At 48.8% G+C, this 70,460-nt stretch overlaps 2 protein-coding genes across 3 annotated transcripts; both read right to left on the minus strand.

Moving 5' to 3' along the window:
* Positions 1-4,578: 4,578 nt before the first annotated feature.
* SST (somatostatin) lies at positions 4,579-6,460 on the minus strand. Its single transcript, XM_061348653.1, has 2 exons — positions 6,213-6,460; positions 4,579-5,095 (listed from the first exon to the last, which is right to left on the minus strand). The coding sequence occupies exons 1-2, from the start codon at positions 6,348-6,350 to the stop codon at positions 4,883-4,885; spliced, it is 351 nt and encodes a 116-aa protein (XP_061204637.1). The 5' UTR covers positions 6,351-6,460; the 3' UTR covers positions 4,579-4,882.
* Positions 6,461-14,599: 8,139 nt separating this feature from the next.
* BCL6 (BCL6 transcription repressor) lies at positions 14,600-33,215 on the minus strand. Of its 2 annotated transcripts, none has more exons than XM_061348840.1 (10): positions 33,085-33,215; positions 24,349-24,387; positions 23,152-23,322; positions 21,856-22,077; positions 20,735-21,718; positions 20,035-20,216; positions 18,772-18,939; positions 17,340-17,470; positions 16,800-16,937; positions 14,600-15,899 (listed from the first exon to the last, which is right to left on the minus strand). In XM_061348840.1, the coding sequence occupies exons 3-10, from the start codon at positions 23,310-23,312 to the stop codon at positions 15,756-15,758; spliced, it is 2,130 nt and encodes a 709-aa protein (XP_061204824.1). In that variant the 5' UTR covers positions 23,313-23,322; positions 24,349-24,387; positions 33,085-33,215; the 3' UTR covers positions 14,600-15,755. The 2 variants fall into 2 exon arrangements, with proteins under 2 accessions (XP_061204824.1, XP_061204823.1); XM_061348839.1 differs by having other exon boundaries at positions 23,152-23,319; positions 33,085-33,213.
* Between the last annotated feature and the right edge of the window lie 37,245 nt (positions 33,216-70,460).

Genomic DNA, 70,460 nt, shown 5'->3' on the forward strand with positions numbered 1-70,460 from the left:
AAGGCAGAACACAGATGTGTGTGTAAAGGAGCAAACGGTCTACCTCAGGGCACAGCAGCACAGGCTGCTTACTGCTCCAAGAGGGATTCACTGACTTCTGTTCTGTGCCCAGGGGATCTCCTAACAAGGGCTGAGGGACGAGCAAGGGAGGGTCTGGGAGTGACTGTCGGCACACTTCTTGGGAATGCTTTACCAAGGCTGGAGGCCAGGAATGCTTTCTCTCCCCACACCACAGAGCTCCAGGCTGCTGGCTGCAAGAGCCAGCTGCATAGGAGGGAGAAGCAGGCAGTGGAGAGCATCAAGAGGGGTGCTCTGGTGTTGTGTGTGAGACCAACTCCCTCTTTCTCTGGTCCAGCAGCCAACACAGATGATAAACAGACTCTGGGTTTGGGTGCATCATTTTGTACTTTATCAATAGGAAATACTGGGTAACTTTACTAAATTCATTTTGTTAACTGAATTACCAGGTGGGTTTCTTTGTCAGATGATGCTGGAAATATCATTTTATGGCACAAGCTGGCATTTGTACTATACATATGAGAAAAACTAAACCGTATTTGTGACCTTGTTAATTTTTTTCTTGTGTTCTACAAGTTGTTTATGGGGTAAATCTCCTAAGACTGGGATTTAAAAAGATCTTCTGAGGTACATAATAACCAGTCATTCTCAGAAGTGCAATTACATGTTTGCAAAAGGTAACAAATAATTCCCTAATAAAACAAAGACAAAGGACAAGGAGCTACTCAGTGTAAGTGAGTTTTATTGCATTATTCTGGTGAGAAGCTGTCAGAGTCAGAAGGTGTTCAGAGAGAGCAGAGAGTACAGTCTGTTCCTTTATCATAATAACTTTTATTGCCTAGGTATAGCTTTTTTCACCCTGGTCTATAAACATCCTGCTGCTTTCCTTTCAGAGAATGAGGACGTGGTCGCAGCAGCAAGTGCTCTTTCTAACTGCTTGCTGCTGACCCATATGGGGACTGCAGGTTGATCCAATGTTTCCCAAAGGTGCTGGGAGTTGGGCAGGATGGAAAGGAGGAAGATTCCTGTGGTAGATAACTGGTCTGGGAATGTGACATGCTCCCAGTAGCTGCGCATCAGCGATGGAGTGATGGTGTAATGCTTGTCAGGAGCCACAGAGGCAAAGTAAAGGCAAAGGAAGGGCAGAGCACCTTGCAGGCTCTTCTGGGTGGAGGGTAGCTGTGCCCATGCATCCAGGGGCTTGGTCTTTTCTACACAACCAAAGGGAGTTGACTGGTCCCAGACTGGTCCTAGGCAATGAAATCTGGATCTCACAGATATTTCCTCTGCACCACAGTTAGGATCACTTGAAGTTGTCTGTCACTAACAATCCTTCTGGGCCAAAGAAGACTTGCCTTTTTTACTGGTTTAGGCTGCACATAAAGAAAATCCTGGCCTGCTTCCTAGAACAAGTGACACCCTGCCCCATATCATTAATCAGAGAGTTTGCTGCTGGGGGTGGCTGAGAAGCTTGTCACTGACTTCCCATTGGGCAATATGTGATTTCAGGTCTTATACAACCTTTTCTGGTTTTCATTAAAAACATCTTTTCAGACAGCAGTTTCAAGCCCTGTTATGTGGCTCCTCATGGACATTACCCTGCACTGCCTCAGATGAATCACTGGGTTGAAGGTACCTGCTGGGATGGGGATTGTTCTCGGTCTGCCTGTGACACCGAGTGCAAGAGGGGAGATGAATCAGCCATGTGTGGATCATCGTAGCCCCTAACCTCCCTCAGACCTGTGCCAAGGCTGCTCCTCTGTGGAGCCTCGGCTCTGAGCAGTGGAGAACATCACTTGAAAACCTCTTGCAAAACCTGCTCTCCCTTCGGCAGCCTGTGGGAGCTGAATGCACCTATTCACTCACCCCACGTTCAGCCTTGCCCAGCAAGAGTCTTCCTAACCCAGGACTCTGTTTTCTGGCTGCATTGCCAGTGATTAAGTATAGAAGTTTAATCTCTTTATCCCACAATGCCCACCTGTCACAGAGAAACAAGAAATCTGTCTTTGTCTTTCTAGTCTTTTCAGCTCAGCCAGGCAAGACCATCTCTGGCATTGTGTTAGTGCTGCTCCCAGCACCTGGGATTGCTGGTGCTGCCGCAGTGCAATTATGTGTGGTGATACTGTATTTAATGCCCTAGGAATTGTCTCCCCAAACTCCATGAGCACCTGAGTTGATGGAAGGATCAGCTTTGTTTTTCTGTACCTGAATTGAGGACATTTGCACATATCTCCACCAGTATATCTTCATTAAGCTTTGCAGAAGCTGCCGTGATGTGACGCCAGCTGTATTGCTGAAACAGGCTGGTATAGTGTGTGAATCACTCTGTCTTTAATTCCTGCTTGTGCTCGAGGATCATCTGCATCCCTATTTATGATAAGTTTCACTCCAGCATTTGGCAGGATTAAACTCCCTTCAGAAGCACTGGCTGAGCACTGACCAAGAGGAAAAACCTCAGGCAAGTAGGGGTCTATTTATATCCCATGAAAGATGGACTCAGTGCATAAGAATATTCAAGCCCCTGGCACCTCCACCCCCATTCTGTTCCTGTAGCTGCCGTCTTGAGACTATCTCAGCATTGAAGAATTAGCTGCTTTATGAAAGCTAAGTGGAACCTCAATCAAGACAGCAGCGAGCAGCCAGGGATGGGGGAGGTCTCTGCTTTACTGAATCCCCTAAAATCTGTTCCCTTGATGATGCACAGCAGCCAAGGAATCAGATATGAGCTGGGACTGTTACTTTCCCCTCAGAGGGTCTTCCTCCATGCTTTCAAACAGTGTCTGCTTTTAGGGCTCATTACCTGTGCTTCTCAAGTGTCTTTTTGGAGGCTTCCCCCTGACAGTGCCAGCCCTGCCCCTCTCCCAAGGGTGATTTAATCCTGCATCTTTCACAGCTGCATCAGCCGCAGAAACCCAAGAGTGAAAAAGGGCACTCCGTGTGCTGGGGCTTTTACCCTGCCCCCAGAATGCCTAGAGGATCATCATTCCTGCCCAGTCTACAAAGCCCCCAGCTGCCGTAAAGAGGGCAGAGCCCTTATCCCCACCGTACTGCATGCGGGGTGATGAGAATGAGGACTGTGCATATCCCTCGGTAACACCACCAAACCTACCCCTCTAACAAGGGATGATGAGAGGAGACTCCCAGGAGCTGGAGAGATGCAGGATAATGTCACAGCAATGCTTGCCCAGCGGGTGCAGGGTCCAGCTTCCCCAGCAGCAGATAGGCAGGGAGTATGCAGCCCTTCACCCTGTCACCGGCACAGGCAGTAGCCATGGCTGCCCTGCTGCAGGGAAAGAGGGCAGCATCCAGTCCTCCCTCTGGGCTCAGAGGGGTCGATGCCAGGAGCTCCCCTCCCCGTGCACATCCACCCTGCCCTTGCCTGTTACCAGTCAGTTGTGGAGAGCCCTCCTGAGCCCTGCGGTGAGTGAGCATGGCAGGGCTGGGATATCATGTTGGCACTGCTATAGCTCCCAATGACAAGGGATTCACTCGTCCCCAGCTCAAACCTAGCAAACCTCTTCCCTCAAGGAAAGGAGACGCAGGCCAAGAACAAAGGCAGTGGACCATGAGCCATCAACAATGATGCCCCATAGAGAGCTATGCTCAGTAGAGACCAGAGGAGACTGAACACGCCCTCATTTGGGGAATTCACTTCCACCAGGATCATGCTCAACCCTCCACTCATGCACATCTCTAAGATCCCCCATCTTTCATCCTTCCTTCACATAGGTTAGCTGCAAAATGTTTGTTACCTTTAATGCTGAATAAGGAATTTCTCACCAGAGTGACACCTCTCCCTATTCAGGATGATCCTCCAAGGCTCCAGCTCACACACAGCTACTTGTCACAAACCAGCATGGCCAGAAAGGGAAGAAACTCTGCAAAAGCCTGAAAAATTTCTCTTCATTGAGAGAAACATGTCTTTTTCCAGATGATACCTCCTACCCCGCTGAACCTTTCAATATTGCCTTTAATGATAATATACTGGATAGAAAAACTGCTGTAACCAGTTTATTAGACATAGTGGAGCTAGCAGTATGGGACTAACATCTCAGCCTTAGAGAGATGCGAAACCTCCCCCTTCAAAGCAGGACAAAGGAAAACTTCCCAAAGGAATCCAGAAGCAGTGTCTATGGGGATGTTGCAGAGAATAAAATATGCCAGGTAAGAAAACCCTTTAGTTTTTGTGGCTGAGGAGGGAATAAGTTATGTGAGGGGTAAACTTGCACCGTGAGCCACTTTTGTGATCCCCATCACTTGGAATACACAGCTGTGATTTATAGTGATGCCTCTGGTGATGGCTGTAAATCCTCGAGTCTGACTGAAGTGCCAGTAGTGTGTATTTGACTCAGCCACAATTACAGGGAATTGATATCTAAAGTACCGCTGTGTCTCTAGGTCCCTTAGAAAGTTCACAACAAGAACAAAATAAAATGAGTGAGTGTGTGTGTGCATATGGATGCTGTTTGCTGCTGCTGCCCTAAGACAGACGGCATTTCAACGACAAGCAGCCCGAGAGGTAACTGAGATTTTCCTCATTGACCACGAAGTCTCAGCATCACCGTTTGAAACATAAACTTTATTGCAACAAAGAATTAAAAATAGTACATCTGAAAGAGTTGCAGAGTGCATGTCATTGAAGAACTATTCAGAAATCACAACTCAAGCAAACCGTGTACAATTGGAACAGAAAGTTTTATTAAAACGACTGGAAATCAAACTCAAATTTTCCTTGTTTCTTTAATTTCACCATAACCGTGGATTGTGTATTTACAGTCTTCGCCTCTGGTGGTGAAGGTTCTGCTCAGGGCGGGGGCTAGGAAGAAGGCAGGGATGGATGGGGAGGAGAGGTGGGTTTCAAAAGCTAACAGGATGTGAAAGTTTTCCAGAAGAAGTTCTTGCAGCCCGCTTTGCGTTCCCGGGGCGCCAGAGCAGGGTTTGAGTTAGCCGAGCGCTCCAGCTCCAGTCTCACTTCATCCTGCTCAGCCCCTCGGGACAAGTCCTCAGACTCCAGGGCTTCATTTTCTGTCTGGCTTGGCTCTGAGAGCAGTTCTGCCAAAAAGTACTTGGCCAGTTCCTTGGGGGAGAAGAGAGAGAGAGGAAGGGAGAAAGAGAGACCACAATTATTCCTTGGCTTTCCGGGGCTCACACTCCACCTCCGAGATATCTTTGTGCCCAGACTAGAGACAAGCAGGACTCTTGGTCCCAGAGTGGTCCTAGGCAATGAAATCTGGATCTCACAGATATTTCCTCTGCAAAGGAGGATGTTTCCTATCTCACAGATATTTCCTCCTTCCCTTCTCTGGGAAGCCTGGATTCCCAAAGAGCCAGCCTGACAGCCGCTGTGCAGCAGCTGCACCTCCGCTTTATATGGAGCAGAAAAGCACTGACATCTACCTGGTGTGGGAAAAAGACTGCTGTCCTGGCCATGTCAGGGAGCAAACTCATCTGAGCACCACATCATGTTTTGTTCCCACTACTCGAACACATCATGCCAGACTCAGCAAGGATGCTGTGAGGCTGCTGCTAAAGTGACACAGGAAAGATCTTTGGGGGAATCTCACAGGGGAGGCTAAGCTGGAACACCCTCTCCTTAGCATTTATTTCGCCTTTTGTGCCTCTAAGCCCTAGCTTCTCCTTGCATGGATAACGACGTCCTCCTGCTGCACCAGGAAAGCTGCCTTCGTTCAGTGCCTTGGAGAAGCCCTGGACAGCTTCACCAGGGTCTCTGCCCTCTGTCCCGGCAGTGGCTGCTCCTCATCCCATTGCAGCACCCAACTGGGCTGGGATAGAAGTGGGGGTGTGTCTGTCTCTTCCTGCCCTCAGCTGCTCAGCCTGTCCCTAGCTCAGCCCTGGGCAGGGAACCAGGAGACCTGTCAGGGAACCGGGGTCTGCAGCAAGCAGCTGGAGGGGAGGGCTGAAACGGGGACACCGGGGAAGTCTGGTGAGGAGCTAGAGGTCTGCACTGAGGGTACTGGGATGCCCAGTGAGGAAGGGGAGGGGTCTGCAGCAGGGAAGCCAGGGGTACGCAGTGGGGCTGCCAGGGTCTCTGCTGGGGAAACAGAGGATCTGCAGGGGGGAATCAGAGGAGTCTCTGGAGGAGAAGCGGGGATCTTGAGCAGCACCGTTGGGATACCCGAGGGATGCCAGAGGGGTGCCCGCCCGAGGTGGCCGCCCCTTCGCGGGGCTCTCACCTGCTTCCCGGCGGCGGCAGCCAGGGACTTCTGCAGGAACTGCCGGAGTCGCGGGTCCGAGGGAGCGGCCGAGACGGTGCCGAGGGCCAGGGCGATGGAGAGCAGGGCCAGGGCGCACTGGAGGCGGCACGACAGCATCTCGCCGGCGGGTCGGACGCGGAGAGGCGGCGGCGGGTCGGCGCTGACGGCTCCGCTGCAGCTCGGCTCCGGCGTTGGGGATCTCCTCGCAGCCTGCCGCCTTTATAAACCCTTCTTCTGACGTCAAGGCGGGGGCGCCCCCCTCGCCCCACGCCGCCGGGGGTGGGTCCCTGGCCGGGACCGGCGGGGGCCTTGACCGGGGATGCTCCGCTCTGCCAGGGGTCGGTCAAGGGTCCACGGTGCCCCCGAGTACCCCCACCTCCCCAAATCAGTGCCCCTGACACTGCTCGTCCGTTCCCACCTCTCCAGACACGCTGCTCCCCCCCGGCGCAGCGGTGTGGGGTCCCGGCTGTGCACCGCTCACCCCGCGGGTCTAATCCCCATGCCGGAGAGCTGAGCCCCCCAGCAGCCCCGGTGCCAAAGCCCCTCGCCCTAACGCGGCTTCCTGCCCCGTCGGTCAAGAAAAGGATGCAGAGAGTCAGGGGAGCTGGGAAGGGTGGCATCAAGGGCGGATTTGTCCTCGGCTCTAGCAGGGAATGAGGGATACTGAGCTGCCCCCGGAGGTCCTTTCTGCCTCGCCGGTCCCCGCGGGGCTCTCCGGCACAGGTCCTTGCCTGCGCGAACTCGGCCAGCTCCACCGGCCGTCGTCGGGCCAGCTCCGTTGGGAGAGCTCCCCGGCTCCGCCACGGCTCTGCAGCTCGGGGAAACAGACAGATCGGTGCGTGCAGATCCGTGGCTGAGCCTGCAGGGACCCCTGTCTCTATCTCAGGATCACTGGACCCACTGGCAGCAAGGGGGTTGCGCCTGTCCCACTGGGATACGCAGTCCTCGAGTCCTCCAGCCTGTCTCCATGAGCTTGCTGATGCTCACACTGTGCAAAGCTACTGCAAGCCCCAGTCACCCAGAAGGATAAGACCCTTCAGCTACCTCTCCCAGCTGGATGTGCAAGGAAGGGGCTCTACTACCACCCACAAAAGGTGTATCAGGGTCTTAATTTCCAGCTGAGGAAATTTTATCATCTCAATTTCCATCTGAGGAAAGTCAAAGGCTTGTGGAGCAGGGACCCAGGTACTACACAAAGGTTTCCAGAAACCTGCAAAAGGATGTTTCATTTCATGAAGAGTTAACGTGCCTCCTTTCAACCCTAGTACTGCTGGGTGGGTTTGCTGAGGCTGATATGGGAGCATGGAGTATGAACCAAGGTGTTTCTATTTGCTTTACAATCAGCAAGAGGAACTAGAGCTGGTGCTGGCTTCAGAACAGACAGAACTCTGGGCTGAGTTGGGACTGCCCTCCTTGTGTGGTGCTTCTCTTCCTTTGTGCATCTGCAGCCACACACAGCATCCATCCTCTGTGTCCTTCCCAAATCATGGTCCAAGATGAATGACACCCATGAGAGAAGAAGCTTTCATTTATAGCCTGGGAGACCTTGTGGGTTGGGTTGACTTGGACAAGTGGGAACCAGATGAAATTTAAGGTCCCTTCCAAATCAAAGCATTCTGTGATTCTATGATTCTATGACTTGTGCTACTTTTACAGCCAATTTTTCTTCAGCTGCTTGACCTGAACAAGGCCAGGCCCTGCATTCCTTGGACCTTAGCTATCTTCTAGCACTGGTGTTGCTCTGGGAGAACTGGTAGAGAGGATTCTGCTGCTGCTCTGCTTCAGACACATACCCTTGTTTTGGGCACAGGACACAGCCTCCTGCCAAGGTCAACAGAAGCGATTTGAACCTCAAAAGAGCAGATTGGCCATGAGTCCCATAGCTTCTCTCTCAACCATGTTCCTGTGGCAGCAGCTGGACCAGCATCTTCCTCCTCCTGCAGTCAAGGAATCAGAGCCAGTCCTCAAAAGAGTTTTCCTAGGCATGGTTTCTCCCAACAACAGTAGTTTCCTTACTTTTCCCAGCTGTGCCAGTAACAGCAGGCTGGGCTCTCCCAGTTTACTTGCACTGGGAACAGATGGCTTTCTTAGCCTCCAGGCTCTCATTCTCAGTACAGCCCAGCACAGCCCAGCTCATGCCACGGTGCAGTGCTACCCTTTTCTGGCTTTGCAAAGAGCCCCATTTCCCCAGCAGCTCATGCCAGTTCCCACAGCTCAGGGCAGAGCAGCTTGCTCAGGGCTGTATCTGGGAGGAGCAGAGGTGGAAATAGGAGGCAGCACTGGGTTATTTCAGACTCCACTGCGGCTGTGGGAAGCTGTTACCTAATGTCCCCTGACACTTCACATAGCAGGCAACTGTCCAGTCTGTCACCCTTTGGCCATTCAGTGACCCTTTGGTCACACCAAAAGGAAGGGTACACTGGGAACTCCCATCACTCCTGAGCTGGGAGGAATGGCTACCAGCTTCTTGAGCTGCAGAGCAATGGATCTGCACTGATGTGCTATGGGGCTTGGTTCAGCTTCTTCTGTATGTCCCAGGGCATAGAAATGGGCTGGAGTGCTATGTTTCATCACCACTAGGACCCATCTGTACACCAACATGGATGGGGGAGTTGTAGGAGTTGCCACAGTGCAGGAACAACCTTGATTTCCCCATCTTTCTTGTTACCTGTCAGCTTTGTGTGGGGCCAGCAGAGCTCAGACACATTTAATGGGATTACAGAGGCACAGAGCTCAGTCTGAAGTGGATGAGTTCTGGGCAGGCCAGTAGGGCTGTTTTTAAGAAGCTGGTAGAGTCATGCTGGCACAAAATGGGAGAAGATAATCAGACTTAAGTCCTTAAGGGGGTTTGAGAGGCCATTCTTGATGTGCTGTCCAAACCCAGACTGCTCATCACCCCACTCTTCTCCAGCTTTCTGCAGCACCTCTGTGTGCATGATTCCAGCCCTACTGAAGACTTTGAGCCCAGAGCTGTTCCTTGCTAGTCCCTGCCTTCACTCCTCCTTTTCATTTTAACATATATCAACCCCAGCCTTGCCCTGCGAACCCTCCATGGCCACCTGGCAATGCAGGGCATCCGGCTGCAGAGCAGTGATGCCCAGCAGGGCTTCAGGTTAGCAACAATGTTGTTGCAGTTAATGTGCTCCCCACAGACTAGTTCCAGGCAAGCAAAGACCCTCGGTCACGTTGGGGATCCCTGGTTTTGATGGTTACTCTGGCTACTGTGGCTCTTCAGCCACATGGGGACAGGGTTATAAAGACCAGGTTGGCTCTGACTTCTCCTCTCTGTGGAGCTGAGTGGTTTCACCTCTGCTTCCCCCTCTGCCTGGGGGAGGCTGGAGGAATGACACTGGTGTCCTCTAGAAACAGGAAAAATATTACAGAGGGAAATGCCTTTGGTTTGTCCCACTGAATTTCAGACGCTCACCAGAGGAAATCAAGGGTGTGCTCATTTTCAGCTCTTTGGTTCTGTGTCCCATCAGGAGATGACTTGGCTCCTGAGCCAGAGCAGCCTCAGGAAGGCTCTGATGTCCATCTTGACTCTTTTCCCCTCTTGGGATTCATCTGAGGTTGTGAGGATGGTGGGGGCAGGACCAGAGCCAGGGTTTTGGTAGGGATGTTCCCCCAGAAACCTCTCAGCCTGTTTAAAGAAGAGAAACTGAGTTTCCATCAGGTCTGAGCCTTTTTGATGGGTACCATGTTGAATGAGCCAAAGATCTTTGTATTCTCAGGTAGTATGTGGGAGAATCACTCTGATATTCTCCATCTCCATCCACTCCTTTTACATTTCAAGGAAAATCTAAAGGAAGAACACCATTTAAACAAGGATGAAAACATGTGCTTTGGTTCAGAAAACCATATTCTGCTGACCTGCAAGAGCCAGCAATAAGGCAGTGGAGAACTGGAGTCTATCTGTTCCATACATCTTCAGACTGTCTCCTACTGAGGGCTTCTGGGGAAGGGGTAAGGGCAGACCTTCAGACATCCTTATGACTCTGGCAGAAGCATGGAGCTGTAAATAAGTTGCAGATTGATTTACTAGTTCCTTCTCCCCCAGGTCGTCTATGGGATCAGTGTGTTCTGAATCTTTATGCTCGTTCCCCAGCCAGATAAATCCATCATCCACTCAGCTGTGGCAAAGGCGATTCTGTTCCTTTCTTTCTGCCGCAGCGCTGCAGGGCATGTGGCTTTGCAGACAATTGAATTGCATTGAATTCCTGTGACTGCTTCCTTATCCTTATGTTTCCAGCTTCCTTCAGAGATCGAGAGCAGTCAGTCCAGCAGTGCTCGGGACTGTGCTCACAGGCTTAGCGCTGTATCAGCAAAGCATGCCCTCTGCTGTCGCCACCACCGCAAGCTGGCTCTCATTGCACTTCTCTTTCCTGGCTATCACCACGTATGAAATACCCTCCACACTGTCTCTGCTTTCATGAGCAGGACAGTTTTGCCACCTATCACTTACTTGCCAGCAAGGAAATCCCCTTTTTCTTATCATCTAGCACTCAATCCATTAGGGCCAAGCAGTGATCTGGGAGCCAGGGCCATGAAATTCCTCATCCGACATGCAGCCGGTGCTGCTGTGCAGTGAGGAAGCCACCACCGCCTCGCAGCACTTGCTGCTTGCCAAAAACACTTGTGGAGGGATCATGCTAGCCCAGGAGGTACAGATGAATGGGGGAAGGACAGTCAGTCATAACCAAGTGATAATGAAAACCAGGAGCTCAATAATGGAGAAAAACTCCTGCAAAATGGTACCATATGTCCCTGGGATTGGCCATACGGAGAGTAGTGGTGTTGGGATCATACACAGACTTGCAACAGCCCTGAGAGTTTTCTGGATAAAATGCTGTTTCTATAGTAAAACTTACGTACAAATCTGAGAGAACTGGACTCACCATTAATTACAGGCCTCTGGGATTGCTGCTCTAGGTAACAAAGTGGGAGAGGAGCTGGGCTGTGGAGGTTCACAAAAGATGAATCCTGCTACCTACCTAATTTTAGCAATGCCTGGGAGCCTGAGGTGTTTTCAGGGTTTCTGTTGCTGCTGCCTGAGGTTAATGCCCAGTCTCAGCCTCCTGCCATGGCATCTGCAGGGCCGAAAGCAGACACCTTGAAGTCAGACAAGGGAAATATCAGCACAGACTTGTGTAGAAGGAAAGGTGAACAGGATGAGCCAGGAGCAGTGCCAGGGTATTTACCTACACTACTGTAGATACGACTAGGAGCCAGGGATGGGCTGTGTTAGGGACTGTAAAAATAGATGCTGGCCCATGCTGTAAGGATTTACTAGCATAAGGCAAGAGGTGATGGGGGAGCACATGAAAACATGAAATAATACAGGGCTCTGATTTCTCTCGATAACTCTCTGTAAACACCAGCTCCACAGCAAGAGCTCATGCCTCCCTTCCCTTGGCTGTGACACTGGCCCCCTCTCACAGGGGCCAGGCCAGGAGACCACAGGCAGTTGTCTCCAACCCCACAACCAGCAGTGTTCATCCAGGGACACAGGATCCTGCCCTTGGGATCGCAATAGCTCTGGGGCTGCTTGCAGCCAGCTCGGGGTGCAGCTGGTCATTCACCACAGCAGATCCACAACGGCGGGCACGAGCTGCAGGCAAGCAAGCACCCTCCTTGTGCCTGCAAACCTTCCCCGGGGTTGTATGATCTGCCCCGACAGGAACAGATGCCGTAGACTTGGCTGCAACACCGTAAGGTTGATTTTTTTTGGACCGATGTTTTTATTCCAGTGGCTCTTTCTTTGCTCAAATTCCGTCTTCGCCTGCCCTCCCGTGGAGACCCGGCAGAATACAGCCGGGACACGGGGATTTTAGTGCCAAGACCAGACCCACGAACTAGAGAATAAACTGAGCGCATCAGGAGCTGGGGTCCGCAGTTCACAGCACTGCTGCGGGCACACAACCCACCAAGCAGTGCTCAGCCGCAGCAAACATGCATCTCCCTTTCTCTGCTGTGTCTTTTTGAAGCCTCTGCTGGGAAGTAGAACAGGGAAGGAGTTTGCAGCATGGCAAGTTGTTTTTTTTGTTTGTTTGGTTGGCTTTTTGTTTGTTTGTTTTGTTTTTTGTTGTTTTTTTTCCAGAGCAGAATAAATCTGAATAAAAGGAAAACTCTACAACATCACTGTCTATTGGGCAGGTCTTTACATGGGGCGAAGGGGAGACTGGTACTAAAAGAGATGTTCAAACACATGCTGGAAAGCTTCCTGGAAGCCATCCACTTTAACGGTTCGGTGGTGACCCTGAGGCTTGGCAGGAGTCAGACCCTGTATCTGGAGCCTGGTTTTCAGAGGGCCAATAACCCAGCAGTATTGACACGGGCAGGCCTAACCAGTTCAGTGTTTGTGCGCTCCGCAGCTGTACAATATGCGTAGGGCAGCTCTGTGTGTGACGGCTCCCTTGCCTCTGCAAACACTGCATGCTGAGCAAAGCTTGCTGGCATGGGCAGGCTGTGCCAGATGCCCTCAGGCTGCTGCCCCATGGATAGTAAGGGATCGATTGCTATGGCTTCAGCTGAACTGCCTGGAAAAGCTGTGACATCATTGTTTAAAAGAACCCAGAACTCTGTCGGGAGGAGGAAACACGGCCGTGGTCCAGGAAAACACAGTGTTTGTTTTGCAAAGCGGCTGAGCAAGTCAATGGCAAATAGAGGTCTTGGCTACGCATTCTGCTTGTCTGGGGCAAGTGGGGCTTGTGAGCCCAGGCCAGCCACTTCCAAAAGAGATAACTGCAGGAATCAGAGAGGTAGCAAGCTTACAGACCCGCAGCTCTCAAAAGAGAGGGGAGAAACAGAAGTACATGTGTCAAATGACGACAGTTTGTATGTCAAAACTCCGCCATGAGGACAAGCAGATTTACTAAACATTAAAAACCTCCCAGGGAGAGATGGTGGGAAAGCAGGTTTTTGCTATTCTCAATGCTTAGGTGATGCCCCACTTGTTGTTTTCCCCCCACCCTGTGCCTAGCACAAGGAAGGTACTGAGGGCTTGTGCTGGGTTCAGCCCTGCCAAGCAGGCAGCAAGTGTACCCAGCCTGAGTGGTGACGAATAGGCTTCTGTCCAGGAGGATGCACACAAGAGTCCTTGGCCCATGAAAAGCCTGCCCTGAAACCTGCGGGCACTTCCTGCAGGCTGCCTGGCCAAATCAAACAGCAGGAACAGGCAGAGGCTGACTCCAGCTCAGTTTTTTAGGCCTCTTATGTTCCAGCAGATCTGGTCTGCTGGGAGGCAAGCCAGAGGAGCTAGGGGTCCTGCAAAGCAGTTCCTCCCCCCTCCCCTTTCTCGGCATTTCCCTCCCAAGAAGGGCTGCTTTGTTTGCATCATGCCCACCTCTGTTCTGTGTTGTATTGAAGAGCCCCATCCTGCTCTTCACCTCCAGCACCTGACTCTGGAAACAGTCAGGCCCTCCCCTTCAAGCCAGTGTTTCCATGTCCCCCCACTGTGAATCACAGCCCTAGCCCTGCACCAGAATTATCCATGAATTAAGTAAAATAAAATGAAACCAGCCCTTTGTGGCTCACACCCCACCCCAGACCATACTGGGGAATGACCATACACTAGAACTGGCTGCAGCTGGTCCTGCCTGTGTAATTCAGAGAAGCTGGTTGTATGAGGCTCTTTCCTTGGTTTTCTTCAGCTAGCGAGCCCTCACCAGTGAGGAGTGGCTGCATTCCAAGAGCACGGGGCTGGGTCACCCCATGGCTTCACCCCCAGCTCTGCACAGCCACCCAAATGGACTAAAGCATCTCTGCTCCCTGCTTGGGGAGAGCAGGGGGACTCCCTCAATCTGGGCTCTCTCAGTTCTGGCCTGCAGCCAGTATGCAGTGGCTGGAAGCCCAGAGATACTATCAGCCAGCGAGCTCCTGGAGGGGATTACAGACCCTGCTCCACTGAGCAATTGAACAAGGCAGCTGAGCCGCAGCCCCCCACTGGCCCGGGCCCTGGAAAGCAAGAGGAGCAGCAGGCAGTGTTCTTCCCTGAGCAATTCTGGCAATTGCATCGGTTTCCAGGAAATATAAATAACTGCACAGCCATCTGGAACCAGCCATGGGCTGGTCAGCAAAAGGCCTCTTTCCAGCATCTGCCCTATTTCTGCTAGCTACTCGATGCAAATGCGGAAAGCATCAAGGGGGTGGCATGGTGGGCAAACCCCCAGCACTCGGAGCAGTGAGCTCAAGTCTTGCTCTGCCTTTATGCCAGAGACCATCTTCCCTTGACCTTCAGTGCAGGGCCAGAGCGGCACCAAGCCTAGAAGCTTGTGCAGGGGCTTGGGATGCTCAGCCCCTTCCCAGGCCACTGACTGGCCTTCAAGATGCTTGGGACACAGGCATGAACAGAACCGCTCACTCCATCATACTTCACTTTTCTTCATTTTATTTTTATTTGTACAGCTATATTTTACAGAATGCATTAATGCAGTTTAGACACAGCCCAAACCCTGTCTCCCGAGATTGTTTATAACACAAGCATGTAAAATAAGATCAAAAAATAAAACAAAACCAAAAAAATAAAACATTCCCCCATAGAGTTCCATCAAAACTCCTTTTGCAACATCAGGCTGTACCTTGAAGAAACGGAGCTCAATATAGTCCATACATTGAAAACTTCCATCGAAAAGAAAGGCACCGTGCGAAACCACATTTTACATATATACAGACTGAGAACTAGAACAAAAAAAATTACACTTTATTATTATTTTAAATTCCTTCTGCAGCTTTGTTGGTTTAATACACACTTTTTTGTAAATTGTAAACCTTCACTTGCAAAAAAATACAAATACACTGATGCATTTAGACAAAATATTTTCTTACTTGTACAGATGCAATACTTTAAAATATCTCCTTAAGTGCTCTATCATAATAAAGATTCTCAGAGTGGCTTCTGCCTGCAGAGTCCAACTGAGCCTTTAATGCATTATATATTTTTAATATAGCTTTTTTTAAAGGTCTATATATATTTATTTTATATATATATATTTATATATTTATATCTATATATATTTACAACTCTGCCATAGATTCCTTCACCTTTGGTTAAAAAAGTTAAAGCCCTCTCTTTAATAGCATACTTTCTCTTTAAAAGAACACACATTTTGCATACAAAAGAAAAAATCTGTTCCCATAAATCAACATTACATTCCTCATCTTCAAACGGCAAAGGCTGTGAAGGTTAGACTCCAGAGTTTATCAACACTCCACTGCACAGACATTTAAAATGACTATTTTAGTTTTACGTTTTATATACAGTAAGATCTGAATAATTTTAATTTTCTTTCCGCTTCACATAACTGGGAAAAATAAAACCCGTGTATTTGCAATTTCTGTTCGGTTTCTAATGTTTTTCCACCTATCTGTACTATGGGTTTAGAGGCACTCCATCGTGTGATGAATTTTTTTCTTTTCCTTTTTGTTTGTTTTAATTTTACTCCTTTTTCTTTTAAAGTGTTGCAAGTATCCTTTGGACAGCTTCTCCCCATGGCAAGACAACCTCCTCCTGGGAAATCCTCTGCTTTAGCAGGCCTTGGGGAGCTCTGGAGGCACCTCGCTTGCCGAGATGCGATACTGCACCTTGGTGTTGGTGATGGCCCCGTGCTTCTGCCGGAGGTGAAGCCGCAGCTGGCTTTTGTGGCGGAAATGTAGGTTGCACTTCTCACACTGCAGGGTGAGAGGGAAAGGCAGAGGGTGTGACATGTGATGGTAGGGAACGCATCCTTCCTTTTAGGGCAGGCACCCGTCCTGTGCAAACGCCTGTCCCCTAGCAGCTACCTCAGGATGCTGAGCACATTATACTGGTGGATGTGGGAAAAGTGGGAATATGGTGGGAGAAGCAGTACCTGGGGACTCTCCATCCCAGGGTTTCAGCAGCACACATTTTGGTTTATGGGATGCTCAGAGGCTCAGGTCCCTTAGGGGAGGAGCCCGGCTCTGATGGATGTAGCTCCAAGCTCCTTATCTAGATGCTGAAACCAGCTATGGGACTATTTCAGGAGCTGCTTTTGAGCCCTGACAGGCTGGACGGCTCCAGAGGGATGTATGGGTGATAAGCCCTGCTCAGATTTCCTCTCTAGCAGATGGGGAAAGCCAGAAAAGCTTCAGCAAAGGGCAGGGAGCCCTCAGGCTGCAAGCAAGGGCCAGGCAGGTTGCTCACCTGGGGACCCCAAGCTAGGCTTTGTGCTCCTTTCCCCCCATCTCTGTGCACAGCAGGCAGCTGTGATTTAAGCCACAGATACTTGGAGAAGTGTGACCTTCTTCCAGATGGGGTAGAAGAAAAGAAGAGCAGCTAAGATGTACCCAGCCTGGGCCACACATTAGCGTTTCCAACACAGCCGTCCATGACGAAATACCATGTCAGCACCAGTTAATGCACGGGAAGGGAACGGGCACAAGGAGCAGAGATTTGACCTTTGCATAGGGCTTCACATGGTTGCTGAAGGGCACTGGGTGCTGCAACCAACCCATGTGAATGCCCTGGTGTCTTCCCTGCCCCTCAGGTCTGGCAGCATCACTCCCCAGCCGTGGTTGAAAACCCCCCACAGACAAAGCTGAGTTACTCACATGATACGGTTTCTCTCCCGTGTGGATTCGAAGGTGACTTTTGAGGGTCTGCAGGTGCCGGAAGCGTGTGCCACAGATCTCGCAGGGATACGGCTTCTCCCCGGTGTGAATGAGGACGTGAGCACGGAGGTGGGCCACCTAGAGAGAGCAGTTCCAGGTGAGGACAGCCCCAGGATTAGGGCATTCCATCCAGAGCAAGGGCATCGCACCAGGAACAGGGGTCTGCCCAGCAGTCTTTTTTTTGGTCTATTGGGTTCTAGTAGGGAGTCAAAAAAACACGTATCTGATTCCCGGTATCTCTAATCCTTAATAGCAAATGGAGGAAAAGAGCTAAAAAGAGCAACCAAGCTTCCTTCTTACTAAGTCAAACTGGCCCACACAGACCATAAGGTCCCCTTTTATACCACAAGACCATGGGAAGAGCTGTCCAAGGCAGCCTCATCAGCCTCCTTCCCACCACGAAGTTATCACCAGTCTTGGCAGGAGATCTGTCCATGTCCCACCTCCCCAGGCACTGCAGGTCCCAGAGGCCATACACACCTGGACAAATCTGGCCCCACAGGTCTCGCACTTGTATGGTTTCTCTCCGGAGTGGATGCGTGTGTGGGTTTTCAGGTTGGCCGGCCGGTTGAACTGTGCCCCACAGATGTTGCAGCGGTACGGCTTTTCTCCTGTAGAATCCAAAACAATGGGTGAAGGATTAAGTATGGGCACGCTAAGCCCCCATCATCCATGGTGCTCCCCAAAGCTAAGTCCCTTCAGATGCCATACCCCAATGGCATGAAGCACTAGCCCCAACTATTCGTCCCTTTTGGAGATGGCTATGGACAAGCAACATCACCTCAGGGTGTCCCCAGAGCAGGGTGAGCTCAGGAGGTACCCAGGCACCACCAGATTATCTTTTCTTTTTCAGCTGGGAGCTGCAGCCTTCAGGGCAAGGGAGAAAGTCAGGTAACCCTCCCAGCAAGGATTAACAGCATTGCTCCTCCAGGCCCTGCAACAGTGGCTGGCACATCCCCACAGCCATCATTAAGCCACACAGGGCCACCTGGCTCCCTTTGGGCTCTTTAGAGGAGAGAAAGGAGCTGATAAGAGCAGAAAGCCAAGGCATGCCCAGCAGCCTGGCTTCCAAGTCATTATTTTGTCTATGGTCACTGCTGCTGGTCTCATCTTTAGGATGGTTGAAGATGGGCTCGATGACAAGTGGGAATCAGCCATTGTCTATCCCCTTCTGCTTTTTTCTTTTGTTTCCAGACTTTGACCCCATGCACCCTCAAACTCTGCCCTGGCACCTGTGTCATCTCATTTGACTGGAATGAACTGAGACTGCAGGGATTTGTGTCTAATTCAGTGCAGCAGCACTGAGTCGTCAGCCCAGACTTCCCTTCTCCAGGTAGTTAGCTGGTTGTTGACATGTTAAGCATTAATAAAGGCATGGAAAAAAAGATCTCTACGTTTGTCAGCAAATGACTAAACCCTTAATATCCCCTTCCTTTCTCAGCTTTCAATGTGCTGATTCAGAGTCCATCCATTCACAGATTTTCCCCATCAGCAGAGTTTCTGCCAGGCTAAGTATGATCTGGATTTCTAGGATGTAGGGGAAAAAAAATCTCCAGACTTCTCCCTAAATGTTCTTTCTAAGTCTATCACAAAGTAACCTGGAGGCCAATGCATCCCAGCCATGCATTTTGCAAGATGCTTTTAGAAATGGTGGTGCCCAGTGCTTTACAGCAAAGGAGCTTGAGCTCCATCCTCCTGCTGTGAGAAAAGGCAGCATCTCCCCCATTCCCAGGTTTTGTGCTCTGCCCCAGGGATCCCTAGCAATGCCAAGAAAACACCTTGCTCTTCCCATCATGGACAGCTTGTGACAGAGCAGAGGATGATGCACCTGGGACAAGCCCAGCCATAGATGCCCACATGCCCAGCAATTTACAGCCTCCCCAGTAGGTCTTCCCCATGGCCAGCACCATACCTGTGTGGACGGTTTTGTGGCTGGCCAGATTCCCCTTGTAGCGGAAGGAGGCCTGGCAGCGATCACACTTATAGGGCTTGTCACTGTGGACTTGCAGAGAGTGTCTCTTGAGAGAGGCCTCCTCAGAGAACCGGCAGTCACACTCATTGCAGAAGAAGGCTCCATTCTCTGGAAGAAGAGAAAGGAGAGAAATGAGATGGGCAAATGCATAGGCAGCACCCTGATGGGACATGGGATAGGTTTGGAATTATGGAGAGGGATAGCGAGTGTTGGAACAAAAAGTCAAGTGCAGGCATTTGTGGTCAGCAGTATTTGCACCATGCCATTACCTCCTGACTTTTTTGTGCACACAGCAACGTAATGCGTGGTTTGAGAAAGCAAAGTCATCATGAGCTCTCTCTCCTTCATTGTGACACACGCTGCTTCCAAGAAGCCAGCATCTCATCTGAATGTTTTCCAGAGGGGTCCACAAACGCACTCCTGTTATCAAGCATCCTCTGAGGGATGGATGCTGAGCTCTGGAGCAACCCCAGCACTTTTAGATGTCTTAAACCTTTAAATGTACAGATGTCTTCCTTGGGCACGGGAAGACCATTATCATCTGAAGCACAAGGCAGGTACCCCCCCGTAGGAGGGTACCTATCTCTTAAGTGCTCTATATAGCTTTGACTATCACAGTCGGATTCCCTCTGTGGATCTCTGCCCACACTACAGGTGACAACGCTGCACTCCCCCTCCCTCAGCTACAGGCAGATGGGTGCACAGATACTTGTTTCTGGGCTTATGGAGTTTTGCAACAGGATTGCAAGCCTCATTATCTGCATTTCTCCAGATGTGCGTATTGGACTCCCTGATAATTAAGACATCATGATGGAAGTATGAGACACACCATCTTGCCTAATCCCCATTAGGGTCATTACATCTGCCAAGCTTGTTCTCCTGTGGTTCGGGGGGTGGGGTGAACTTTGTTTCCTGTCCTTAGCCGTCAAGTTTGCAGCAGGTGACTAACTCCCCACGCAAGATATCTAGATGGTGCTGGGGAACGGGAGGAAGGAAGCAATTCTGATGTATGCGTGTCCCTCACTTGCGTGCACACAGCTGGTTAGCCACTTAAGAGAGGACTGTAAAGCACCTTGGGATCCACCAGCATCAGGGACAGGTCTGACTGCCTGTTTGGACACAGGGCACTGCATGGACAGGTACCCAGACTGCACAGCCCCCTTGCCTGCTGGTTGAAAAGGTGACCAGGGATGCAAGACTCACCGCAGCTGGAATCAGAATATTCAGACTGGGTTTCCCCCATCTCCTCTCCAAAGTTTGAGCCAGGGGTATGAAGGCACATCTCAGCATGTTGTGGGGACTGGCAACCACAGGAGCTGCACTTTGATGAATGCATGTACAGCGGGGACTGCCCTTCGCTGCTCCGAGGGGACCCATCCCGGGACCTGTGGAAAGACAGCAACACAGAGAGCTGTGAGAAGGCTCTTGCTGTGCTTCAACTACTAGCCCCTTGTTTGCACTCTTCCAGACACAACAGACAGACATGTTTTATGGGAACACTTTTGTGGCAAGATGCACAGCATAGCCCTGATCAACAACAGGTCCCTGAGCCTCAATCCCATCACCAAATGGCCTCAAAGCTCTCTAGGAACATCCAGGTTCAGAGGATAGTGTACTGTTCCCTGGTAATTTGGCCGTTACAGACAACCAAAAGCTCAAGGGATTCTGGATCCAGCATTCCTAGTTCCATCGCTAGTCCAGGCTGGCACCACTACAGTGGGGACCGTTGGCACCCAGCTGATGTCACTGGCAGTGCTCCACCAAAGGCAGAGGTTTCCACCTGCTCACGGCTGGACTGCTCAGCCCAGCGTTACAGATATTTCACACATTTCCAAACTCTCACCAACAACACAGTGAGTCCTGTGTCTCCAGGGAGGGTGTTGGGGAGGGAGAACCTTCTCACCTGTTAACAATATTGTTGAGTCTGCTTGCTTGTGGGATAGTAGAGTCTTCTCCGCTCACGCTTATCTTTGTCGGGGATTGAACGTTGAGATGCTCCGGCTCCATGGACTGCTGGCAAGCAGACATGGGCACATAGGTGCGAGGAGAAAGGCTTCCCATCTCATTCTGGTCAGCATTGTCTTGTTTGGTGTTTTGATTGAGAGAGTTGAGAACTATGAACTTGTACTTCTTCCAGTTGCAGGCTTTGGGGTCTGTGGGGCTCTTCGTGAAGAGGGAGTTGGAGTTCTGACTGATACGGGCATTCTTGCTGCTGCTGGACTCAGTTGGAGAGTTGGGCTGACAGTCTGACTTCTGGGGGCTTTGGGGGCTGATGAGTCCCTTGCGGTCCAGGGGGGTGTTGGTAGGCTCAAAGTGCTGGCTGATCTCATCCTCTGAAGAGGTTCGCTCCTCCTCTTTGGCCACTTTGTCACAAGAGAAATAGGGATTGTTCCGGATCGAAGGGACAACAGGTTTGGGGCCAGAGGCTACACTGTAGTGCATGTCGCTCCTGGCTTCTTCAGCAGCACCTTCTTTCGGAGCATAGATGGTAGCGTGGCACATGTTGGCTGAGATGTCAGTAATGGTTCTCATGTACTCAGTGGGGATTGTCCTGGAGCTGTCGCATGGTAAGATCCTCTCCTTAGGGAAGGCACCTGCCCTCGAGAGTTCAGAGAGGGGCATCCTCATCTCTCTCAACTCATCATCCACAAGGAAGCTATTTAGAGGGAGTGGGCTGTATCCATGGTAGGAAATGGGGGATCCAGACAAACCATTGATCAAGCCAGGTGCAAAGGCCCTCCCGTTGCAGAGGGACCCATTTTGGAGAGGCATGCCGTTCTCTGAGACTTCTCTGCTCCGATAAGCCATCACCTCTGGGTGACTCAGCATCCGTCCAGCCAGAAACTCTTCCCTTGGGGTCTTCACAGCAGACACCATTTCTGCTTCACTGGAATCAGGCAAGAAGGAGGGAGACACAGTCATTTTCAGCCCATAAAGATAAGTTTGCAGAGACTTTGTCGGCTCTCCCCGTTCCCACCCAAACACACCATCTCAGGCTCTCCAAAGTACACTCACGGTGCTCACCTAGACTTGACAAACCTTCGGCAGGTATCAACCACATGCTCCATCTGCAGGTACAGTGCTGTGGCCATCACGGCCATGATGTTGCTCTCCCTCAAGTTCAGGCGGGATGTATACATGAAGTCCAAGAGGATGCAAAACCCCTCAGGGTTAATTTCAGGGTCCAGGTTGATGACATTCAAGTTGCACTTGAGCTGGTCAGTGAAGATGCTGTAGAAAAGGCCACTGCAGAGAGGAGACAGGAGAGAGGATGAGTGTTATGACAATTCAGAGGAAGAAAGGGGAATTTGCCTGAAATCCCTTAGCACAGAGGGGTTCATGAAGGGGACGGGAGGAAGAGACAGCAATTAAAGAATTCCCTGAGCTTTCCCCTTATTATCAAGCTTGGTTTCTCAGCTTAGTGTCTTCTGCACTGCACTTTTCCCAACTGGAACAGCCTGCTTTTAGATCTCATCCGCTCAACAACTCCCTACTGCCTACATTTAGAAATTCCCCCTTTTTTTTTTTCTTGTTGTTCTTACCAACACCCCCTTCCCACTGTGACTCATTTCTTTCAGAAGCCTCTTGGGGCACCCATGCTCACTCTTTAACCAGAAAAGAAAAAAAAAAGAAAAAGAAAAAAAGGAAATGTTGGCAAAACATTTTTCAGATGTCTTCGTAGTCAGACCTTTGCTTTCTCAAATCTTTTATATCTTGTCAGCAGGAGACCCTGCAAGGCATCTGCCGTAATCCAACTGCGTAATGGTGGGATGTTATTTACCATTCACTAGGAAGCTATTCCAGCAATCCTAGGAGCTGGAAAGGGATTTCAGACCCCACCAGGCTTGGAAAAAGAAATCAACAAAGGTGGGTGCAGCCAGCAGCCAGGGAGGAATAGCTCTAGAAATAGCAGCAGCAGGGGACACTGCGGTCACAGAGAACACACTCACCCCAGCGAGCATCCAGCCTTCCCTTTCCTTTCCTTCTCACTCCTGTCCTGTCTTTGCAGAGCATTTGAGCTCTGCCTCAGGAACATGCCTCACATCTGCTGTGCTCCTGTTTGTCTCTGTGGGTTGCACGTGGGCAGATGTGGGTGTGCAAAGAGGAGAGAGGGTGTGGGCATTATGCTGGAGGCAAAGAGTCGCAGCTCTAATCCTGTTACAGGTACAAAATTCTTGGCGGCCCCTTTCACTTCTGCTTCTCTCCCTCCATTTCCCTGTCTGTAAACCCCACAAACCTCCCCAGTGCTGCAGCAGTACTGCTGACGGCCAAAGACAGAGAGAGCGGGGAAGGGAGGCAGGGAGGGAACCCTGCTCTCACCTGCAGGCCATCAGGACTGTTTTATGGGCTCTGAACTGCTCCCGGTTCACGATGATGACAACATCAGTCAGGATATCCCGGCTTCTAAGGCGATTGAGATTGAGAAGGACATCGCTCGCATGGCGGGTGAACTGAATGCAGCTGTCTGCTGGCGAGGCCATCTTGAGTCTACTTGAAAGAGAAGCAGGAGGAAGATGGGAATGGAGAAGCAGCCAGGCAAGCACCCTAAACCCAGCAGACAGCTGCTGCTCTAGGATGTGCTCAGACGGCCAACTGCTGCTGGCAGGGACAGCACTAGATCCTTGGTCCCAAGGCAAACAGCCCTGCACCCCTCCAAGCACCTGCCAGGCTGCTACCAACAGCGAGACCTGGCATGTCTCAGTCCCACCCAGCAAACTGGCAAGCAAAGGCGACCAGACCCTCCTGAAGATTAGCTAACCAGCTCCTCTTTCTCCCTGCCTCGCCCATGGCAGCTCCACCCCAGCCCACTCCTCCCACCACCACTTGCGCTCATCTCCATGAAGCTCCCAGCACAGTTTCCTAGCCTTCAGATCTTCCTCAGAAGCCAACCCCCTCACTCGCCTGCTGCCTGGCTGAAAATCTCGCCACAGGAATCAAAACAAGCCATTAGGCTCCAAATGGAGATTTCAACACCTGGAAAATTCAGCCTGCAGTGGATCACCAACCCTCATTCATCAGCAAACTACTTTCTTGCTCCAAAGTGGTGGCCACTCTGGAGAAGACCTGTCCACAGTTTCCCAATGAACTGGTGGTGACAATGAAAAGAAGAACTCATCTAACCTGCTGAGCTGCTACCCACACCACAGCCCAGTCTCTCCCAGTGAGCAAGGCTGAAGTTAATCGAGGAACGCAAAGCCTTCCCTCAACACAATGCCTGTTGACCCATCTCAGAAGTGTCCTCCCAGCTAGCACCCCGGGAAGCCCACATCTCCCTGTGCCTAAAGTCTGGGCTGGAATGTGCATCCTCAGCATCAAATTCCCCTGTGATCAACCCCCTCCCACAACTTCAACTCCTCCTCCTTCCCCAGCAGCATATAAACATACAGTATTTTCCGCAGAGCAGCTGCTCTCCCAGAAACAAATTCCAGCTGGGTCTAATGAAACCTTCATTCAACATGGTAAAGGGAAGAGTGGGGGGAGGATGGAAGGGAAAACACAAAATTAAGATTTACATACCCAATGCCTCAATTCACAGTCCAAAAGTTTCTTTCAAGCCTACAAATAAAGCACAAGAAAACAAACACCACATTAGCTGGCAATTATGAATTGGCCATGGCAGGACACCAGCCTGCTGTTTCGCTCAAGTATCACTTGGATAAAAGCTAGAGATAACAAACCTTCTACTCTCCAGTAAGGTTAACATTTGTTTCTTCCGGTACAGTACATTCTTATCACAACCACAGGCTTTGAGAATCCAATCATAGCTTCTTCCACACCCTCTAGCCCAAACTATGGGCGTATGCCAAGGAGATTTTCATTTCCATGACTCAGGAACTTAAAGGCAGGTGGGGAAAGGAAGCCAAGTGAGAATTTTCTCACCACTTCTTCCGGAGATAACTCTTCCCCTGCCAAGATCAAATTCTCAGCTGGTGCCGCATCCAAGACCAATGCCATACTCCCAGCACCTTGTTAACAGGTATGACTTACACACAAACATCTGCTGCCACTCTGCTCAGAAACCTGGAAAGAGCCTGAAATCCAGCCCTCAGAAACAGCTGCTGTCCTTCTCAGAATACACACTCACTCCAGCCACTGGTAAAAATGCCCTGGCATAGACCTACCCAACAGACTGGGGAGGATATGGGCGTCAAGTACGAAAGTGACTTGGCTAGGATCACATAGGAAGCCAGTGGTGGAGACGGATGAGGACCCAGAACAAATGCCTTCCTTTGGCTGCTGGAAATGCCTTCTCCCAAACCTCAAGCTTTGTTTCCAGCTGCTGCCTTCACAGGCAATGTGGCTGGGGCAGCATGGCAAGGAAACTCAGGAGTTAAATGCCTTTCAGAACTCACACTATTACTCTCAAATTCACTTAAAACCAGCAAAGACAACCGACCTGGCATCAATGCAGGAAGAAGTTCCTCAGGCAGCCACCCCAGCAGGGAAAAGCACAATATATAAGTGAACCAACAAACCCCTTCACCCCACTATTTTGAGGACTGACCCTCAAAAAAAAAAATGGATGGACACAACAAGACTGCCAGCACTTGCAAAGAGCCCATCCAGCTCTGTGAGGAGAAGTGCACATGTGGAGCCCAAGCTCTCCTCACATCCCTAGAGGCACCGGGGTGGGATGAAGAGGTGATAAATCTCATCACATTCAAAACCTAGAGGGGTGCCTTACAGCCCCATTTCAGCTACCAAATGCAAGTCTTCAGAGCTGTTCTGAGCCTGGCTAGCTTAAAACTTTACACACACAAAGTGACTCATTTCCCAAACACTGCAGACTCTGATCTTTCTGTGCATGCTCACTCCCGACTCGCTACCAACAATCACAAGCCAAGGGACCGCGGAGCTCTGCAAGGAATCCAGCATGCATCCATGTATCCACACAAGCACAGATGTATGCATTTGGGGCAGCTGGGTGGCATCCCAACCACATCTGCAGCGACAGATGCACCCCGCTGGGCTCCCAGGGACTCACCCCAGTGTCAGAGACACAGGGAGGTGACCCATCCAAACACCAGCAAGGTTACAAACGGCGATGAACTCTGTGCCTGGGAGCATCATGTGAGAAGCTGCTGCTGTCGCCAAATTCCCTTACCCACAGCGAGGCCGCAGTGTTCCCCGGGGAAACACACAGCTCTGCTCCCAGAGCTAGAACCCGACACAGCTCTTTCCCCACTCTGCTCGCAAATTATCCCTCCCCAGGGCAGCGCTGCTGCAAAGGGGAAGGGGGGGGCATCCCAAGTAGCTTCCAGCTGCAGGATGTGGGCATGCAAAAGGGAAAGGGACCTTCCTTCCCCTTGCTGTGCCGAGCTGGGTTAACCCTGCCCCTCCCGGCTTCTGCACAGCACCAGCTCTGGACGGAGGCACGGGAGGATGCTCTGACCAGAGACCAGCAGAGCAGGCTACAGCAATAAGGAGCAAAGACCAGTGATGGGGAGCAGAGAAGACCACTGCAGCCAATCATGGTCTTAACCATCCACCCCCTTCAAAGCCTATGAGGCTTCTCAAAACTCAGACAGATCCCCAGCACCACCCCAAGCTCACCCCCCTACCCTTTTCCTGCCCAGTACCTTGCAGGTGTGGGCTCTTCGGCAGTGCTTGGGGCTGCACACCGGGACTTGCTGTGCCCAAAGAGGAAGGTCTGGGCCCATTTCAGGGGTGGCCACATGGGACTGTCACTGCTGCTGCCTTCCAGGAAGGCATTGGTTCTACCCCAGTGGTTCAGGGAATGGCCCTTCCCTGCCGGCACCTCCCCGAGAAAACCCATTCCTGGAAGGGAGCCCAGAGCTGGCTCTACCCTCCCTGCAGCTGGCTCAAATAGCATGGGGAGGGTGCACCTGTGTGGGGGGAACCCCTCTCAGCTCCACCCCATAAAAAGGTGAGACCCTCACAGCTCCCCCCCCTCCCCCGCAAAGCAGAGGGAAGAACCAGGGACTTACCCCTTCAACCATCTTTCTGCCATGCACAGGGAAACCCGTCCATCCATACACTCTCCCATTTATAGGGAATCCCTTTTCAATCATCCTCCTCCCACCCTGTGCACAGGGGAAAGTTCCTGCTCCCCTACCCCTTTTTGCATGGGGGATACCCTGTGGCCTCTTCCCCTCTCCCATCCCCAAATACATAGTCTGGAGGAGGGCATGGATCACTCCCCCTCCCCGCACCCCTGCCTCCTACCCCTCCAGAGCCGACTCCCTCACATCACCTTGGAGGGTGGCTGGGTGAAGTCTCCTTTCCCCACAGCCTCATCCCACAGCGCTCTGAAACTGCCCGCCCTAGGGAAGCTCCAACCTGTCTCCTAGCCCCTTTTCTCCCCAGTCCCAGCCCCATGGGAACATCCTCTTTGACTGCCAGGTCACTGCCTGGTTTATCCTTAACAGGAATCAGGACAACCAAGAAAATGGGGTGGGAAGCCCTGGGCGCAGCCATGGGTGCTACAAGCCACAGTGAAGAGGATGCTTTCAGCCAGTGGCATGCAAGCGCCCAGCTTAGCTTTCCTGATATCATGCAGTCAGGGAGTACTAAGCGTCCTTTAGCTGTCACAGCAGAGTTTTATTAATTTAGCAGCTTCTGGTTGGTGTCTAGGCCAAAACGTGGCTGGGTTAATAACAATCCAAGACGAGACTGAGAGAAGTCCTAGCGCACGGTGTCAGCACAGATCAAAAGCAGCATCACTAGTGCAAGCCCTGTCGTATTTTCCATTGTACCCTTCTGTGAGTGGATTGCACTCGCTCTATCGAGCGGTCTCAATCTGATCCAATTTCCTGCCAGCAAACAAATGTTTCTAGGAAATGCAATACGTTATCTGGACGGGTTTATTATCAGCATTTGGAACCAGGAAAAGTGCATACTTTCTCGAGCGCTGCAGGGAACTTTATAGTTTGTACTTCAAAAGAGGGTTTTAAAAGGATTGCCCTTGAAAGCTGGTCTGGCTCAAGTCTCCACATTGTTTTGGTCTTTGCAGAAGAAAACACAGAGGAGGGGGAAGGCACACTGAAACTGCCTCCAATGTTTTCCACTGAGAACTCCCCTGCTCTCTCTGGAGCCAAGCTCTGACTGTGAGGCAGAGGCAGCACATGCCCTTGGGGAGCGAGGAGTCAAGCTTTCTTCAGCATTTCAAACGACCCCAAGCAATTTGGCACATTAATTTTTCAAGGAAAGGCAGTAACAGCTCCCCAGCTGAAGTCAAGGAGCTACTCCAGAGAACATGGATGGACACCATGCCCTGCCAACACCGAGCTCTGTGTCAAGGTGCTGACCCAACAGCCAGATGGAGAGTTGGGCATCCCCAGAAACTGAGCTGGGTCCGTGGCCCAGCAGTGCTCAGAAGAGGTGCCCCATCATCTGAACCCTGCACCAGGGCAGTAAATCAGCAGCCAGCACAGACCCAACCCTCTCTGTGTCCTCCTGTGTTTGATGGTGGCAGAGCTCATTTTGACAGTAAGAAACCAATCTGGCATCCTGCCTAGATGGGACTAGACACACAGGCACTTTGGGAGTCCCTTGGCCAGGTGAAAGATACCCTCTCAACCCTAAATTTAGCCAAACAGATACAAGGAGACTCATTCCAGAGGGTGTGCATTCAGCACACATTCTTTAGGACCCACAGTCCTGCACTGGGCTCACTCCAAGCTCCCCCCTCCGTAAACAAGGGTCCCACATTCCTCATGGATACCTGGTATGCCACCCAAAGACAGCATGCTGACCAGGAGGACAAGGGGGAAGAAAACAGTATAGAAAAAACCTTCTTGCCCTCTCTCTACACCCTGTGTTTTAGATGTGAAGCTCCACAGGGATTACTGGGGCTTTAAAGCAGTCCCAAACACTATACACTTGCTCCGATTTAGGGCTGCGTGTCTTTTGGCTGCCAGCATCCTGCAGCAATGGGAACACACAAGATCCAGCATGGATTTAAAAAGAAAATACGTGGGGAGGACTTCATTTGCAGTCTAAATTTGCAGTCTAAAGGAGCTTTCTGGTCAGATGCTGACTTTTGGATACTCATCTAACCAAACTGCAAACTGTGAACTCCTGAGGTTTGCCAATGCCTGCTGTAAACATGGAAACCAAGTGTCACTTTTTGCCAAACAGAAGAATGGTTTAAAAATAGATCTAGAAAAGAATACAGGCACTCGGCATACAGGGCTCCTGTTTATAGACTCCCATGCTACTATAAAATGGAACAAGAGGTTATGAGCATGAAGGCAACTTTTAACCAGATTTAGATTTTACAAACTTCTCAGAAACCTGAAAGCAACATTTCAGGCTCCAGCTGAACCAGTAAAAGCTCTTCATGAGGAGTTTACAGCCCAAATACTACAGCACATGGACTAACACTGGTGTGAAATAGTTCTTCAACCTCAACACCCTAAATACATGAAGGTACGTAAACTGCACACTGAGAAATGCACTTACTGGTTCCTTGTACTCACCAACAGATTCTGTAACAAGCTTTTCTTTTTCATGGGTTATTCACATAAAGTGAGAGGACACCCACCCCTGCCTGTACAATATAGGACTGCCTCACAAAGTTTTACCACCTGTATTTGTAATGGGGTTTTGAGGACAGTGTTGCTGTTTACTATAAAAAAAACCAAACACCCTGAAAACCAAAAAACACACAAACCAATGAACAATCCAACCAACCCAAACCAAACAAACATCATTCCTACAAATTAGTATCTGGCTGCTGAAAGCTCACACCTCCTTTCCCCCCCTCCCAGAAAAAAAGAAAAGCATAAGAAAGCATAGCTTTACAATGGATCCTAAATTAGGCAGAAATGCATGGGCAGATTAACACCACAACTCGGAAAGATTTTCACATGCGATTTCATGACCAGAGCCGAAGAGAACTCCCTATGGAAATGCCAGTGACTTTAATAAGTGCTCGGTTGTTTCCAATTAGTCTTCTTAAGTAAGTTCAGTGGCATCCAGAGTTTCCTCTGCCACTTTCCTCCTAGCTGGCAAGCTTTGATTTTTCTTTTTTTGTTTAAACGAGCAGTTAATAAACATGTTCCCACTCCGCGAAGCTGCCGGCTCCCTGGCCGGGAGGAAGGGGAAGAGCCGACACTAGATGGCACCAGTTAGCTTTGCTGCAAGAGCAATTTTTCCCCTTGGAAAATAAAACACCCCAACCAAACCTGGAAAACATATAATTTTGTCGATGTAATTCTGTTTCTCTTAAAACGCGTCTGAGCAACATTACTTTTATGAGCTTTTCCAGCCTTGTTTTGAGAAACTTAATGTTTCTGCTAGGTTTATTTTTGTCTCATCAGACAGCAGGCTGAAGTCCTCCCCGTGCTGCAAACAGAGATGTCTGAAAAGTATCATAACGACTTTTGACGGGTTTTTTTTTTTTCCCTTTTCTTGGGGGTGGGATTTGTAAGAATCACTTCTCATTCTGACTTCTTCCTTCGCAATAATAACTAACCAGTTAACCTCCACTTCCTCTCCCAATATTGACTCAGACAGTCAGAACTGAAAGGGATTAGAAATTGGAATTGAAATGCATCCCAAGAGATCTTTGATCTGTTTTGCCAGTCAAAATTGAACGCTCTGAGATGAAGTCTTTTCTCACTGGAACAATGCAATAACCCACTCCTCTGGAAAACTGCTAGACACCCTTTGAATATTTTTCAATGTATTTGATGATTTGTTTCGTGCGGGAAAATTTGCCATCTATAATGTAAGCTTTTAGGCTTGTGATCCTGTCATTACAAGAAAATAACAGAACCTCAGGTTCTGCCTCTCCATGTATCTATAAAGAGAGGCTTCCCCTCTTAAATATTTGTAAAGTGGTTTTCGAACTGTAAGGTTCCCCCCTACCCCCCTGAGGACTACAGGAAAAAGTCCGTACTTGCTTTTAAAGCACTTATCCTTAAAACATTTGAAACAATACAGCAAATAATAATTTTTAAAGCATTTAAAAGCTCAGGAGAGGAATCAATAAGCATTCACAGATCGAACAAGGGCCTGATCCCATACCCGGCCCTGCTGACACTTTTACTGGCACATGTTTGAATTTGGCCCTGGACAGAGATGCTAGACCAAAACAGAGCTCCTCGCCGAACCTCATCTGTCTGGCCCCAGCCTCCCTTCGCACTGACCCTGCGCCTACTGAAGTCAGTGGAGAAAACACTAACCGGGACCGGGTTTGTTGTTGTTGTTGTTTTTGACTCAGGATTTAAAGCTCAGTTTGCCTCTTCCCTGGAAATGCATCAAGGGGTCAAAGGCAGCTTTTCAGGCACATCTGCGAGGCCGCCATGGATTTTTCTAAACAAACGCCTTGCTTTCTGTTTCCCTTCTTCCCAAGAGGCGATTTCATAACACTTCATGCTGTGACTTTGCAAACTAAAGGCGAGGGGGGCCGGGCAGGGGGGCAAATGGGGGAGGGGGGGGGGCGGCCGGGAGAGGTCGCTGCCGCCCGACCACGAAAGTTTTCATAACAAAGTTGGGCTTTTTCGGTTTTGTTTTGCCTCCCCCCCTTTTGAGGGGGGGAGATGTATGCGTAAAAAAAAAAAAATAATAATAATCAACACACACACGCACAAGCACACAGGCAACGAAAATAAAGCCTTCCCTCTTCCCCCACAGGCTTTTGGGTTCTTTTGGGGGAGCAGGACGCAGGCCGGCGGGAGCAATGGAGAGGTGCGCGGGGGTTGCGCGGCTTTCCGCGCCCGGTCGCGCCGCTCGCTCCAGGAATAGCGTGTGGCCGGGGGCCAGCCCCGCGGCTGCCGGCGGCAGATTTACGAGGGCTGTCGCCGCGCCAAGTCCGCCGCGGTAGTAAACACAAGGGAAGGGCTGCGATGGGGGCACCGGGGGCCCCCCCCGCGCCGCACCCTGGACCCCATCCTTTGCTCGGAGGCATCCGATTGGCCCCGCCGGCAGCCTTCTTCCCGGCGGAGGACCCCGTCTTCCCAACCACGGGAGTGTTATTATTATTAATAATATTAACGTTATTATTGTTTTGACTCCTGCGTGTAATATTCGGAGTTACTCCATACACTTGCCCCCCTTCCCGAGCTTTGCCCCGCCGTTTATTTCCCAGCCGGTGAAAGCCCGTCGCGGCCGCCCCGGCACACACTGTCACGCCGAGCGCACATCCTTCCCACCCGCACGTCGGGGCCGCCGCTCCGCGGTGTTCCGGGGCCGGCAGCCGGCGACGGCCGAGCTTCCCCGCGGGCTCCCCCCTTCCCCAGGCAGAGAAATGCCGCAAGTGCTCTCCATCATCGCCCGCTCTTAGCCCGGGGCTTGACAGATCACGGCGCAGCCCCGCTACAGGTTGCAAAACGCTCCAGCCGTTTCGCAGTTGGGTCGAGGGCTGAATAACAATAATAACTGTATAATAATAATAACAGTACTAATAACGATAACAAAATGCGTGTGTGGGGGGGGAGATGATGCGGAAGGGCCGAGCGGCGGTGCCGGTGCAGCCGAGCCCGTGCAGCCGAGCCCCAGCGCTACCGCCAGCCCCGCTCCGCGGCGGCGAAACGGCAACAACGACACAACGCGCACCGAAAAGAGAAAAAGAACAGAAAAAAGGGGGGAAACAAAAAGGGGGGAACGCGACGAAAGAAAAATCACACACACCCCGGCCGAGAGATCCAGCCATTGGGACCCGACCCCGAGTCACGCAAAACGCCCCATCTCGGCGGGCAGCAGCCTCCGTCCTGCGCCCGCGGGGCGGCTGCAGGTGCAGAGCGAGGCCGCCACCGCCGTCCTGCCCGTCCCCGCCCGGCCGTCACGCGTGCGGGAGCGCCAATAATCCCCGATAACCGATAAACCCCGGGAGAGGACGACGAAAGGGAGAGACACCCCCCTTCCCCCCCGTTTTACATGTTCCCAGCGTTAAGACATGCAGCACCCCCGTTTTGCCTCGCCTGGCAGCAGGCAAGCGAAGAAGGGGTGCGTGCGTGTGTGAATTAAATAAATAAAGCAGGAAAAGCACAGGTTAAAATTTAGGAGAGTGATAATAAATAAAATAATTAAAAGGCTGTCGGGGCACCTGCAGCGGGAAAGAGGGGGGTAAGGAAAGAAGAAGGGAGGGAGAAAAAAAAAGGGGGGGGGGGAAAGGTTAGAAATATATAGAGGCGGCTCTGCGCCAGGCGTCGGACCGGGGCAGGGAGGGAAAGAGGAGGGAAAAAAATGGAGAGAGAGGAGTGGAGGAGAAGAGAGGAAAAAAAAAAAAAGCTAGCGAGAGAATTAAAGGGTAAAATCGGCCGCGGCAATAGAAGCAGCAATCACCTGGTCTCCGGGCTTTCCTAGAAACTCCTTGCATCACCACTTCTAAGAACCCCAGTTCTAAGAATCAACAGAGCCCAATTCTCGGAATTTGAGCTGCAGACTCTACCATTGCGCTCAGCACGGGGAGGGCCGCGGACCTCCCCTCGCCGCTCCATTGCCGACGCGGTCGCCCCCCAGGAGCGCGGACCCCCTCCGAGACACTCCCGAAGGGAGTGTCTCGGAGGGGGTCCGCGCTCCTGGGGGTCGGCGGCGTCGGAAGGGGTCCCACAGTGTCGCCCACCCTTCTTCACCCCCCCCTTTCTCCCCCTGCCTAGTGGTCGCGCCCTGGGCGGCGGGTCACGTGGCGGCGGGTGCTTGTGTGTGACGTGGGGGCGCGGTGGGGTGGCGGCGCGCGGCCGCGGAGGAGCGCTGCGCGGCGCGGAGGACATCAGCGGTCGGCGGCAGAAGAGGAAGAACGGGGGGTCCCGGGTACATACTCCGGGCGGTGCAAACACACATCCCACCACCCCCCCTTCACCCCCCATTCTCACATCCCGCCGGGAGGGAAGGAAGAGAGCTGAAAAAAGACCCGCTTTTTATCTTTTTTTTAAATTTTTATTTATTTTTATACTTAATTGGGGTGGGGGCACTTTCGCGTTTACAAAGCAACCCTCCCCCCTAAAAAAAACCAACCCAACAAACCAAAAATCAAACCCAGCGAGCAAAGCCAGGACCCTGCTGCATTGCACTGGATTTTTACTTTTTGTTTTGGTTTGGTTTTAACAATTCTTTTTCCCTCCATCAGCTTTTTCACTATTTTTTTGCAAATGGCCACGCTGGGCTCACGGCCTCCTGTGGGATTTACTCTGGGGAAAAGGAGCTTTTTTCCATAAAGACACCCCCCCCCCCCCCATATGCTCCCCTTCCCGTGGTCGTTTTTGTTTTCAATTTTTGTTTTATTTTCTTTTTCCATTTCCTTGCCAGGATTCTCCAAACAAACAAAAATTACGCTTTTTTAATTTTACTTTTTTTTTTTTTTTTTGTGCGTTTTCTCTTTTTCTTCCCAGGACTCTGGAGTGGTGGGTTGAGTCTTTGTAGCTGTTGTTGTTATTGTTGCAAAATAACCTGTAAGTCTGTAAATAACTCTGCTTGTACGGAAATGTCGGACTGTCGGGGATGCAAAACCGCGCTGGCTTTTCTGGAAGGGATTTTGTGTCGGCAGTTCGCTGGGCAAAGGCCTTTGCTGGGAGGCATGGGGTGGCTGGGCAGGGGGGAATAGTGCAAAGCCTTTGCAATCCATGTCTCGGGTGGGTTTCGCAGCAGGGCGCAGCGGGAGTGGGCCTGTCACCCCTGCCTTCCGCTGGTCCCGTACGGAAATGTATCGCTCTGTATGTATGTAAATCCGTGGTGATTTCTGCCTCCCTATCCCCTGGCCTTGCGTGTTTATTTCAAGTGGGCCTGCGGCGGGAGTTCGTCTCGGGGTAGGGGGGATGGATCAGCCGATCCCAAGTCTCATTTTCCTTTCCCCGTCGGTTCTTTGGGCTGCGAGGTGCCGCGGCCGCTCGGGTGGCGGGGAGCAGGGGAGGGAGCGCTCCGGGCTGCGATGGTATTCCCGGCCCGTTGCAATTAATAGAAATTGTTTACAAGAATAACCACTGCAGGTCACGGTGCCCTCGGTCCACTAATGCAATTGCTCACAGCTACTGGTTCAGCCACTGCCGAGCCCCACGGAGCAGCCACCTTGGACGCAAAGTCGCCGGGTGCTGCTGTTATTTTCGTTTCTTAGCTGAGCACTGGAACCGAAACGCTTTAAAGCAAGGAGGGGAAGGAATAAAAAGAAATTAGGAAGAAAGCCCTTCTGCTGGTGTGCCTCATCATTAAAAACAGCCTGGTGGCAAGACAGGCATGGTACTCCCGAGATGCTTGAGGTAGTTCAGATGTGCTGGGGAGACGGCTTTCCTGTAGTTAAAAAGCAATATGTAATTCCCAGTGAGTGAGCACACGCAGCTTGAGCTGTGCAACTCTGATCCCGGCCCTGTGCAGGGAGGAGGTCCCCGGCTGTCTGCAGGCGGCTGGGGAAGGAACGGACCCAGTAATACAAATTCTGCTCTGGGGTTTTGTTTTGTTTTGTTTTGTTTTCCCTTTTTCTTTCTTTTTTTTTTCTTTTTTTCTTTTTTTTTTTTTTGTTCTTTTTCAGCACTGAAATTAAAGGAAGGGGATGGGGGGGGAGGGGGGTGTTGTGGTGATGTAGATCTTCTCTGTCATTTCTCTGCAGTGTGTGATGCTTTCACTTTATCCAGAGTGTGTGCTTGGCGGAGCCCAGTGCCTGCGGGACGATCGGGAGCAGCTTGGGTGTTTCTTTTTTAGTGGAGACCCGAGGTCGAGCACAGCTTCTGTTCAAGTAGCACTTTTATGGGGGAGATTTCTCTCTCTGGCTGGCTGCAGCCAAGCTGGGCTTGCATCAGAGTTTCCATTCTAACCCTGCTTGTTACAGGGACGTAGAGAACAGCCACCACAATCCCCTTTGGGCTGGGAGCTGGGCAGCCTGGGCTGCTTTGTGGGGTTTTTGGCCTTTCTCCTCCAGTTTAGTACCATGCCCGGCCGCAGCTCCCCAGGGACTGCTGCCACCCGCCTCCACCTGCCGCTACTTCCTCCTGCCCCCCAAAAGCTGCAGCAGTCCCTGTGGTGCCTTGCAGGGAGCTTTGGGGTGCTGGGGATGGGGTCATTTCTCTGGGACCTGTGCCGGGCAAAGCCTTCCCACTCTCTTTCTTCCCTTGCCTGCCCATCTGAGTCCCAGCTCAGGACCAGCCAGTGGAGGTGGTTACCACGCAGGCAGGGCAGTCATACCCCAGCGGGGCAGCCTCCCTCTCCTTAGTGGACTGACAGCAAGTGCTTCACTTTGGGGGGCGAGGTGGGCTCATGGTGGGGAGGGCTGCCAGAGCAGGGGGTGTGGGAAGCCACCAGTGGCCCCTGTACTGGCTGCAGGGCACTCCCCACTGGCCTTGGCCTTGTTCTGGATCCTGCAGGCCCATGAGGTGCCTGCATGGCACACAGCAGCTGGCCCTGCTTGTTGGGGGCTGTAGTAACCCCGCTGTGGAGGGCCAGCCCCACGCACCCCCTCTGAAAAACACCCCCCACCCTGCACAGAGCTCTCACCCAGGCAGGGGTTTGAACCCTGATGAGCCGCCTGGCAAAGGGGTGTCGATGATGGGAGGGGAGTAACGCCGCTGGAAATGGGTCCTCTTGGAGTTGGCAGGGGCATTTCTGGGCAGAGTGGAGCCTGAGCGGAGGCAGGAGCAGTGCTGGGCATCACTACAGGTGCCTCAAGACCCCACCGCAGGGTGTCCCGTGTCAGCCTCTCCGTTCCCCCCCTCCCTGGCAAAGCTTCTTGGATAGAAAGCAGCCCTTCTGCTGCGTGTTGGCATGTAGGGCACAAAGCAGTGGAATTACTTAGCCCTCCCTGAGAGCTGCAGCTTGGTGTCGAAGGCCTCAAAACTGAAGTGCTGCTTGGGGGATGATGAGAGCCCCCCGGGTTTGGGTGCCCTCCCTTGACAGGGAACGCAGAGCGGGTTTCTAAAGGGCATTGCGGCGAGTATGTATTTTTCCCAGGTGAACTGCACCCCTGGAAAGAAGCGCCTCGTCTTTTACAAAATACTGCTTAAATAAACAATGACCCACTATAATTTTTCCTTTTGAAATTAACTCCTTCAGGCCATGAGGCTTACCCATACCCGTGCAAGATGCTTCTATGGAAATAGCTGCCAGGAATTTCAAAGGGAAAAAAAGGAAAACAAAAGTGTCTGGGAGAGAAAAGTTTAGCTTGACAGGAGAGAGCCTGTAAATCTCTCCCCTTCCCCATGGCAGTTGGAGATGGGTTGTGAGAGCAGCCTGCCCGTTTCAGAGCCGGGTGCTGCCACACAAGTGTTACTTAAAAGGAGTTTTGTGCATATTGATGCCTGTGCACCGAGGCCAGGCTGCACGCTGTGCGGGGACAGCCTATTCCCTGGTTGAATTGGACTATCTTGTTTTCTAATCTAACCTAGTTTTTTTTCTGTTTCTTTTCTTCTTTTTTTTTTTTTTCCTTTTCTTTCTTTTTTCTTTTTTTTTATTTTGTCAGAGGTTGGTGCTTTGCGGGAACCTGTTCTCAGTGCAATCTCGGAGCTTTTTGTGGGTGTCTGATTTCTGTAACATGTTTTGGTTTCCAGTATGAATGTAACGTACAAAAAATATCATGACACTGCTCTAGGTGTATGTGATCTTATCTACCTGACATTTAGGGTTTTTTTAACCGTTCGATTCACCTGATTTGCATAAAAACCACATGATTTTTGTCTTTTTTTCCTCCTTTTTTCATGCATCATCATAACAAACTAGTTTACCAGGCTGTTTTCTGTCTGTCGGCATGAATGCAGTGCCCAACTCTCTCCCCCTCGTTCCTCCCTACTGGAGGTTTGGGATGTTAAAGGTAGCACCTGGAGGGGACCTGTGATCCCAGTCAGCCACGGGAATCCTTAATAAGCAAACACGTATGGTTCAACTTCCAAGAAAACAAAGCAGCTGAGCACGCATCCCATCTGGTTCTTATTAATTAAAATAGATAACGCTTCTTTTTATTGATAAGGAAACTCCTCCAGAACAGCCCCCCCGATCCCAGAAGGCTCCCCCTGCCGCCGCTGTCCTCATTACAAAACAAGGCCGCAATTAAAATAAACTCCAAGAGCTAAACAAACTGCTGCCTCTCGCTGGTCATGTGTTAACTTTAGCTTTTAACGCAGAACAAAATGTTTTCCCGGGTATCGGAAGAGGCATGGGCTCTGGCTGGGAGGGGAAGAGGGAGCAGCAGCCAGGCGTATGGAAATGGCAGGGAGTGGAGCACTGCGATGCTCATCGGGGCTCCTTTTTCTTGCTTTCTTTATTTTTTTTTTCTTCTTTGTTTTAATTGGAGTGTTTGTGATCTGGCTTGGTCCTTACTGCAAGGGAAAGCACTGGAAGTGGAAAAACTTGAATGTCATGGTAAAGCCTGGCTGTTCCGGCACACCTGACCGTACCTCACCCCTGCCCAGCCCAGCTCCAAGTCAGCCCACTGACCACTCGCTCATCCACAAGCCCTTGGCCCAGTTTGTGTTGCTCCTATCATGCTTTGTGCAGAGGCTTTAGGCAACCATAGGAAATTACTCCACATCTGCTGGCATCTGAAGCCGGACTGATAAGGGAGGGGGAACGTCATGGGGCATCCCAGAGAACAGGACCGGAGGAATGGAGCAATGGGGGGAGGGAGGGACCGCCGAAGGCTGCAGAGGGGCACATGGCCAGCTGGTCCATCCTCCATACAATGATACAGCTCCCTGCACTGCCTGAGAGCATGCTGTTGCCTCCATGCCATGTGCAGACACCCCATCTGAGGTTACAAATTGCACTCAGACCAAAAACGCATGAGAAGAACCACTCCGATGACAGAGGAGTGCGCATCCGCGCCACTCTCAGATAAAACCCCAGGATAATATCCCTCAAAATTGCCCAAATAACTGGCATATCTGCTTGGCTTTCACTGCCAGGAGACAGTGCAGACTTGCCTGTCAAAAATTACTTTCCTCCCACGTAGGCAAAGGAGTAAGATATCTGCCTGTCTTTTTGCCTAATCTCCTGAACACTGGCTGCAAGTAAATATCAGTTACCAGGAGGTGCGCAAGGATCATTTCTGTACCCCTGAGCACCAACAGCCTTGTGGCATGTCTGCACCATCTTTGATTTTAATGGGAAACTTCATCCAGAAGTTCTCCAGCCACAGATAACTAACCTCCCCCTCCTCCCTGGTCCCTGTCAGTTTTTAACCAGTTATGGACCAAAGGCCAGCAGTGCCTTGGTGGGGCTGTGCTGGTAGGGTTTCCTGGCAGGGTGCATGGTGAAGGGGCCTTCATCCAGCCAGTGTCCCCAGCCTACTCCCTTGCTTGTCCCAAGATCTTGTCATCCTGCTGCCTACGAAGATACGGAGCGTGTGACCTGTGGAAGCTGAAAATCCCTGGCCCGTGGCTGAGCTGCACCACTGACCTCTTTCCTATTCAGCAGATCTGTCAACTTTCAGCTGTCAAGATTAAAAAACCTGACTAGCCCCTAAAGATACTTCCCTGATAAGGAGTTGTGCTGAGATATTTCAAACTTAAGAAGTAAGTGGTTGCTTTGCTGGGGAAAAAAAACAAAACAAAACAAAAACAGAAAGAATAAAGGCAGTGCTTGCTTTGGATGGTTAGTAGTATTATTTATTACTCTTTTACTCATGCAGCAGAGATTGCAGATCCCTGATATTAAAAAGCAGAAAACACAGTCTAAGAAGAAGGACAATGCCTCAAAGTTTTACCAGCACAAGCACACTGAAATTAAAAGAGGGATTTGCATCGGTCCTGATAATTTTTGTATCAGGCCTTTAAAGCTCAGGCTAAACTAGCCCGGGTTTTACTTTGGTTTTGTTTGTTTGGGTGTTTTGTTGGTTTATTTTGTTGTTTTTTTTAATAACTCCTCGGCCATCTCAGCCAGCAGAGTGCTACGTGCATTTCTAGTTCTCTCTTCAAATAAAACATCAACATAAATTTTATATTCTTTGAAATGATCTGTACAATTTTGTTGATGGAAAGCCTTTGATTTAGACTTACAGGATTTAGTGACTGCATGAGAGGGTATCTGGAAGCAATGGTGAAAATCATAATTATTTGTTTTACTGCCTCTGAAATTCTTATATTTCTCTGTTCTATCCCTAAAAGCATGTCTGGCAATAACAAGCTGTCTCTGAAAAGAATTCAATTAAATGTATTGCCAACAGAATATTTTATATATTTTTATACTAGTAGTTACAGTGTTAAATAATATATTAGTAGATTTATAGACTACATTTAGGTATGACTATGAATAGCTACAGTAAAGCCCAGGAATATTTGTGGAATAAAAGGGGGGAAGGTTTGTTTTTGGGGATTTAAGATTTTTCCCCCCTTGTGCTTCTTATTTGAATTACAATTTTAGGACTTAAAAAGAATTGTATTTTCTGATCTGCTATTCTCAAATGACAAGAATAAGTCAGCTATTTCTTTGAGGCAAAAATTCACGTGGGATTTCTCCTTGTTTTAAATAATTAAATATTAAAGGAGTAAGAAAGAAGCAGGCAGATTCTACGATATGGACATGAATCAAATGGGATATTTATTTGCATAAGTACATGACAAATAGGGAAGGATCGATCCCAAAACTGTATGAAATTGCCAGTTACTCCATTACAGAGTTACAAATAGATTATTACCCGTAAGAAGTAACTCTTAATGTCCTAAAAATAATTTAACTCTAGAATTATTTTTATTTAATCTGGTAAATGACAAATATATTTTTAATTGCTATAAAGCAAAAATAAAATGTCTTCCAGGAGCTCAAAACTAAACCAAACTGCTCCCCCCACTCCTATTTTTTTTCAATGGACATTTCTTTCTGTTTTTTTCTTTTTTTTTTCTTCTTTTCTTTTTTCTCTCTGAAGTCTCCTTGGCTCTTCTGAATTTTGCAATGTATTTCTCCTTCCTTCTGCCTCAAGAAAAATACTTTTCATCTGAAAACATGATACATTTTTTCTTCCGAGCCTCCTTGCAAATTGCCTCGCTCTCTCCATACAAGTTTCTAGGATCAACAAGTTAACCTTCAGAAAGATTACAAAGGTGCAAGTGGGCTGCTTAAGAGGTGAATCATTAAACATAAGGTGAAGTATACGACTGCAGAAGGTTTCAATTAAAGTGACAGTTCAGGCAGCCTTTGCCTGCCCGGGAAAGGTAAGCTTTTATTGTCAGCACCACGTTGGGAACTGCATCCATCCTGGGCAGGAAGGGTTGGTTCCCCCCAGCCGTGTTCTGCAGTGCCAGAGCTGCTCTTGCTGCTGCGGTCCTCGCTCAAGCAAACAACTGCACCGCTTTCAGAGTGATAAATTCAACTGTGGCAGCAATAAATATGGGAAAGGGGCCAGATCTCCTTTCTGTCCCACCCAGGATGGAATGAAGGAGCCTGCCTTGGACGTGCCTTCCCAGAGGCTTCACCCAATGCTCCTCGCCACCCTGGCCTGAGGCAAAGCAGGATCAGGCCCACAACTTTCCCCATTACTTCCCCAAATCCTATTTGCTTCTACTTATTATTTTTTAAGGTAGCTTTGTTTTAATACGGCAGTATGTTTAATAAGCAGCTCTGGGGTGAAGGGAGGAATGCAAAATCCTTCCTGAGTGGTGGAAATACTCCAGTTGTGCTGCCTCATCCCAGCATCCCCACGGCTGCTCAGAGTGGGGTTGGCATGTTGGCACCTCTGGCCCCCTTGCCAAATTTCCCATGGGTGCCCAGGACTGTCTGCCCCCATGCAGAATCTATAGCTATGAACAGAGGGCAACACATGGGTGACCAGTCCCCAGGCAGCTGCCTCTGCTGTCTGCCCTGCATGGAGGTGTCCTGCATGTTTGGAAGGGGTACATGCAACCTTAGGCTTGTTTTCCCTGGCCTTAGGGAGTACAGTCAGCACGGTGGTGAGGCAGGAGGTAGAGGGGGTCAGGTCAGCTGTTCCCCTGTTGTTACATTTTTCTGGCACTTTCCTGATTTAAATTTTAAGTATTTCTGGGATTTGTATTTTGTCCCTACATGTTTCCATATGGCAGCCCTGAGTGTGGATGAGATCCTCTCCACAAGGATGTTCCAGTGATTGGGTTAATTCCCTCCTGCTAATTCCTTACATAATCATGTGGGCTCGGATCCTCAAAAGTATTTGTGTGCTTGCCTCCCTTGGAAATCAGGGAGTTTAATTGTCTGCTAAAATTATTGTGTTTTGTTTTGAAAGCAGAACAGGAAATAACAAACTTGGATTTTATGAGATTTATTTGCCTCTTTGTGGCCACAGATCATTTTATCTACCTTCACAAACAAATTCACAGTTAGATAGTGAGGTGCCCAGGTTACATATGGATTTTTAGAATGTGACCGGTGGTAACTGGGTGTCATCATAGGTTAGGGGAGCTGGGTCTTGGCCTGTTGGTGCTTCTGGTCCCAGCTGGTAAAATGCATATAGGACAATGGCACGGTCTTGCAGAGACGCTGTAGGAAAGAAACCATTAAAGGCTGTGAGATGCTGAGATAGGGGATAATAGAGATCACGTCAGTGAGAGATGCCATCTATTACAGATAACGATTGCACAGCTGACTGCATCTCCCTCTCTGGAAATGGCTCCTTTCTTAGTTTCATTTTTGGCTACATGACCCAAAAGAATTCTTCTCACTCCCTGGTGTTTGTCCCCTTCAGATATTTCATGCAACAAGGAAGAAGGAGGAATCAAAATACTGTGACATTGAAGTTTATTGCCGATCCTGCTTGTGTCAGTTGAAATCAGTTGCTAAAACCTCAGCCTGCAGGACCCCGTGCTCTGTATTTTTCTTGTCTAGGTAATCACAATGGCAGCAGGGGGAGGTAAGTATAAGGGAAAGGACTGATTTTATTAGGTGTTAGAAGAGCTTATTAGAACAGAGGGGGGGGGAAAGCAATAAAATCATAAAGACGGGAGTTAAAACAGTGATGAAATCCTGTCCCTGCTGACTGCAACGCGACACTTCTCATGCACCCTTTCTCGGTCTGGAAGATCCCCAAGCATTGATAAACATTTTAGAAGAGTCCAATTCCACAGCAGCAAGCGGTGATGAATACCAGGAGGAAAAATTCTCGGGTGCCAGAATCGGCGCGGCAGCTTCAGAGGCAATGTTTAACCTGCTGCCTTGCAGCCTGTGGGCCCTATTTGGGTTTGTTGTCAGTGAGCAATTTAGATTCACGGTATACCTGGGTTATATTTAGGCCAATTAAATTAATTGCTGGAACAGACAACCTTTTTTATACCCAAGGCAGTTTTTGCCCCCCTTCTCGATACCGTAGGGCTGATGTAGTGATTCTGGAGCTTTGGTCTGGCAGTCAGAGCATGTGTGTATTTTATGTTAAGAAACTGCAGCAGGGATGGGTGCTGCTAGACAAATATTTGGTTAGTTTTTGTAATTATTAGTAATAACAATACACTGCTCTCTCAAGCACCTTTCATCTCAGAGTATTTTCAAAATGCAGGTAAAGCCAAGCCAGGCAACTCTGCTCTAGGGGCTGTAATTAGCTTTAGTTCCACTTTATAGATGTGGAAAGTAAGACAGAAGGAGGCGGGAGGATCGGACGTGAAGCAAAGACAGGGAGCAGTGCCCTGAGCAGAAGCCAGCAATGCCTGCCTGAAGCAAAGCTCCAGCCACCACCAGGCTCTTGGTGGACCTGTCCTGTAAGACAAGCTCATTTTGCCATGCTGTGCTGATACTCAAGCCAGCTCCTGAGCCATGAGCCTGAACTTTCCCTCCTGGGAGGTTCAAACACACCTTGAGCAGGAGGATATCCATTGGTCAGATAGTTTCATGTTGTTCTCCTTCGCAGCCCTGCTGGTGCCTGGGCTCCACACACAAGAAACCCACAAAATGAAAATGGTTCCTCAGTGACCAAGAAGAGGAGGGACCTGGTAGCCTTTGGAGCCTGGCCCCCACAGATCTGAGCTCTCACATCTTCTTTGGCAACTACAAAACTCATCAGGTTGTCTTTTGCCTCCGGCTGCCTGTTGCAGGATCTCTTTCCCCACATGGTCGGTGTGCTTCTTCCAATTTCTACCCTATGTTTGTTCATAGACTGTTGCCCCCTCCACCACGCTTATGTCAACTCTGTACGCTCTAGGTCCCTTGGACATCTGTGCCCAGGCTGTGCTTGTTTTGTTTCAAAATGGGTAGAAAGCTCAAAAATTTGGGATTATGTCTCAGGTAATTTGAAATCTTATTCCAGAATCATTTAGTAGATGTCTGCCCATTTCTGACTGACTGATCCCTTTCCCTCTTTTTGAACCTGGAGCAGAGGTAGCAGAATGCACCATGTGTCCTGGACACCAACCTGGCAGCCTGCCCGGGGGTCTTATCAACAGCTTCTTCTTCAGTTAGTTCATGGGTCTTTGGTTCATGACCCTTGTTGGACACAGCTGTGGTGGCTGAAAAGTTTGCCATTCCGCTCATGGATGTGGAGGACACGTATCTCAAGAGATGTTAGCACATGGATAAGGTGATTCGCATGGGATCTTCTGGCCTGCACCTTCCTTTAGTAGGGCCATGCCATGTTAGCCAGGATCTAGGCCTAAAACTAAAATGGGTAAGTGCGTGCTAGGTCTAATTTTGAGGGGAAAAGTAAAAGAAACAGAAAAATGCAATGACTTGAAATAGTCTATTCTACTCTACTCTACTTTGCTCTACTCTATCCTATTACACTCTGTTCTGTTCTGTCAGTTCTGTTCCATTCCGTTCAGCTCCATTCTGTTCCACTCCATTCCGTTATTCTGTTCTGTTCCATTCTGTTCGGCTCTGCTCTGTCCCGTCTATTCCATTCCATCCCATTCTGTTCTATTCTATTCCTTTCTGTTCCATTCTGATGCACCACGAATGTGTGTTCCCAGCAAGTTTCCTGGTTTAGGCCCTAAGTGCCAGCACAGAGATCCTTGCTGTTATACTGAAATTAGCTGAGCTCAGCAGATTGTCAGAGCTTCAACCCGACGCAAGGATTCAATCACTTAAGTATATTTTAGATCTCAATTGACCTGGTACTTCTCTCTTTTATTATCTGTGCACTGTCTCTCCTGCTGTGCCAAGATTTCTGTGTTCTTCATTTCTCTTCCATCTCCGATGCCACAAAGTCAAGTGAATGTCTTCAAGGAAATCTCAGTAATAAAACCTATTTCCTCCTCTCTGCTGCAAAGAGAAAGCAGCGTAATAGTTTCTTTATCCATCAGGGACTGGTTAATGCCTCACTCCTCATCATCACCAAATGCAGCTAATAAAGGAGTAAAGGAGATTTGGCAGTTTAATGCAGCAGCTAATTTTGTTCCTGCTGCCCTGCCAGGAAGTATTTTCACTTTTGGGTGATGCCAGAATAGCAGAGCTCATTAATTAGCCTTCTCTTGAGCAGGAAGAGCTCAGCTAAGATGCCTGCAGCCCCCAGACTTCCCAGGCATTGGCCAACTTTGTTCATAGCTGGCGTTCCCAGTATCTCAAGGGTTAATCAGTCTGGGAAAAAAACAGAGCTTTCCCTCAGGAGGGAGCAGGTCTATTATACAGATCAGGTATAGCTCTGTCATTGAGAGAATTGGCTAGAGAAAGCTCCTAGTAAGTAGGTGCTGGCCAGACACCATCAATGTGGTGGGTCACTACGCTCTGCGTTTGAGGGAGGCAGTGCAAAAACTTTCAAGTCCCTCTGTGACTCTGCGGATTCAGCTTTGGAAGGGTCAGCACTGTAGCTGTCGCATGAAAGCATGGGGATCTATGGAAGATGGCTCTCAGGAGTAGCAAAAGTGTTTGTGCAATGAGCAGAAATGCAAAACAAGGAAACCCCAGCTTTGATGGAAAGTCTCTCAGCGGAGACATTCAAACACATTCACTGACTGCAGTCAAACACACAGAAGACACCAGCCACACATGAGGGCAGCCCCCCAGAGCAACATGAACCCAACAGGGCCATGATAAGCAGAGCCCCTGCGCCAGCTCAGCAGTGCTCTCCGTGGGCCATTAACTTCTCAGGAGTTTTCCCTACCTTGCCTTTGTCTTCCGCAAGGTGCTTCAGAACATCTTAAGCCTGCGCACAGATTAGTTAAACTCAGAGAAAAGAACAGACAGTTTCCGTAGGACCTGGTCATCTTCCTTTCCATGTAATTCCTCTGAGGTTTTGTTATGATGCCTGTGAGACTTTGCAAGACCAGGAACTTAGGGAATATATTCATAGGCAGAGAAACTCCCTCCAAGCATGGGATGTGTAGAATCCAGCAAAAGTCCATCGTTCTTGGTTGAGTTCCTCTAGATCGTAGAATGATAGAATAGTTTGGGTTGGAAAGGACCTTAAGATCATATAGTTCCAACCCCCCCTGCCATGGGCAGGGACACCTCACACTAAACCATGCCACCCAAGGCTCTTCCCAACCTGGCCTTGAACACTGACAGGGATGGAGCATTCACAGCGTCCCTAGGCAACCCATTCCAGTGCCTCCCCACCCTCACAGTAGAGAACTTCTTCCTTATATCCAATCTAAACTTCCCCAGTTTAAGTCTAAACCCATTGCCCCTTGTCCTATCAATACAGTCCCTGATGAAGAGTCCCTCCCCAGCGTCCTTATAAGCCCTCTTCAGATGCTGGAAGGCTGCTCTGAGGTCTCCACACAGCCTTCTCTTCTCCAGACTGAGCAGCTCCAACTTTCTCAGCCTGTCTTCATATGGGAGGTGCTCCAGTCCCCTGATCATCCTCGCAGCCCTCCTCTGGACTTGTTCCAACAGATCCATGTCCTTTTTATGTTGAGGACACCAGAACTGCACACAATACTCCAAGTGAGGTCTCATGAGAGCAGAGGGGCAGGATCACCTCCTTTGACCTGCTGCTCACACTCCTTTTGATGCAGCCCAGGATACGGTTGGCTTTCTGGGCTGTGAGCTCACACTGCAGCTGCCTCATGTTCATTTTCTCATCGACCAACACCCCCAAGTCCTTCTCCTCAGGGCTGCTCTGAATCTCTTCTCTGCCCAGCCTGTAGCTGTGCCTGAGATTGCTCCAACCCAGATGTAGGACCTTGCACTTGTCATGGTTAAACTTCATGAGGTTGGCATCAGCCCACCTCACAAGCATGTCAAGGTCCCTCTGGATGGCATTCCTTCCCTCCAGCGTATCAACCGAACAACACAGCTTGGTGTCATCGGCAAACTTGCTGAGGGCGCACTCAATCCCGCTGTCCATGTCAGCAACAAAGATGCTGAACAAGACCGGTCCCTACACTGATCCCTGAGGGACACCACTCGTTCCTGGTCTCCAGCTGGACATTGAGCCATTGACCACAACTCTTTGTGTGCAGCCATCCAGCCAATTCTTTATCCACCGAGTGGTCCACCTATCAAATTGATGTCTCTCCAATTTAGAGACAAGGATACTGTGTGGGACAGTGTCAAACGCTTTGCACAAGTCCAGGTAGATGACACCAACTGCTCTACTCCTCTCCATCAGTTCTGTAGCCCCATCATAGAAGGAGATGCTGTGACAGCGATAAAAATACTGACAATTTTGGTCTGGAGATTTGAACAACTTCTGCAGAGAGCTGGTGAGCAGATGAGTGGCTGTGAAGAGGGAAAAGGGCAGATGGTATGGTGTGCTTCTCCTCTGGGCTGCAGCATGTACCTAGGCAGGTACCCCAGCATGAGCATCTGCACTAGGGCTGGCTAGCTTTTTGTAATGGGTGCAGAAAACCAGATGCCCCACAGAGGCCCTTCATCTCACTATGAAGGAGCATCTCATGGAAGGCTGGCTATGCCTTACAAGTACTTTTATGGGTCACCCAGATCAAAGAACTTGCTGTTCAAACACAACCCCCATTTGGGGTTCTCTGGGCCTGCTGGGCTGGTGCTGGGCAGGTCAGAGCACTGGCTGTGCCCTGGCTTGGAGCCAGGCTGTGCCCAGGCTGCTGCTGTATGGCCAGGGTTAAAACAAAGGACAGAAAATCAGGGCAGGCTTTGGGAAATATGGGTCTCCACCTCTTCTCTTTGCAGACCCTATAGCAGAAAGTGGATATCTGGTTTTTCATGATGTACGAAGGACAGAAAAGTTAACTAATGTCACAGAACCCTCCAGATGTGCATTGTGCTGCTATTATAATGAATGTTTCTTTACTATCCTTACCTGCCATTATTCTATTAGAGATGTTGCTGCAGGGAGCAGTACCTGCATTGTCCCATGCAGCAGCAGAACAGAAGATTCTTTTGATCCCACCTACCCAAATCAGCTTTCCTGGGAGCTGCACCCAGGCATAGCTGTGTTTTGCCAGGCTCATTTGGAGAGACCTGATTTTTGGTTTGCTGTTGATTGTAGCATATCCTGCTCACCTGCCAGGGCTTGCTGTCCATCCTGCTCTGCCTTTGCCTCTCAGATTCCACTGTGTCATTCAGGACATGGATGCAACCTTGCCACTGTGCCCTTCAGGCACTGAAGTGGAGAGATTTCTGCCCCAACAAGTGGAAATCACCCCCACCCTGCAGGTAGCATGGAACTCCTGGCTATTCCTGCCGTCTTAGGCTTTCTGAACACTGCTTCTGCCAGCCCCATGTGTCAAGCTGAATATCTCCACGTGGGCACTTTTTCAGGGACACACAGACTTAACTCCATCCTTATCCACCAGGGACCTTGAACGCATCCTTAGCTGAAAGCAAGGGCTTATGCTCCACTGCAGGTAGGTGAGGTTTAAGCCAGGCTGTAGAGCAATCATGTCAGAGGGAAATGTGGTGCCTTTTGCAGAGACTCAGGACAGCTGGCAACAGCAGAAACGTGCCATTTCAAAGTGCCAGGCTGCTAAACTGCAACACAGAGAGGGAAGACCTTGATCCAGCTAAGGAGATAAGATATTTCAACTGGTACAAAGTAGCCAGCACAATAGTGGACTAAATAAAAAGTTGCATCTGTGAGGCGGTGCAGCCTGGTGATGAGGCAGGAGGCTTCAGGCGCAGCATGCCGTGACACAGTGCAGAGATAGGGACTACAAACATGCAGCCAGAAAATGGAAGCAGGATCAGTTTTGCATTTTCTGGAGCAAAGCACTTTTCTACATAAAACATACTGTACAGGCGTTTCCATTGCACAATATCCAACTTCATGGTGAGGGGAGAGAAGTTGCTTTTCTTCCACAGTCCAGCTTTAATATGACTACTTGAGTTAGGACAAGATGCTCGGGATCACTTAAGGCATTTTACGGCAAAGCAGTTAGGAAGAATGGCCTTGGCCTTTCCTGGGCACAGTGGTGTGTGTGTATGATGAGAGCTAGATGAGGCTGTAGCACCCGCCTGACCTTGCAGAGCAGCCCATGTTCCCAGAACGTGACACGCCTGGGTCTGGCTGTACATGCCAGACATGTGGTGGGATGTTCAATGTGCTGCAAAGGTGTTGTTAGCACAGTGCAGCTGGAGCTCCGGGAGCAATACACTGTCTGTGTGCTTTGCAGCGTGCGGCAGAGTCTGGCAAATCGACTCACCTTGATTTATCTCGCTCTCCCAGATGATATCTTGAAATGTCTCAATCCCACTGCTCCAGCTGAACCCACCAGATAAGAGACAGAGTGTGCATCGCTGGGACAGTGTTCAGGCAGCAAGCGAGTCCAGCTGGCAGGAAACATTGCCTGACTGCAAGGGGACAGATCTTTCTGCTGTGGCAGTCACGAGATCAAGAAATGCTTTTTCTTCAGTAGAACTTGTTGATTTTAAAAATAAAACAGCCACGGCCTATGCTCCCAGGAATGTCTGGTGTCAGGAAAATAGAAAGATATTTTTCCATTCCTAGTGTAATTTGCACTGTAAAACCCAAACAGTGTTTGTCCTTCTGGGCCTACCCAGCTCCGCACTTCTGTGGCATTTATCAACACAGTGTTTTGGTGAGTGACCTTCCTCTAGATCACTAACATGGCTGAAGTGACACAGTGATAGTGCCAAATTCCTGGTATCTGACAGCTTCCCCCTTCCTACCCACAGCCAAGTGAATCCAGGGAGTGCTCTGCTCATGGAGTAAACAGCCTGATCTGAAGGTACCTTTGGATCAAACCAAGGCCCAAACCCATAAAAACCTGTGCACCTGCTCAGCTCTGAGAGCATGAGTAACCACAAAGACTGAACATATTATTTCTGTCATTTATTCATACATGCTATTTCTATGGCTCCCTTCCCCTATTATCTTGTGTCTTGTAAACATTAATGAATGGTTCTCAGGTTCCAGTACATTGCTTCATTATCTGGGTTGCAGGTCAGAGGGAATGATTAAAGTGATGGGAAAAAAAAAAAAGGGTGTTGGATTTAAAAATGTCTGGTTTTATAAAAGTTTCTTTGCCTTGCTTCCGGAGCATGGGAAATTCAGGCTACCCTAATGGTGCTCCTTTGGGCCATTTCAGAAAATAGGAACCATTTCTGAAGCTGCTCTGTTTCAACATGTTCTGAAAGACTCATGAAAGCTGCTAGGGGTTTCTCCAAACCTTGCTGCCACTAAAGAGTTAATAGACATGTCTGTAAAACAGTCTTTGAGGTCATTTTGGATGAAAAAACATTTCTTCTCACTTAACTTACCTCTGAGAAAAATGTTGCTCCTAACCTTGGCTGGCTAACTGTATTAACCACTGTCATTTTCACTGGGACCTCAGAAAGACAGGGCTGGCCGAGGTCCTCCCGGGCTGGGCTGTGTGACTGACTGCCCTTGTGTCCTGGGAGGGTCAGCCCTGGGTACTGAGGCAGGGAAGTGGTTGCCATGTCCCTCATCAGGAGATGAATTTTATCAGGCAGCAAAGCCCAGAAGGGTGGGGTGGTTTGGGTTTTTTTGCAGCTATACAATCAAGGCAGGGACCTCATGTTCGGTTCTTGGGAGTGATAGTTTGTCTCTGGGTCCATGACCTGATTGAGACAGGCTGTTTCAGTGTGGTATCAAGACTTAGATTGGGTTCCTTTGCCTTCAGACTGGACATTTGCCTGATTTCCTCTGACATTGTGGGGAGGAGAGTGGCCCACATAAACTCAGCTAGGAGTTCATGTGGGTAACTCCCTCTGGTCACTCTGTGTGACACCACATCACAGGGAAACCTTGCCAAATGTTAAAAAGGACACAGCTGCCCAAATACCATATGCAAAACCTGGTCAAGGATGTATCCTCAACAGTGAAACGTTGAATGCATACGTCGAGTTGAGTTAATTCACACAGTGGCTTGCAGATATCCTCCATTCCCAGGCTCAGAGCTGGGGATGGGTGAAATTCTTTCCCCTGAAACTTCCTCTGTGTGAAAAATGCAAATTTGGTGACAAATAGTTTTGAGCATTAGTGCTGGCTTTACTAAATTGTTTGTCCTGAGAAAAAAAATTCCAAGAAAGTGCATTTGCAATGTTTATTTCAGTTTGAAATTCCCCTCCATTTTACTTGTAAATAGCTTCAAATCAAAGTGCAGCATTTTCTCCTCACCTTTCACGATTGCTGTAATTTAAATAAATAGTCTTAGTTGCATTCTGAACTAATTCTCTCCTTCCTGACTTTTCAGAACTACTCACAAAACAAAACAACTCCAAATTCATTTTTTCAGACAGCTCTCCTTAGAACCATTAGACTCATTAGCATCCACCACATAAATGAAACCACAGGCTATCAATGTTTTGAGACAGCTATATTTCCCACCAGAAATTTGCATAGCATCACCTTTGTAGCACCCTGAACTACTCTACCAATATTTTTTTTTGGGAAAATGTAAGTTACTGGTACCAGATCTAGAATTAGGAGACTAAAATTCCCCAAGCAAAACCCCAGCCATGCTCTTTCTTATCCACCAGTCAGTCCCAGCTCACTCCTGCCTATGTGCTAACATCACTTGACTTTCATTCCTTATCCCATCCCTCCTCACTGTGTCTGTCCCTATGAAAGTGGTGTCATCCTGTATCCCTAACCATTGCTTTCTTCTGTGGCAAAGCCAACCTGCTGAAAGATTTGGTCCAAAGAAAGGTTTAAAAGCCTTTTCAGCAGCAAAGCATGGCCTTTTTGAGGGTTCCAGCAGCTGTCTCTGCAAAATTTCCATTTTTGCCACCACTTAAGGTTTTCATCAAACTCCCATCTAACAAAGTGTACTTCTGAGCAACTGTAAGCAGAAGCAATTCAGCCTCTGGGCAGTGATATTTGTCTGCATCAAGACAATTCTCTTGATTAGACAGAAAATGGATATTTTTTTCCTCTGTAATATAAACTTTTAGTGGAATCCCCCCACTCAATTCCCCTCCGCCCTCTGAAAAATAAGAGCAGAAAGAGAAAATAATGAAAAATATATGCTTTTCCTGCAGAAAGCTCCATTTCCTGGTGAGCTCTGCCACCAGCATGTTCCCCCTCTGTGTCTTGCGAGATGTGAGCTGAGGAGGTGCAGAAACGCAGCACCTTGCCCTGATAGTTGCATGTGGCTCTGGCATGCTCTCTGCCTCCCTTACCACCAGGTGACCAGTCCTGTGGAAACACAGGTTTTGCTTTCCCCACAGTAGAGAACATGAGAAGATGAGACTTACTGGAAGGGATTGGTTTTGCACAGTTAACTGGAGATGAGGATCATGGTAGGGCTGCTCTCCAGCAAAGCTCACTGCTCTCCAGTGAGCGAGATCATCTCACCAGGGATGTTAATGAAAGTGGGCCAGCTCCCTCCACCTAATGTCATGCTGAGATGTGCAACTGAGGATTATGTTCCTGGGTGAAGGGGCTTGGGGTGAACCCTGCAGGCTCTGTACCTTCAGTGGGATGGAGAAGATTGGCTTCGCATGGCCCAGGGGCTGGCATGTAGCACTCGGCACACACTGCCACCTGCACCTGAGTGGAAATTAGGCAATCTTTAGGGAGAAAATATGGGGTGGGAAAAGGGAAATGAGAAAGAAAAAGAAACATGAAAGTGGTGATGATTGAATGTTTGCCCTGCCTGGAAAACTGCCCTAGCAGGGCAGGCGCAATGCAAACAGCACTGACAAAACACTCTGACATTGCCTCAGAAACAGCCTGTGGAAAGATTAAAGTCAGTTAAGATGGGCGTACTCAGGAGGCCCATGCCCAGAGATGCCAGCTATAAGAGCCTTGCTAGGCAAATGGCAGGGCACTGTCGTTATGTGGCCATTGTGGAGAGGTGCTGCCAGGGCTGGAGAGGAGGAGGAGGAATAGGGAAGGAAGGTTTGGGGAGTTTCTGTCACATCAATGCATTGGGTCCTGGAAGCCCAGTTCAACTCCCCTTGCTCTGGGAAGTTTGAGTCTTGTCTTGCCTGGTTGTGCTGGAGTAACTTGACTGAGTGTGGAAGGTCCTGAGCTAGATTGCCCAGGCTGTACATCCTGACCTGCTCTATCCCTTCCTCTTGCCTGTGAATCTGGGCGCTATAGCTGGTCAGCATTCCAACAGTTAACCTCTGACCTCCATCCCTGGGCTTCCCTGCAGGGAATTTGGGCCTTTTTCAGCCTATACACTCTGAAGTGTTGCCCAGGAGAGCTTGGTCCTTGTAGAGCTCATTTACAAACCCTCATGACAGGTTACTTTGCAGAGTAATCCTCTGTAGTGCTCTTTCTTCTGGGAACAAAACTCTTCCTGAGGACAGGTCTCCTGAGAGGGCCCTTGGGCTGGTACCCGCTTGTCATACTCAAGTAGGGACAATATTTTGCATGGAAAAACTTTGTCTAAGAGGACTCAGACTTTCTCTGTGTCTGGAAGCATCTTCCAAAGATGTACAGGCTCTGGTTTACCATACCTTCTGTGTCAGATGTTTGCAGAGTAGAAGCCTCAATCGAGTCCCACATGCAACACCATAGCAAATCCAGCAGAAATAGCTACAGAGGGTGTTGGGAAATGTGTCTGTCTCTCTTACAGCAGGAGAGCAAGGAGCTGGAGCTGGTTTGGCTGGCCCTGCCAGGCATTGCTTGATCTCTCCACAGCTGGCAAGTGCTTTGGCACCTGTAGCTGCTCCCCAAGAGATGTTCAGTAATGGAGGAGCTATTGCAAAGCCTGGCATGGCGGATTTGTGAAACAAATCAGGTTGAAAGTGCTGCATATGAGTAACTGGGGGTTAGAGATGTCTACCCGCCATTGGGCACTACCTGTTACTGCTTTCCCTAGGCCGTTTGTTTGGCCCCCACAGAGATGTGCTGGATACACAGAAGAGAGTTTCAAGTCTGGAAACTCTGTACTCGTGAAAACCCAGCTGTTGTCATCAGGTTCTCAAATTTCATCACTCTAAAACATGTCAGCTTTAATCCCAGCCCCCATGAATACTTTATGGTATCAACTATATGTTGACACTCTGAAGTCAGATATTTTTTAAGGGATTGTTCAGACCTTTCATAATTAAAAGGATTTAAAAATATAGAAATGCATTATTTTTTTGTCTCCTTCTAGTTTTCGAGATAGAACAAGCCAATGAAGTCATAAAAATCAGGTGTAATGGAAAACAAATGCAGAAGTCTCCCTGCTGAGAAGTGCTGTCTAGCAATAGATTCCTTTTTTATTTCAGCAGGAGGAAATGGTGATATCAAAATGATATTGTAACATAGTTGGCACTAAACAAGTATAAAGTGCCCTAGATGACAGCCCATCATCTCACTTGCCTTCTATGCTCTAGGTGTTGAAAATAAACCACTTGTCACATAGACCATAAATGTATTTCAGAGACTGAATGAGATCCAGGAGCATCAGATATTGCAGCTATCCTGGATGACTGGCTACACCAAACTTACTTCCATCTCAGTGTGAGGCATTTCTGAAGCATCCTGGTGGCCCCAGTGGTCAAGAACCACATCCCAGTCATGCACACTGCACAGCCCAAGATGGGGCACCAGTCTTGGGTACAGAGTGTTCTCAGCCTTGTGTTGTCATCTAACCAGAGTTTTTGCCTTGGCAATCATAATGCAGCTAGTCCCATGGCCATCTTCACCAGGAGGCAAAGGGTGAGCCTGTGGACTTGGTGGGCAACCATCTCACTTGTTTGACATCCAGAAGTATCCTATCCGTTTCTTTCAGCATCTCCACCTCCCTTTCAGCTACAGCCATGTGCCAGGGTCTTACTCCTGAGCTGTATCTTAAGTTTTGTTCCTTGCTGTCCAGAGCAGGGCCCTTAGAAGGACAGTTAGCCCATGGCCTTGGAAAAGATTTTGTGAGGCTGCACCATCTCCATGGGACATGGGGAACAAGAGGGAAAATAGAAGCAAGACTGGGACTCTCCTTTAGAAAAGTTTTGGCCAAATGTCTTTGCACTTCCCAGAGCCTTCATGTGGTACCAGCAGCCTGGTTCCCAGGACACAAAACAGTTGCCTCTGACCACTGCTGTGTGCCAACAGACCACAGTGGCCACACCAGCATCAACAGCAGCATCCCACTACTCAGGTGCTGTATTTTGCTCTACCATATGCACTTTACCCAGCCATTCTCTGAGCCTTGCTGTAGTTCTAAACTCTACCTGTCAGAAAGTCTATTCAGCACAGCCAAGTATTTGTCTAGCTCCTCCAGAGCTTCCAGTGAGACTAGCAAAAGCCATTTCAGCCAGAGGTGGGCATACAGAGATGACAGCAGCATGGGGAGAAGATTCAGTAGCAGGGGAGGCCAACTGAGGAATTCACCTTGTATCATGACTGGAACCTGCCTGAAATACCCAGGTTGTTTGATGTCATATCTCTCCATTCTTCCAACCCTGACCCTCACCTCATTCCTTCCCATGTCAGTTACGTTCATCTTTTCAGCACTTGGCCCCCACTCCCACTTGCTGTTCTGCAGGTTTTCCTTGCTGGGTCACCACTTGATTCCTCTGCTTTGCATGGCAAGGACATAGGCTAACCATACTTTCTCCTCCCCCTTCACTGTTGCCCTTAGCAGGTTGGAGGGAACCAGCTGACAAGGAACGGGGTGAATCCTTCAGCTTAGCAGAGTTAGCTGACCTCCTGCAATGTCCCTCTTTTAGGAAGGGACAGGAGAATCACTTTGTTATGTTTTGCCAGTTCCTAGGACAACGTACGGTGTGACAAAGATGTGGCAGAGTGTGTTTCACCCACAATCATTTCATCTGATCTCAAAAGTCAAGCAGAGTTGGGTTTGGGTCTTGTCTAGGGTTAGACGATGATATAGGAGGACCAAGGGATTTTCCCCGAGGCTGGACAGTCATGAGTGGCAGGGTGTGTAGGATAGTATGGGAAAGTATTCAGGCCAGTGGACCCCTCCAGTGCTTTGGAACTTCACCACTGAACAAGTGTAAAATCCAGAAAAATTAGTAAAACACTTAAATGAGGTGTGTGGTCATACCAGAGAGGAACTAATCATGGCAACGTGCTGGGGCTTGGCCTATGCTTACAGAGCCCTGCTCAACACTATCCAGCACCTTCAAAGGGAAAAAAATGTCTCTGGATCTGATGGCAAAGCAACAGACAACACAGTTACTCCAACTCTAGTGACAAGTACAGCAGCTACTCAAACTTTGACTACAACAGACAGAGGTTGGGAAACCCCAACCACTTATTTGAAGACTCCAGAACCTTCAGGGCTGACTCAATTTGGTCTTTATGTTCAAGTGGGGAATGATTGAGCAAGAATTTGATTTTATCAGAAGGAGGTTGTCCATTCTGTATTCCAGCAGAGATTTCTTTGGTTATTATCTATTCACGCATTTAATTTCTTTAGAAACAGCATCTGCCCAAAAGCTCTGGGCAGTCTGCCATTCCTCCGATGTACAAAGTGTACTTGTTATTGAACTTGGGAATGAATTAGCTACTGATAAGGCTTTGGTCTTGCAAAGCCTTTTCCATATGCTCAATGTTATATGTATAGGAGATATACAAAGGAACAAAGTTAAGTTTGCCATTTCTCTTTGTGTTGCTGGAGTTATAGTGAGTCACATTCTGATCACTTTTAGATGCTGTATCATTTTTCTCCTTCCCTGAAAGACATAAGATCCCATCCCACTTGGACATGTGGAATGCAATGATCCTTTCCTACTTGTGAAATTATGTCAAGTAACTGGTGTTTTCAGCATATGTTATTTGCTATTTCATCCTCGAGAAAGATCTCAAGTTGAGCAGTTTTTAGTTGTAGTCATATGGTCTTCTTGTTGCTTTCAGGACGACTGGATGAGTCCACCAAGGGTCCCAGGCTTGCATTCGGGGACTGATTTCAAACCAGCAACTGCCTCTGACTGTCCATAGACTGCAGGCCAGGAGAGGAACTCAAGTATTTTAGGCAGCTCCATTGAAGTAACATACAACCTCATCCTACCATTTCCCACACAAAAGCAAACATAACCCTCTGCACAAGGATTTCTGACAGCAAATGTATCAAGAGGAAAGATGAAACCAGAAGACCCCAATCTAGGAAAAGACAAGTTCCTTAGAAAATACGCATGTATTCCTCTGGCAAAAATTCCAGTTGCAGTAACTTACCAATAAAACCTATTTTACACCTTTGTGACCAACTGAACTTATGCAATCACTCCGCTTCTTACATAATGCTGGCAACATGCCATCCCCTCCCTGTTCTGGAAGAACCAAACTGACGCATTAGAAGAACATGATTGGAAAGGCTGGCCTGGGCCATTACTTTGCTGGAGCACTTTAGGACATGTGGAATATACTCAAGATGCCATGAAATAATAGCCCATGTCAAACAAGTTCCAGGCCTCCTAATGTGCCTTGATCTGGCCACTGAACACACCTGTTCCCACACTGGGGTGACATGTTGCTCCTTCCTTGGGAGCGCATGGGTGGACCCAGACGTGGCCTCTTCTGCCCCACCCAGCTCAAGGGGTGGGAGAACCCAAAAAGGCACCATTGCAGGAATTAACCATGTGCTGTTCCTGTCCTCCACTGCCCTCTCCAGTAGCTCATTTGCAATCAGTCCTTGCTGAGGAGGTAAGCACAGGCCAATTCCCTGGGTAGTGCCAATTCCCCCTTCAAAGTAGAAAGGAGCTTCCCACTCCTAGTCAGTGATGGTCCAGATTTGTCTGCTTAATCCCACTGCTGCAAGGACACTGCTTGAAATCACTGCTGCTGAGAATGTTCTTGCTCAGCCCATGTGATTGAACTGAAATCTAGTGGGAAGGGATAGTAGAACTTCTGGTAAAGCCTGGATCTGACAGGTATGGGGACTTGCTTTCCTGTGAGTACTGTTCCTTCTAGCTCTGTTGTGGAAGCATAAAGGAATCGTGGAAGTTGATAAGTAAATGAGAAAGTGCAAATGCTACTAAGCATTTTCAATGAATTTTATAGACATTAAAAAAAAATCACCAACCCTAATCCAGCTTCTTTGGGCCCCAGAAGCAAAAAGGTGGCATGAGGACATGCAACTGAAGAGCTCCATCCTCTCCATCTGCACCGCAGCTCTTTGCCTTGTGATCACTTGGGTCCAGTGCTGGAGCAGGAAGGACTTTGCAAGGTCCAGGGAGAAGTGGGCAGCACTGAGGGGTGCCAGGCCCTGCTGCTGCCCACACCACCAGGGAGCAGAGCGTGCCAGGGCCCCACTTGATGCAGGAGCCAGGGGCACAGATTCAGCCTGCACCGGAGCGAGTACTTCAGCGTAAACAGTGGGGTGGGGAAGGCGTCTGGGCCGGGGCAGGCTCAGACCTGCGTGGCGCTGGCAGCCCAGCTCTCTCCGTGGGGTTTCTGATTTCAGGAGCAAAGGCGTTCCGAGAAAGCGCCAGCACTGGGCACATGCAGACATCACCAGACACTGCTCAGATTGTGGTCTTCTTCATCCCCTTTCTTTGCCTCTCTGCAGCAGCTCTTCTCTTGTGCAGATGGAGTTATGGGCATGGGCTTTTAATAGAATAAACAGTTTGTGTAAAAAAAAGAAAATTAGTATGTGGTTATTGCCCTCTTAAATCTGCTCATAAAAGGACTAGAACAGGGGAGAGAGGAAATTACTGCCGACCTACAGCTGGTCAGCTTCTGTGAGGGCTCCTTCCAAGTTTGGTGTTTCACACTTAGCTTTTCAAGATGTCATCTCATGAAAGTTTACAAGCTTAGTGGGTGCAGGTCAGTGCCTTAATGGGAGAGGAGTGAGGTGATGCTGGTAGCACGTGCACTAGTTCAGCAGCCAGTGCTCTTGCCCGTGCCTGCCATGCTGTGCCATGCCGTGCCTTGCTGGGGAAGCCACACTCTGGAGCAGGACGCTGATCACCTCAATAGTTGCAGATCTTGTGGCATTGGCTTTCAAGAGCACTCAGGTGACAGTCCCAGCAGCCAGGCCAAACTACTAGTGGGCTGGAGACAGAAGGCCACCAAACAGGTTTGAAGGGATGAGGAAACATTTAGGTCATTTTTATCCAGAGCTCGTCTGCTATCTCTAAATCTTGCCAAGTGGGCACAATACCAGGAACAGGAGGTAAAGTGCAGGAAAAAACAACACCCGTTTTTTTTGGGTTTGTATTTTATTTTTTTTTTTTACTTCTTCACCTCCTTCTCCTCTCCCATCAGTTTCAGTGAGATTACACCAAATGCAACACATCTGAATGTACGTGGCACGACGGAGATGCAGCCGGTTTTAAGGGAAGAGAGCCAAATTGGTGACCTAGCTAGTCTGGTGGAAACTAAAACTCCACTGCTTGGAGATTAGCTTGTCTGCACAGAGCAAATGGGTCGTCTGCACTAGTTCCCCATGTGGGGTCTGCCCAAGCTGCACTAATAGGGAAGACTACATTGATGCAAGAAAGTTCTGAGCTGGTCTTCACAGCGTAGATCGAGGGCTGCACACAGGTTTTAAAGTGAAAGAGATTCAATTAAACTCCTAGATTCTGTAGAACACTGTGTTTTCGAGGGCAAAGTAGGGATATTTATTTTTACCCCTTTTCCTTTCTTCTTCTGGCTGTGGAGCAATGTGGGCTGTACACACAGTGTAGGATGTGAGCACATACTGTACATCTGAGATGAGATGAAACACAAATATGCCTTTTCATAATAGCATTTACACCTGGAAGAGAAGACCGGTTTATTACCTTGGTAAACAAAAGTTAGAATTCAAGCAAAGTACAAACTTTGCCCCGGGCTATTCTGACAGCGCACCTTGTGTTTGTGAACTCGGCTGCTAATGTGCAGCATGAAGCAACGGGGCTGTTTCCAGCCCTCCCCCATCCCCTCATCTATAGCCTAAAGTTTAAAAGTTAATGATTTTTTCCTAGAGGGGGTGTTTTGAGGTTCTGAGATGCACCTGGCCATGAGCCGAGATGGCCGATGTTGGCGTGGAGGGCTGTGCATGGCATAACTCTGCGTGCATCAGTTTTCTCCCTTTGCAGAGAGGGTGAGGATTACAAGGTGTGTAGATTTAGCAATACGTGCTGTGTCGAACTGAGGCTTGTGCTGCAGGCATATGCTGATGGGGAAGAAATACCTAGAGTGCTTCTCTGCACATGGCAGCAAAGATACGTTCCACCCTAGTTCCCAGAAGGACCGTGGGCCTGGCTGCACACCCCAGAGGGTGACATAGGAGTGACTCTCAGACCTCCAACACTCCAGTGATATAAGACGTTAGCATGGCTCTGGACCACTTGGAAACTGTTTTCTTATGTGGAGGACACATGGCCCTAAACTCAAAAGCCTCCTGGGAACCAAATTGCACTCTGCAGCAATGTGATTAGCTTCCATATTGCACAAAAGAGCAAGCTCTGCCCAGTGCAGAGCAAGCTTCCCAGCTTGCTTTGTTGCAGTCCACACAATCTGCCAGCTGGGCAGGGAGGAGAGGGATCCAGATAGATCCGAGAGGAGCTGGAGCAGCAGGATGTGTCTGGCACCGTGCTTCTAACCCATCAATCCTCAGCCATTTTTCTCTATGCCAGAAGATGGTTCCCAGGCCAGGCATAAGGCGGGCTCTGGGCTGGCCTGCTCTGTATCCTCATTAGGCAGCACCATGTGCTAAGAGCAGAAAATTGCCAGCTTTGCCTGAATAAAAGGATGAACTTGTTGGGGTAAAATTTATAACTCTCCCTAAACTTCTATTTCAAATATTTGACTGGCAAAATCCCCAACATTTTTGCAAGTTTGAGGAGTCCATATAATTTCATTCTGTTTTCACTGATGCTTTTATTTAATTCTCGTAACAAAAGGGTAAATAATAGGAGCCAAACAGCATCAGAAAGGCTTTCAGCTTCAGGATCTGCGGCTTACAGGGAAGACTGGATTTCTGTTGAGACTGTTCTCTTGCAAAGTGTCTGAAGAATCCTTACTCCTGGGTCTTATTTCCACAAATCTAAATTGCCCTCTCTTGATCTCCATGGAGCCAGTGTGCCCAGGGTTGTAGTGAGGATGGACGCATGCCAAGACAGTGGAGCTCTATCTGCTGACTGGCAGATGAGGGAGTCCCCCTGCAGTGGCATCTGCTGACCCAGCACTGGAGGTCATTAGAAAGATGCTGCATTTCTCACAAGGCCATGTATTTTACTGCAGGTCACTGCCTGCTTTTTCTGATGACTTAAAAGCTTTCATCACTCTGTGCAGAAGCTGTACCGCCAAGGGGACCTGAGCCTTTGAAAAATCTTGCCCTTTCCTAGACCGCAGTGTTTTTGCTGGTTGTTTTATTTAGCTCTGTTGACCCTAGAAACCTCCAGGGTTACTTTAAGGAAACAAAACATGTTTGTTGGCTAGACCCAACCAAGCTATGAAACACACCAGGTATTTGTTCTCAGAGCCCAATGTCTTCAGCAGTACGAACTGACTTCTTGTGACTTGCTCGAGCCCAGCTACTAGAGCATGGCATGCACATTGCAACTTATCTGTGCCACCATCTCTTTGGGCTGCTCAGTGGGGAGCTTATTGCATTATGCTTTCAAGGGAAGAAAACCAGGACCCTGGATCGTGAAAAAATAGTTTCTACAACCTAATTTTTTCTGAGTCATTGACTGTTCTCTGTTTGCATGAGGTGGAACATCACCCTCTAAACGCAGTCACTGCCACAAAGGGGCAGGCCCATAAGTAGACCTCAGAAAACAACACTGAATTTATTAAACCCAGCGGAGACTCACAGGAAAGCTTCTACAGGGATATGTTAGCAAGTGTCCTCTGCCTAGGTGAGGGGTTCCTGGATCAAGTGCCCTAAATCAAGGAAGTGGTGGAGATGACAGAGAAGAAATCAGCTCTCTGATCATAACTTCTGTTGACCTGCTCACTTTGCTGGATTCCAAGCTAAAGCTACGAAGGTTAAATTTTAATCTGAATATAGCAACCCCATTAATACAAGTGTTATTTCAATTTGTTGAATGATAGCTTTGGCTGTGTTTATTGCAAAGTCTTAAAAATTCTTGGAAGACGAGTACTTACAGAAATTAAATGCATTTCTGCATAGGATTTGTTTAACCACATCAAACATGCTTAAGTGCACATTGTACAACTGTGGGACTAATTTCTGATCAGAGATACAACATTCCCTAGTGCTGCTTCTGCAGCAGTATGACATAACTTTGCTGGCTGTTCTAGTCCCTTTAGTTGAGTGATTAAAACAAGACGAGGCAAAGCAATATAGCCCAGGGAAAAATTCTGCCTGGTCATGGGAGACTGCAAATGGACCTAATAGATCACTTCCATCTCTACCTTCTTTACATTCTGTCATGATTCTCTCAGGCATTTTGCAAAATGCGTGTGACTGAACATATGGATTTGCAGTGGGTCCAGAGATGAAGAGAGCTATATCTAAACCTGTTTGAGAAAGGCTGTATGAACAGTGGGATCTGGTCAGTGTTATGTGGGGAGGGCTTGCTACATCTCCAGTTTATATGTCTTTAAGCTAGACCAGAACAAGTCTTGTCGTTTATGAATGTCTGCTCCACCTCTTTGCATGCGATACCCACCATGCCCATGTGTTTTACAACTGTTTCCCAGGGATCTGGGTCTGTTCTAGAGAAGTGCACATTTTCTCAGTGCTTGTGTTTGACCTAAAGTTTGTTCCTACAGTGTCCCTTCAGAAAATCTCCATCTGGAGACCGTACATTGACTGGAAGACAACCTTTTCTTTGTGCACTCTGGGATATCACTGAATGGTGCAGCTACACCTAGGCTCCAGGCAAGATGGGGCATATTCTAGTGGTTGTATTGGCCTTTGCAGCACTTGCACCAGCACTTTGCTTTGGCTCCAACTACCTGCACGTGGCAATGAGAGCAGCTCCATTCACTTGAATAAACACACCACGCCTGTGCAACACTACCAAACAGCTGCCTTGTGCATGGCAGGAGTGTGACATAAATCATGGTGCAAAGCAGCTTTGTCCAGTGTTCCCTGTGATGGATCTCTTCTGACATTGCTCCTCCCTGATACTGATCAAAAAAGAAAAGCTATCCAGGAAGCTCAGAGATTGAATAGTGAGACCCATGGGGAATGTGTCCATGTTATGAGCAAGTCTGGGAACAGCTGCCTGTGCACCAGGCTCCCTCTACATGGGGCTGTCATGAGCTTAACTCTAGCAGCTCAAAACTGCAGCTTAGTCACATGAGAGGCATCCTTTGCTTAGGAAAGGCTGACTATGGGTTGCCCACCTGTGGATGGAGTTGTATCATGCTCCAGGCTAACATTATGAACCCAAATAGGTGCAAGCTGTTTAAGAAATAGTGCTCCCAGACTTGAGTGGAGCCAGTGCCCTCTTGGGTCCTGCAAGGGTTTATGATGCGAACTATACAAGGAGCAGGGTCTGAGATTGTGTAATGGAGAAGGCATACACATCTGAGAGGCTGTTTTGGGCAGCCCTCAATAAGGGACAGAGATCTTTGGTTTGCACCTGTAATTGCACCTGTGAACCCTCCGATGCAGAGGTGTGAGCTTGTAGAGCTGGACTATGGGCATGGACTGAAATGGGGTTTATTTACCCATACATGGATGTCACTTTCAGGTGTGTCTGCTGTGTGCTCCTGTGAATGACTGGGACTCAATGGGCAACCTTGTGTGGCCACATCCTCTCTGTGTACCAGAGGAGAGTAGGACAGCTCTTGGCAATGGGAGGCGAAAGACCTCAGTTCAAAGGCTTGAAATGCTCAGTTCAAAGACATCTTAACACTTCATAGTTAATTTTTCCATGCTGTGCTCTCTGCCCCTTAGCTTTCATACAATTGTCCCATTACATCCATATTAAACCTACTGTATAGAATATAACTTTCTATTTGTTACTTACTGAATGTATCAATAGTCAGCTTTGTCCTAAAGTGTAAGATAGTCCCAGCAAATGCTTGCCTGCCTAAGCTAATACAAAATGTTGAGTAACTTTTCAGTTTGCAATTCACTAAGCATTCCTGAAATACCGAGGAAACAACATTAATAAACTTTGTGCTTTCATTTCTTCTCTTATTGAAGATCTCAAAGTGTGTTACAGAAGGTAATCAATAAGGTTTCACAGCAAGAGGGCATTGGTCTGATAAAAGCATTATTTGTTTGAAAAAAAATTGGAAAACAGATTTGGAAAAGCTTTGAAAACTCTAGATATCTCTGCAGGATCTGCTTCCTTACAGAAGTTGTCTCTCCACAAAATATTACTGCCCCCTTCCCACCCCTTCTCACAAAGCCCCATTAGGATTTTGAGGGATGTCCAGGGGCCTGGCTGCCACTGAGCTAACCCAGCAGGCCTGGCTGTAACTTCCTGTGAGACAAGGATGAGCTCTGTCCCACTCCACCCTGAGGTTTTGTTGGGCTTGTCAGCCCTGCAGAATGCCCCTCTTCACTTGCACTCAGCATTGAGGTCCATACCAGGATCGAGAACAGATGGTCTTCAGACAGACGGATGCTGCAAGGGAAAATGGGGGAGACATGTTCTCCACATTTACTAAGACTCAGCTGCAAGCTATGAGCTTTCACTCCAGCAGGGCAGGAGCTAATTCAGAGACAAGCAGCCAGGTGAGAGGTGTCCTGCAAGTCATTGCCTGGGAGAAGTAACAAATCTGTGTCAGGAGGTATCCAAGGAAAAGTTAGACAGTGACTTCTCCAATGGGCTCAGGTAAGGTCCTTCTCAAGCTGGCCATGGGGTGCTCTGATTTGGCAACCCAGGCCATTTGCTGCCCAGCTTTGCATGCAGGAGCACTGCTCATCCAGTGTTATTTATGGTGATTGGGCTGAGGGCCCAACCATCTGGAGCACAGCCCCAATAATCATGTCCTCTGCCAAAATAAATTGAACCTAATTGGTTGGAAAAGGAGGAGGGGGAGAAGCTACAACAGCAGAATCAACAACAACAACAAATACCCAACTCACCCCAACCCAATATTGAAAACAAACCATTAAGTATCATTTAAAGTCAAAGTGTACCAACTGTCTGACTGAGGCTTGTCCAAGTTTGGCCTAATCAGCATTCAGCTCTGCTGCCCTGGGATGCACGAGAAAACACAGAACACCACTAAATGGTGAGCCAGTGAGAGAGGGCACATGTTCTTGTTCACTCCAAGGCCTTTTATGGTTATGGCCCTTATCTTCTGAAAGATAGAAAAATATATATGTAACTGAGAAACAGGTCTATTGATTGTTCTTTGCTTCTTTGGCTAGAATATGTCTCTCTCATTCCTGTTTTTCTCAGGCAGCACAGGAGCTAACACCTCCTGGCACTGGGACAGGTGTAGTGCTCAAGGCAGCCTGGCTGCAGGTTGGCTCTTGTGTTTGCTGCAGCTCTCTGAGAAAAAGCCACCCTCTAGCCCTCCTTCTGATCCACCCCTTCCTCCATGGAGATGGTCAGGGCTATCACTTAGAGTCCACCTTGATGCCAGGAGGTCCACGGGCACTTCCCCACCTTGGGGTAACACCAAGGAAAATGTGCCTGCACTTTGGGGACCTCTCTGCCTTGGTGGTCTTCTTCTGCCTCAGAGGTCTCCAGCTGCCTCTTGCTCTGGTGGGTTTTCACAGAACCTTATCACCATGGGATATGATCTTCCTCCAGCGTTAGGTGTGGTGACATGGTTCACATCTGCTGCTTGTTTTTTCTTTCAACCTTTTCTCAGGGGAGGACGGTGTACAATGCACTGCTCTGTTTTTTCTCTGTCTCTCTGTATACATATTTTTATATATGCATATGTGGAAACACAGATATAGTTAGAGGCATGGATCTCCTGGCTTTTTCCTTCCTTCCCACTCACAGATTAATACCTCTAGTCAAGCTGCTCTCCCATCCCCAGTGTATCCTGATCTGCTTTTTAAAGAATGTAAGCATGGAAAAATATGTCAATGTGTCTTACACCTACTAGGTGGGGGACTTGGTCTGGGATAGCACACTCAAACTCCTTCCCTTCCTAGACAGAATATGGTTTCCAAAATGTTATGGTTTACCCTAGAAAATTTTTCCACCAGAGGACCTCCTCTAAGCTATGAAGGAGATGGTACCATTAGGCCAAAGAAGACGTGCTGCCACCTGTGACCCCTCTCCTGTACGTGGTGCATCTCCTGAAGCAGAAGTTTTTATTTCCCATTTCTGAGCTATGGCTCAGTTGTTATAATAAGGTTGGGTGCGGAGGGGTGTGTGCCCACACTTGTCTGCCCCCCACTGGAAAGTCTCTCTGCTCCCCCATGCACAAGATTCTCCCTGATCCATGGCTTTATTCTCTGCAGTTTTTTATGCTTGTAACTACGTGGGTAAAGAGAGGAAAGTCCCAGCTGAAAGCCATCAGACATTATTTTCCCCTAATCTTCCAGTAGTGTCTCGGAGGTATTAGAAGTCCTCTGGACTCACCTAGGTGGAACGTCTCTTGGGATCTATCTGGATGTTTCAAACAGTATAATGGGAAAACAAAAATATTTTGGATGCTGTGATTTTTATTTTTTTCCTGCCTACAAGCCCTCACTGCCTTCCTGGCATGGGTAAAGACAGGCTGCCTAACCAGAGGAGCAACTCCCGAGACATGGTTGGCAAGGTGAGAGATGTTTGATACATGTTTCCAAATGCTTTTGTCATATTTTTTCCCTTTTTACTGGGGCTTTTCCATTTCCCACCTGGAAATGCTTTCTCCTCTGCTCTCTGTGAGCCTCCTCCACAGAGCTCAGTTCCAGTTTTGCTTTTTCTATTTTCTCTGCCATTCCTTTTGTCCTTATTCCAACTATAAAGGACTTCCCTGTCCCCTGCTCATCCAATGTTTTATGCTCCTCCCAAGAAAACGACTCAAGCTTCATCCTCAAACTGGTGCTGTCCCTTGGAGCCCTGGCTCCTTACAGACAGATGTTGCCATACTCCATACTCGTTATGAGCCTCTTTCTAATTTTTATCCCTAAGGTTTTCGTAAGCAACTGATCCCATATTTGTTCTCATGCCAACAGGATCTTTTAGCTTGGATAGCTCTTCTCCCACCCCAATGTTCATGCCTCTGGTGTATTTACAGACAGCAAAGCTATGCCCTCTCCTCCTTAGTTTTGCTAGACTAAACAAGCCAAACTCTCTTGAATGTGGGTGAGAAAAACATTCCAGAGACCTGCTGAACCTGGGACACCGACAGGAACGGCTGCTGGGTTTTCCCTTGGGGCCCTGTAATGCTGTTACTCTAAGTTGCTGGGAGCAGAGTGCCCGTTTGACTGCCAGAACAGTTTAAATTCCTCCCTCCCCATCCCTGGACAATTTCTCTGCTGTCTCCTGCTGGACAGTTCCCCCACTCCCGCGGTGCTTGTCCTCCTCCAGCCCCGGGTTTGCTCTCGGACCTCTGCCTGCCGAGAATGTTGCATCTGCCTAACCCCCTGCACTGGATTTTTGTACGGCAAAGCTGTTCATGGGCATAGAAATGGAATTTCTGTCTAGTTCAGTATCACATAGGCATGCAGGCTGCAGAGCTGCCTCACCTCCTTTCCTTCCCTACTCTTGCCATCTTCCAGTTGCTGTGGCCATGGTAAAGCCTGGCGCAGTTTGTTTCATCCTTTCTGTTCTCTGAAGGAAAAGAGCTCTGTCGTCAGTGGTGCTGGCCATTCCCTTGCACTTAGGAACTTATTTAACCAGCAGTCAGCAAACGCCTGTTGTCTGGGGAATGGTTGTGCTGCTCTCATATTTGATAAGGGCATATTGAGCTGTGCCTGAGTTTATCTCAATGCAATCCCTTCCAGAGTTGAAAGAGTTTTTATTTAAGCATTTTGAAAGGATAAAGTCAAGGGCAAGAGAAGAAAACAGATGTACACTATAGGTGTCTTTCCCTGGGCTCAGAATAGGAGGGCAGATGAAAGGTCTAATTTTCCTTTTGCTTAGCCTGGTCGTCACTTGCCTAGCGGGTTTTGCTTTTCAAAAGGCACTTTCCAGCTCTTACAAAGGAGCATGGATCTGGCTGTCTGGGTTTGCAGCAGGGTGGGCGTGTGGTGAACGTTTCAGTGCACTGGGATTTTAACCAGTGAAAGGATTACCATCAGATTTTGAGCTGAAATACACCTCACTTGAGGGACCACTGGACTCTGTGTAAAGATGAGGTTTTGGTCAGCTGCAGCTGCAGTGCTGTGGGCTGGGGTGCAGAGACCTGCCCAGGCAATGGCTGTCAGGACCACAGAGGAGCAGCTGTGGTCAGCTTTCTCTTTTTGTGATTTCCCCTTTCTCGTTATGACTTCTTGGCCAGGCTGCATCCTAGACCTGCAAAGCTCCTGCAGCAGCCTGCGGGCAGCAGCACACAGAGCAACACATTCATATCACGAAACCATACGGAGTGTTGCAATGTAACAGCCTTCCTGAGGGCTCTGAGAGTGTGTGTGTGTCTCTGTGCATATACATATGCTGGTGTTTCAAAAAGCGATTTAAGAGCAGAATGAGAAGGATTCGGTGGGGAATAAAGAACGTGAAAGTAACAGTGCAAATATAATGAGTTTCAAATCTAGGACCACCTTAAGTCATTTAAAGAAAGCCTAGTGATCAGTGTGTTTCAGCTGCAGCTTCATATATATTTGCCGAAGAGTTATACTCAATTTCATATCCCACATTGTTCCTACGGAGCACCAAAAGCACTTTACAGAAAGACGGCAGGCTATTGAATTAGATTTGAAGTCTGCAGCCATATCCTTGAGACACTCTTTTTGGAGACAATCTTGGCCTAGGCTATTTTAAAGTGGCATGAAACTGGGACTGGTAATTTCTCTTCCCTAGCACAAAAGAGCTCTCTGTAATAAAAGTTGAGCTGTACCTGAGAGAGACAGAGCTCTGCCAGGCAGCTGATCAACAGCTGTAGGATCCCTCAGACTGTGATCCTTCCCCTGAAATCAAGAACTGAACAATGAGCCTAAGACTGTCCCAGGCGAGTTCTTTCTCTACCACAGCCCAGGAGTAATGAATACAAAGCCATAAATGACTGATATTTGTTGCCCAAGTGAAAAACACAGAAATAACATGATGAACAGGCTGGTGTGAGAGCCCAGGAGAGAATTTGACACCCTACACTGTTACACATGCTGGGGACTGGCATCCCTGTTGGTCATCCAGCAGCTGGAATCCAGGTTTCATTTGTGAATCAGGCAGCTTTTAGCAGTTTATGAAGAAGACTGTTTTGCTCACAAGATCTTCAGAGCTGCAATGGATTCTTCAATGTAAACTCAATGGGTTTCTGACACTTGCATCGTGCAAAACATGGCAGTTTCAGTTCACAGTGGCTTGGGCAATCACTTTCCATTGCCTTGCCTTTATGCCTTCTTTGAGTTTTGCTTTCAGTTTAGGGTTCAGGCTCACCCAAACCTTTGAGGTGAAATGAGCTCAATAGAAAGTAGCATGAAAGAGGACACTACCCAGATTTCCTCCAGCCTGGGCCTAGGTCCTCTAGAAATGCACATGAAACTTTGAAATTGGAGGTTGGTTCATGTTTTTATAACATTGTAAACAAAAATATTAATCAAAATATTTGCTACCTTCCAACCCATGATACAGGAACTGATTGAATGCATCCCTGCAAATCTTTAAAGCATTTTGTCTCCTTCACTCTAAAGCTCCCTCTGAATACTCTGCATGAGCAGTATTACTGCTGTAACTTTTCCTCCTGAGCTGGAGTTGTTTCCCAATTTCTGCTTTCAGTTTTCAGTGTACCAGCAAATCACCTCTTCCAGTTGGAACCAGATATCACTCTGATAGCCCGGGGGGTGAAGTCTGAATTGAAGTCGTAATTCAGCTGCTGTGTGCTTTCCTTTTCTTCAGTATTCATTTTGAGTAGTCCAGCAAACCTCAGATTTTCTTGCAGGCTTTCCACCTCTTGTCTGCTGCAGAAAACTTTGGAGATCTAGCTTGGTAAATTTATATCCCTGCCCCTCACATTTTTTCTCCAGCCTCCCAGCTGCTTCTGACCTGCTGTTTGCCTGCATGCTTCTTCATGGAGTCCAGCCTGGAGTTCCAGGCAGGAACTCATGTGATCCAACAATGTTGTGTACCCAGCTTTAGCAATACTGCTTCTTGGTACGTTCTGCTTTCTAGAAGCATGTTCATGCCCTGTGATTGTTACATATATCCCTGTATCACAACAATGGGTGCCTAGAGTGATACAGTGGATGGGTGACCTGCTGTGCTGACTCTACAGTTTTAAATGGTCTTTAGTAACTTTCAAGATAATTAAAATCCCTTCAGTGCAACATTTCCATGTTCTGGGTCATAGAGATTAAAACAGAAGCCCACGCACACCCGGGGCAGATTTCTTGTTTTAATACCTTCTCAGCCCAGTGAGACAGTTCTTCTGTACTGACTCAGAAGGAAAAGCACACTCTATTGAATCAGCACCATCACTTCCTTCCTTTGCAGTTCTACCATTCACACACTTACCCTGCTCTTCGTGAGAGAACCAGTGAGAGAGGAAGAAAGGCTAAAGGAGAGGTGCAGCGAAAATGTAACAAAAGAGATAAAGGGTAAAACACACTGGAGGGGAAAGGCAACCTTAATCCTCTGCAGCT

Source organism: Neopsephotus bourkii, unplaced genomic scaffold (assembly GCF_033783945.1).
Source record: "Neopsephotus bourkii isolate Nb327-2 ecotype Australia unplaced genomic scaffold, CSIRO-AGI_Nbou_v1 NB_369, whole genome shotgun sequence".
Taxonomy (NCBI): domain Eukaryota; kingdom Metazoa; phylum Chordata; class Aves; order Psittaciformes; family Psittacidae; genus Neopsephotus; species Neopsephotus bourkii.

Coding starts and splice junctions, on each gene's coding strand:
- BCL6 (XM_061348840.1), bottom strand. CDS start 23,312: ATGGCCTCGCCAGCAGACAGCTGCATTCAGTTCACCCGCCATGCGAGC. Junction 21,719..21,855: donor CGAAGGTTTGTCAAGTCTAG/GTGAGCACCGTG, acceptor GCCTGATTCCAG/TGAAGCAGAAATGGTGTCTG. Junction 20,217..20,734: donor CTCAACAATATTGTTAACAG/GTGAGAAGGTTC, acceptor GTCTTTCCACAG/GTCCCGGGATGGGTCCCCTC.
- SST (XM_061348653.1), bottom strand. CDS start 6,350: ATGCTGTCGTGCCGCCTCCAGTGCGCCCTGGCCCTGCTCTCCATCGCC. Junction 5,096..6,212: donor CTGCCGCCGCCGGGAAGCAG/GTGAGAGCCCCG, acceptor TTCTCCCCCAAG/GAACTGGCCAAGTACTTTTT.